The following is a 72,089-nucleotide window of genomic DNA, read 5'->3' on the forward strand; positions in this document are numbered from 1 at the left end:
GAAACATGTTAGAGTCTTAGGTTGAAAATGAAATTTACTTAATGTTCATTTTACTCCTAAATGGAAGATTTTTACATGCACATGTTAGTGTCATACAGATAATAAGGCAGGTATTACTTTTTTTTTCCAATTTATTTATTTTCAGAAAAACATTATTCATTATTTTTTCACCACACCCAGTGCTCCATGCAAGCCGTGAAGACTTTATGGGTAGCATATTGGAAGACTCAAATGGAAACAGTTTCTTTTTGGTTTTATACTTGCTGAAAATAGGTAGGAAAGGCAGATGATTGAGCTTAAGTTTAATATTGTTGACATGAATCAATTGTTCATTTGTGTATGACAGGCTTCTCTTTGCCTAGTGTCTTTTTCTCCTTTTCTTCTTTTTCCTGCAATTTCTTATGCCCCCTCTTTTCCCCTTCTGCATGGCACTATGGACCAATGAGGGCTATGTCAAGTTAGAATTGCTGATGGTGAGGATATTTGTTAGCAAACATGAACAAAACAAAAACAAAAATACTACAAAGCATGCTCTGTCCCCAAAGGAATTCTTTCCTACTCTGCTGTTTCTTTATGTCGAGGAAAGAATCTGATACGTGAAAATAGTTAGTTGTACTCTGACTGAAGTACTTCGCAGGGATATCTGCATGGCTAAATTTAGAAGGGAAATACTAAATAAATACAAAAATCAAAAGTTAAAATCCTGCTTTGACTCTATAGTGATCAGTCTTTCTTAAAACTGCTAGAGAACATGCGTACTGTCACTCTCATAAACATGGCTTGCTGGCAAATAGGGAGCTTATGGAAAGGAGAGAGATCCTGTGTGTTCACCAGTGCTCTTCTTACTCAGAAAGCTTAAGGCCATTGACAAGTTAGGAAATGCATCTTTTCTCCTCCTCTCTTGCCAGGAAAAACACAACCTTTGGAGAACAGGGGCATAAGAAACTGCTGGTGTAAGTCCTTTCTGTGCGTGCTGGCACTAGTAACCATTGCTGTGGTTAGTCTTAACTGCTCCTTCTTGGTCTTGGTGCGCGTGACCTTGGCCTGGTTTATCTTTCATTTCTCCAGGGCTGCACAGCTCAGGAGGATTTGAGTACAAAAACGTTTTCCTGAGATTACTGAAAGGACTATTCTTCTTGAACTAAAGCAGAGTTAACTTTTGATGGGGTTTGAATTTAAAGGTACTCTTGCTGAATAAATTGGCTTTGTTTTAGCAAAACAATCACCCCAACAGTAGCAAGATCACCTTAGGTCTGGAGGTATGTTTCAGTTGTTTTCAATTTTTTTAAAAGACCTTATTTATTTATTTGACACACAGAGGGAGAGAGCAAGTACGAGCATGGGAAACAGCAAGCAGGGGAGGAGCAAGCTTCCTGATGAGCAAGGTGCCCAATGTGGGGCTCGATCCTAGGACCCTGGGATCATAAGCTGAGCCAAAGGCAATGCCTAGCCAACTGAGCCACCCAGGCACCCCTCAATTTAATATATATTGTGTCACTTTATTTTTCAGTAAGTTTTAAGATTCTATGTGAACTATTGTAGCCAGGTAGAAATGGGCTTTTTCTCAGATCAAGATGGACAAACCCCCCACCCCCAGGTAAAGCTGCACTGAAGCTCATGTAAACATTCAAATTGCTAACTATTCAGAATCATCCATTAATCAAAAATTTTTAACCCTGTAATTTTATAAGAAATACATAAAAGGGTGATAATTGTTTATCAATAATGACTTATACTAAACCCTTGTAGACTGCAACCTAATGTCAGAACAGCTCTGCCTCTATTTTTAATCTGTGACTTCATAGAGTACCAAGGTAACTGATCCCCAGAAGTATGACCTTAGGGACCATAAATATCTGAGTAATGAAATAGAGATTGAATTGCATTCCCCTTCTGTATTTAATAAATTGTGAAAATAGACTAATGCATTTATAAACATTTTTGATCCTAAGGGTTGAAATAGGAAGGGTTTTTCTATTCATTTCTGACTTGACCAAAAAAATCCAATGGCCTAGAACATCTCCTTCCCTGAGAATTACAGTCAATTGTGGTTTTGGAGTATTTACGTGGGGTTCATGTAACATGAGTTATGTGGGTTCATACTGAACAGGGTCATATCCTTATATATCAGGGATCCTAAGTCTGAAGATGCTAGCTTAGTTTTTCAAACGTGAGTGAGATTAAACTTCTGCCTTTGGAATTAGACCCGTATGTGTATTAATATGACCAGGATTCAGTTCGCTCTCCCTCCACTAATCAGCATAAGGGAAATACCAAATCTAGCTCCAATTTAGCTCCCTTAACCTTCTTTTTTCCAGGACTCTAGATTTTCTTCTTACTAGATTGACTACTTTCTATAGAGATATTAAACCCATGAGGAAGGTTTTATTAGAAATCTACTATTATATTCCAAGGAAATTGTTCTTTTGAAGTTTGGTTTGAAATCCATGCTCCTCATTAATACAGGCAATAGAAAGATGGGAGACATATCTTTGAAAAGAGCTTTTCATGCGCTGGTGAAGCAGCTTAAGTCTTAAGCGTGGGTGCAGCATTGAAAACAAAGCCAGGCAAGAAACGAGATCAGCTGTCAAATCATGTATCTGTTAGTAGTGTCAGAGTCACACGACTGTAGATCGACAGTATGCGTGTTCTCTAGCAGTTTTCTGAAAGAATGATCACTATAGAGTCAAAGCAGGATTTTAACTTTTGATTATTGTATTTGTTTTAGTATTTCCCTTCTTCTAAATTTAGCCATGCAGATATCCCTGTGAAGTACTTGAGTCAGAGTACAACTAGCTATTTTCACGTATCAGATTCTTTCCTCGACACGAAGAAACAGCAGAGTAGGAAAGAATTCCTTTGGGGACAGAGCATGCTTTGTAGTGTTTTTATTTTTGTTTTTAATGAAAATTATCCAGGCAGTAATTGTAGTCAGTGAAGATGTTTGTTTTGGTTGGCAATCAGCATGTTTAGTCTAAGAGGCGGGGACTTTGGGCTCAGAGGTAAGGCTTGAAGGTGCATTGTCTTCAAACTGAGAGAGCAAAGAAACTGGTGGAACAAGGCATTGATGGCTTCAGGTCTATTTCATAGATCCTGAGTTTTACTTACTCAGATGGAATTTTTACAAGTGTGAAATGTGTGCATGTTCTTTATGCACATTTGTTTCTAACCCTAGGTACACAAGTAGTACTTGAAGTCAAGATGGCAAGAGGGAATAATTTAGCAGTTCTTTTGGAAGTTACAGTAAAGTTTTCCAAAGTGGAGAATGGAATGTGTGCAAGCCACTCTAGAGAATGCTTCCAACTTTTTTCCTTCTCATTTTATCTTGTTCCTTCCATACTTTATTCAACAAATGTTTATTTAATCTGTGGAATTCAGCATAGTAGTTAAGATCAAGTATTCCCATTGGACAGATCCAATATCCAATCTCTTAAGCCTCAGTTTCTTCATCACTAAAATGGGGATAAAAATAGTATTTCTAGCTCTCAGTATGGTGCCTGGTAGATAGAAAGTGCTTAATAATTATGTCACCTATTTATTTTTTCTATGATGAAATATAGTTAGCTATTAATTACTTTATTAACTGAAATTATTATTATTAGTCTTAAGTGTGGTTTCCTCTAGAAGTGATTTCTTAACTGGGAGCAGGTAGAAGAAAAGTAATTAGTTATGTGACAGTTCTTTTGACTGACACTTTTTTCTGGGAAATACGTATATCCTCTCTCTTTCTCTTTTTCTGGTAATGAGTTTCTCTCACCAAAAGCAAGGTAAGAGACAAGAATTTCCATTTTGGGGAAATAAAGTCAGGCCAGAAGAAGGGGTGTCAGGAAGGAGGAGGGCATGTATATTGGACCAGAACCTAGGATTGGCACTCAGGAGCAGGCTAGGAGGAGCTGACATGATGTTCAGAGGAGAGCTTATTGAAATCCCACTGAAGAACTGACTCACAGTTGGTGTTAAAATTGTTAAGAAGATTATTCAGGAACCCAGTAGGAACTGGCTGTCTCCAATCAGTAGGCAGAATGTGCCATCAGAGGGTAGCTATTAGGTGTATTTAGATCTTAGCATTGAAAAGCACTGGAAAGATTTGTGCTTCCTATACTCGTTATTTAAAATTAAAAATAACCAGAAAATCATAAAACATAAAACTTATATTATAATTGGGAGAGAAATTATTTTTTCTTTAGTTTTTTTTTTTTCTTTTCTTGTTGGATTTATTTAAGGTGAACATTTTTGTGTGTCCCTACCTTGCTGGTGTCCTGAGGTGTGTAATCTGCTTTTATTGGGTAATAATATAGCACTACTCCTAGTCCTCAAGTCAAAATTGGCTTAACAGAGACAGTCAGGCCCAGGCTACCTCAGACTCAAGAATATTCATCACACAGATATGGCTATTTTAGTTTGTGTTCCCCAAATTGTTATTTCTAGGGATTGTTTCCCACATAAATTAGATGCAGTCAGACCTTTCCCTCAGGGTCAGCTTCTGGAAGAACCCAGCATTAGATAGAAATGAAGTATTAGAAAGTGGAACTGGGATTAGATCACTAACCTGCCAGTTTGAGGCAAGGGATCCATTACTGAGGATCAGAGTACTAGCAAGAACTCTTGATGATTTATATTACCACAATTAGTATTACCCGTGGTAGATTGAGACAAAGTGTAGGTGGAGAGGGGATGCATCGGCTCATGCAATAACTCTACCCTTGAAATGCCATGAGATGAATGGGATTATTCACCAAAAAAACCCCCCAAACAAACAAACAACCCCTCCCCCAAAAAATAAACCCCAAAACAAAACAAAACTGCTGGATCTAACTTACATGCATCTACAGGAACTAGGAGAACATACTTGGGAAATGAATCTTGAAGGAGCTAGAGTAAGAAGAGAATATAATGCTGAGTGGGGGTAGTTTATTGATACAGTGGAACTCTCATATAACTTAGGATTTAATATACTGGCATGGACACCTGGAACTGGCTCTAATTCTCTTCTAGAATGGTTCCTTGAAGCTTGAAAACAGTGATGACTTATAGCCAGTAAGATGGAGAAGATGTCTGATATCTCAACAGAGAATTAAGGATAGGACAAAGGCCCAGAGAACTGAACATGTTAGAATAGATTTAATATGTAAGACTAGAGACCCATAGCTGACTGATCTCTGTGAGGGTAAATGATTACTTTCTTCATTGAAGTGATGAGGGATGGTTAGTAGAGGGTGAGGTGGGGCACCAGCATCATCATGGAAGCTCAGTAGAGCTGTCCTCTCTAGGCCAGAGTTGGTGGTAAGAGATACCGCTATGGAACTGAGCTCTAATGTTAGTGAGGATGATTCCAGAATGGCAAAGACCAGGTATTGACATTTAACTGGCAGAGATAAAGTAGACATAAATACCATAATTGATTGGCCACAGGCCAGAATGATAGCTAGGGGACATTGACCCTCAGGGATCTCTGGAAATGGCAAATATGCTATACTATTCCTAAGAGTGAAGTATATGGAAAGTGAACAAGGGCATTGCTTGACTTGTATAATAAAACAGACAAGCAAACTGCAGGTTAGCACAAGCATAATGTTAGCTACTTCAGTGGGAAAAGAAGGGTTCTTCACCCAGGTTCCAGACTTGACCCTATTTTCAGACCCAGCACCTTTGGTTGAAGAGGGTGGTAAATCGCATTGATGAAATGTCCTGTAATGTCAGAGTAAGAATAAAAAGTAGATATATCCACATTTTTCCTCAAAGAGATGTGCCCATTAACTAGATTAATTGTACACCAGGGAAAAGGGAATGCAGATTTAGAAAGAATACAGTCCACAAAGATGGCCCTTACTTTTGACACTGATTGCCATTTCAGGGGTTCCACAAACCACCTTTGATTTCAGTGATTTGTTAGAACTCACAGAGTCAATGAAAGTGGTTTTACTAACAGTTATGTTTTTATTACAGGGAAATAAATACAGAGTTTCAATACAGAGTTAGTTTATTATAAGAAAAACACACAGATTAAAATCAACCAAGGGCATCTAGGTTCTTTCCATAGTTTGGCTATTGTGGACATTGCTGCTATAAACATTCAGGTGCACGTGCCCCTTCGGATCATTACATTTGTATCTTTAGGGTAAATACCCAGTAGTGCAGTTGCTGGGTCATAGGGTAGTTCTATTTTCAACATTTTGAGGAACCTCCATGCTATTTTTCAGAGTGGGTGGTGATGCAACTTGGGGGGTTAAGGGGGTAGGAGAAGAATAAATGAAACAAGATGGGATTGGGAGGGAGACAAACCATAAGTGACTCTTAATCTCACAAAACAAACTGAGGGTTGCTGGGGGATGGGGGTTGGGAGAGGGGGGCAGGGTTATGGACATTGGGGAGGGTATGTGCTGTGGTGAGTGCTGTGAAGTGTGAAAACCGGGCGATTCACAGACTTGTACCCCTGGGGATAAAAATATATTATATGTTTATAAAAAATTAAAAATTAAAAAAAAAATCAACCAAGGGAAGACATGCATAGGGCAAAATCCAGGAGCATTCCAAACACAGAGGTTCCAGGTGTCCTATCTTTATGTCCACAGTTATGGACAGTGTTAACTCTTCTTGGCAAAGTTGTATAACAATACACATGGAATATTGTCAACCAGAGAAGCTTAGCAGAGCCTGAGGTACAGACTCTTTGTTGGGGTTTCATGAGTAACTGTCCACATGACTGATTTCAGTCTCCAGGCCCTCTGGAGGTTGAGACAATACAGTGTGACTCTAGACCCCACTCATTGTAAATCATTTTGTTAGACTCTTATGATCCAAGGCCCCTAGAAAACAAAGACGTCTTATCAGGCATGACATTTCAAAGGTTTAGAGATTATTTCTCAGAAAATGGAGGCAAAGTCTAGATTTCTCTTTAGGCAAGGTTAAATAGTTCACTGCACAGAAAGTATCAGATTTTTAAAAGACTGTTGGAAATAGGGCCAAGATGACACTAATACCCAAAGGCCCAAAGGATTATTAAATCCCTTGTTAGAATGGGGACATATGGATGATGGGTGATAGAATCTTGGCCCAAGTTCATCTGACTACCCAAATAGGCCCAAAGAATAATCTGTAGTTATTTATCCATTCCCTGAGAACATAATCAGAATAGATCAGTTTACTAGTTGGTAATCTTCCTGTTGGTTCCCTGACCTGGTTTTGGACAGCCCAAAGTAGAAAATACTCTGAAGGGTCTGGTATGACATATTTGTGCTAGGTGGTAGATGATCAGTACTACAAACATTCAGGGGTTTCAATATCAGTTAAATTTTATGCATTTATTGTTCTTGGGCATACTAGGACATTCCTTCCAAGTTAAAGGCAAGTTATTACACCTTATACCTCCTAAAAAAGTTATTATACCTTGTGCCACTAAAAAAGAAGCTCAGTGCATGGTGTATCATAATAATAAGAAATAATGCCTCAATTTAATTCCTGGCTGTTTTGGTAGGCTACCAGGTTTGATTGGTACTTGGAGAAAGAGAACTCTGAAGCAAATTCAGTGTGTTGTAAGCAGCCTTGCATTTGGACTATATGACAGCAGATTCAGTAGTGCTAGAGATATCATGTTTAAATGATAAAATGTTACATAAATTAAAATGTTACATAGAGTCTCTGGAAAATTGGATAGGAGAATTCTAGTATGGACTCCTAGGGTTCTTGAAAGAGCTATAATTCCTGTAACAGATAATTACCACTTTTTTAAAAAGAAACTAAATGCCTGAATTTGGGACACCAAGTTATTATTGTGAGTTACACATCATGAACTGGGTTTTATAAGACCCACAAAATCATAAGGTTGGACAGGCTCACAGGTATCTGGAGGGCACAAGTAGGTTACACATGCAGGTGACCTACATTTCATGTCACCTACTCTTGTACCAATACCCATCCCTGGGCTTACTTCATGGTTAGATTGATTTGACATGTTAATATCACCTGAAAGTGGACTAGAGTTACCTGACAGCCTTTCCAGGGATAGTCCTGAAAGACTGGGAAGAGGGGAAGTCTTCCAAGAGTGTGTATCTCAGAGCAGTACTCCTGGTCATTAACTTTTTGAGGAGGGAGAAACAGCATAAAGTAAGGATATGCACTGACTCTTAGGCAGTGGCCAATTGATTATCTCATTGTTAAGAGGCCTAGGTGAAGCAAGATGGAAGAATGAATACCAAAAATTATAGGCATTCAGATGGAACTATAGGATGGGACACAAAACGTGTGGCTCTTTGTGTTTCACAACAGTGCTCACCAGTGTAGAATGACTGTATGTAGTGAAAGTCAGCCAGACTGTTCTGTCACCCCACTGCTGCTTGTGCATTGGACTCATTAATGGAGTAGTTATAGGCCCAGTCATAAAAGATATGCAAGAGTCCAATAGCATTGCACTTCCTCTCACCAGGATTCTTCTTGCTGCTGCAGCTGTTGAATGACTACCTGTCAACAACGAATGCTGAACTCTTAGTATTTGTAGTATGTGCTTCTGTCCCTGTAACTTTAGCCTTTGCTGAATTAGAGGATCTGGTACAAGATTAGGTATGCTTCAAGTAAGGGACACAGTAAAGATTCCATAAACCTAAAGCTACAATGTTGCAATGTTGACTGATAATTATGGGCTTCTCATGCCGGGAGACCCTCAAGAAAAGAAGGGAGATACTATACTGTCAGGAGTAATGATTGATTATCATGAGGAGATAGGTTTGCTACTGAATAATAGGAGAAGAGAGAAGTATGCCTAGAACATAGAAAGTTCACTGTGCTATTTTTGGTACTTCCATGACTTCATGCAATTGCAGTCATGGTCTGACTGGGGCCTGGTAACTAGGGAATTCCCTCTTGAAAGTGAAGATCTAGGTAACTTCATGGAAAATGGAAATTAAATGAGCAAAAGTTCTAGCCAAGCTAGAAGGAAAATAGAATAGTTACACTTTTTTTTTTTTTTTTTTTTTTTTTTTTTAGAAACTGGTTTGCCCCACGTCAAAGAATAGGATAGGATGTAGTGCCCTTGCCTGTATTTTCTCACTGCTTCCATACATCCAGATGGTTTCCTGATGTAAGCACCTCCAACTCTGTACCTGAATCTTTCTTTGGTCATGGGTGTGTTTCTGGGTAATGCCAGTGGGAATGGGACAAGAAGTGCGAGGAACCATACATCCCCACGACAAACACTTAACTCATTATGGACAAGAGTTGGCATATAAATACCCCACTCCATTTGTGTGCATGGGTGGTCAGAGTCCATGTGTCTATGTATCCTGAGTAATCTGGGTATCCTCTAATAACTGAAATAAATTTTACACTTACCAAAATTTTACTACTTAGTTCAGGCATTGAAAACTCAAATGCACACAGAGAACAGACAGGTAAGGAAAATTAATTATGAGTCAATAGGAAATAGTAGGGACTCTGATGAGCGGGAGAGTTTTTTTTGCAATATTTCTGATTTTGTTTTCCTAAAGAAATGAGAAAGCAATTTTTTGCGGTAAAATTTTGTGATTTCTAAATGTTGGCAACTATTTTCAAATTATAAAAATATCTATACAGGTCTTTTGTGGAACTTAGCCCAGACAATTAGCTGTTTGCCACTTCTGGTCTCACCTAGTCTCACCAAGTCTAGATACTGTGTAGATACTCTGACAATATATTTTGGATAGGTCCAGCTTTTCTGCAGTTTTATTTTGAAATTGTAACTTAATTTAGAAGTTATAATCTAATGGAGAAAAGATAATCATCATCTTATGTTGTTTAATTCAGATTGTCAAAGCAAGGAAGACACATTTAGAACCTCTTAGAAACCTATCAAAGAGCTGACTGTGTATTTTTAGTCTATGTAATTCACATCTGAGAGAACAGATTGAATCATTGCTACCTGTCCCCTTGGAATATGGTTTAAGAAAGAGTGAACTTAAACCTCTCCTGCCAATATGAGCTATTATTATACTGTATAATATGCAAAAATTTAAGTGTTAAAACAATTACTAATGACCATCTGCCTAAATCCAAGGAGTTAAATCAGAGTAGGTTCCTCATTCTGTTTCTCTAGTTTTAATTTTCATGTAGGGGTGCTGGGGCTTAAGAGATTTTTCTCTCCTGCAATGGACAGCATAGCTGATGCTATGAATTAGGGCATATTCCAAAAAATGTTTACATTTTTATAACATTTTCCATAAATGGGAGAATTTTGGATCAAGGATATGTGATAGCAAGTAACTCTAAGTTTCAAAGTCAAAATTGTTGCCATCACGTGGGTAATACTTGGGTATCTCTTAAAGGATGAGTCCATGTTCTTTTGCCTCTTCCCCTCTAAATTAGTGGTGTTCAATAGAAAAATAATACAAGTCACATATATATTTTATATTTTCTAGTACTCATTAAAATAGTAAATGGAAATATGTGAACTTAATTTTAACGTTTTATTTATTTATTTATTTTAAAAGATTTTATTTATTTATTTGACAGAGATCACAAGTAGGCAGAGATGCAGGCAGAGGGAGAGGGAGAGGAGGAAGCAAACTCCCTGCTAAGCAGAGAGCCTGATGTGGGGCTCAATTCCAGGACCCTGGGATCATGACCTGAGCTGAAGGCAGAGGCTTTAACCCACTGAGCCACCCAGGCGCCCTGTAGTGTTTAGATTTTAAATTGATGGTTGTTGAATGAATGAACAAATAATCATTTTGCTCTTTATTTTGGTTTAATTCTTATGTCCTTTATCCTTCAGTGTTATCTAGGATGACAATAGAGTTTGCTTCTAAGTCTGAGTCATGCTAATCTTACAATGTCAGTTCAGTACTATTGCCTTTTAGTAATACAATAGTTTTCTAGATCCATACCTTTCATGTTTACATAAACATCTTTTCTTTTTTTTCCTCAATTGAAATTTTGCATTCTTTATATGCCATTCTCGATTCTTCTCAGATCTCTTTTATTCTACATAATGAAAACATCATGATGAAGCATAATGGTCTGATATATCTGTATAGAAATCCAGTCTAGTCCACCGATAATATTTCAGTTTTATTTCACTTACTTTGAGTTCCTCATGTCAAAATTAAAATTAAAAACCAATATATCTCATGTGTAAAAAAAAGAAAACAATCCAAATTTAATAGTTTCAAAACACCCATATCAAATTTGGAGTGGTGAAAGCCAATTAACGTCTAAAGATCTGACAGGCTTAAATTTTTTTTTTTTCTTTCAGACTATATTACTCACTGTGTTTTGGGTGAAGAAAATAAGGGACACATGGAGCGTACTTTAAACGCAGAACTCAAGGATTTTATTTATTTGGGCAGATGTGTAGTATTTTGTTGTTACTTCAGTTGCTGAGGAAGATGACCACCACCTTTGAAATATTTTTAAGGATGTTTTCAGACTTGATTTTAAGGAAGTTTTTAGACTTGATGATCACAAAATCTGACATTTAGGCAGTAGTATAATAGTGTAAAGGAGTGAAGAGAGGAGAGATAAACCTAAGCAAGAAATAGAATGTTGTGGTCTAAGTGTCTTATAGTGTGACCAACTCTCAATTATCCTTAGTACTGAGAGCTGCAGACATAGATAATTATCTATTTATAATCCAAAAGCCTTCATTTAATAAACAGTTTCCATATCCTCTTCTATGAGAACTACTAACAAGAACCAGAATAGACTGGTTTGTGTTTCAGCAGATTTTATTTCTTCTGCCCAGGTTTGGGTGGGGTTGCTAATGAGCAATGTGTTGTTCCGAAGACCAGGAACCAGAGGGATAATCAATGAGAAATCGGTGGTGAGTAGAGTCCACAGTTGGATAATCAGCCTCAGAATAATATGGAGTTTTAACTGTGTGTCCCTTAGGAAGAGAGAAATGAGCTCCTTTGTGATTCTTGATTGTTACAAAATATCTGCCCTCTCCTCAGAATCTTTTCATTATAGAAACGTACTCTGTCTATCCCAGTGGGTTGGAAAACTAGAAATAGATCTTATGTAGTTATCATAGTTAATCTGAATAGCAGCTTATTTTTTGGAGTTTGCTGCACTTGAGTTCTGCACCTTCCTGTGTTAACAGCCCACATCATGGCTGGTTTGGTTTAGTTTTGATATCCCACTATCACCACAATGAGAATAAGTGATCCAATTTCCTTTGAAGGGATTCCTTATCGGGAAAACAACTGGCGCCTGAGAACCTTTCCTATGCATGTATAAAGGCAGTTAAACATTGTTTTTTGCCTCAAAACAGGGTGGAATTCCAAAATACCACAGAGAGAGAAAACCATGTTTTGCATTTAAGGTTAAGGGCAGTACTGCATAATCTGTGTACATTCAAATAAACATTTTTTCCCACTCAAACAATTGCTCTGTAATTAAATGTAAATGCCCCATTCCCGCATAATATATCCGTGCCTGAACACACCAATAATATCCCCATGGAACCTTCTGACATACCATCCTTTTTTCTCTGCCTTAAACTGGGTGAGGAACTATAAAAACATTCCTGAAGCAGTCATGCAATTATCTCAGGTCTTTGGCCTACAGCCTGATAGAAGCTAGACCATGTCTAAATGAACTCAGACTCCAAGCAAGAGACAGAGGCACTTAGGACATGGAAGAGTAAAATCCGAATATTGAAACTGCTCATAGTCATTCAATGTGCACTGGAGACTTGAGTGGAAGGATTATCAAAAGCTTGAGTAAAGGGCTAATTTATTTAGGTTTGAAAGGAAAAGCACATTCACACACATAAAAAAAACCCCTCTATATTCCAATTAAAAGCTGACTGTGTTGTTAAAAAGTTAACCATGAGAAAGATACTCTGGATATGAAAGACATTTTCTTTTTGTGAAATTTTAATAGAATGCAAACTTCAGTAAAAATGCCTGATTAACCCATATGGTTCTATTTCATTGATTGTTCTTTGAAAATATAATAACTTCATGAGTAATTGGAATAATGGAGACTATATTTACAAGTGACCAAATTAAATATGGAAGTAATATATTTTTTCAAAGTCTTCCCCCTCCCACGGTCATATATGTAACAAAACTTTGAAAAATGGCATGTTTTACATTACAGATGATTCTTGGCAGAGTAAAGCAAAAATAGACAGTATTCAGATGGGCACATTTTACTTTTGTAACTCTTCTGTGATCTATTACAATATAGATAGTTCAGAAATTTATGTGAAGTGGATGGACTACATAGGCTGGAAAGACATGAAGTAGAGATGGAAAGTGTGGAATGCTTTTTCAAGAAAATTTTTTGTGAAGATTTTGGGGATTAAGTACCCAGAGTTTGGTTTTAGTTGGCAGAAAAATTGCTCTTTTTTTTTTTTTTTTAAAGTTTAAGGAAGTAGCGGCTACTAAGGGTTAGATTGAGGACAGTGGAAATGAAGGAGACTGCAAAAGGGGCCCAACTAAGGGAATATTCTAGGGAATGAGATTCAAGGCAAAGGAAGGAGAGAAAAGCAAAGATGAACAAATGATGCTATAAAGATAAAGTTTGGGAGAAGAGAAATTTGCATTTGAAGACCTTGATGAGGTAAAAAAAACAAAACAAAACATCATTTAGGAAAATAAATGGCAGAAGTGGGGTAAGGGCATTAGGATGATAATGAAATTTAGAACACTTGCTACAAAAATGGGAAAGTAGCAGGAAAAAAAAAAAAAACTTCCATATTTCCAACTACAGTTCTCTCTAAAACTTGGCTTAGAGGTAGAGAAGTGGATCGATCCAAGACAGAGGCCTTGAGTAGTTGTGGCAGGAGGGCAAAAAGATGAAAAAAATTGAGGATGCTAATAATAAAGGGTGTAAGATTTGAAGAGAATTAAATTGGGAAGACAAAAAGAAGATTCAAGGGACTGAGATCTCAGTGAATTTCAAGTGAGTTTACTGGGAATGAAGCAACAGAAGATGGAAGATTTTCTTCTGAGTAAAATACTGATGTGTAAGGTTTTCAAGGAGGAACTGGGTGATGACAAGGGCCAGTGTACAGCCAAGACAGTGGGTTGCTTCCATCCACATTCTTTTATATACATATGGAAAAGATCAAGAAGGAGGAGTTTTACATCATCTGCTTCCTTAAAGGCATCATGGTACAACACACTAGAAAAGCACTAGAGAGACTCACATGGGTCCTGGCCCTGCTGCTGCACAATTCTCAGTCTCCTCTTTGATAAAGTGGTTGTGAAAATATGTTACACTCCTGTTTCAGGTGTGCTGTAAAGAATAAATTTACGTGCAAGTTCTTTGAAAGTTGCAAAGTTATGTACATGTTGAGCATTGTTAAGGAGCCAATTTTTTGAGGATTTTATTTATTATTTAGTAGATAGAACACAAGCAGGCAGAATGGCAGGCAGAGGAAGAGGGAGAAGGAGAAGCAGGTTCCCCACTAAGCAGGCAGCCTGACATGGGGCCCAATTCCAGGACCCTGAGCTGAAGGCAGATGCTTAACCAACTGAGCCACACAGGTGCCCCAAGGAACCAATTTTTAAATATAATGGTGACTTTACTGTGAGCTGGGGCAGTTAGGAAATCTTTTAACAAATAAAATACAAGTCTTAATTATTGGAATTTAATTATTTTCAGAGTCTGAAACCCTGCCTTGAAAGTCCTTAGCCTGAACCCCAATTCCCAGCCCTCATGACTACCAAATGAAGGCTAAAGACTTGTTAGAAACTAAAGGGATCACTTGGTGTCAAAATCCTACCAACAATTCACTTGACCCAGAGTATTGCCACTGCCTGGAAATTCTTATTTTCGTAGCCTAATTGCCACACTAGACCCCAATGTATAAAGATACTGGCTTGGATTGAGACCGATTTGCTATGATACACCACCATTGGTCATTTATGTGGACCTTTTTCAACAAGCCTTGGTGTGATCCTACATGGCTATGGGATGAGGTGATAATTTAAATGGTTTTTAGATTTTTTTTTTATTTATTTATCAGAGAGAGAGAGGGAGAGAGCGAGCACAGGCAGACAGAGTGGCAGGCAGAAGCAGAGGCAGAGGGAGAAGCAGGCTCCCCGCCGAGCAAGGAGCCCGATGTGGGACTCGATCCCAGGACACTGGGATCATGACCTGAGCCGAAGGCAGCTGCTTAACCAACTGAGCCACCCAGGCGTCCCAATTTAAATGTTTTTAAACAAGGAGGAAAACAACATGGATCAATTTCCTTTTGAGGGAGGTAATACCTGAGGTCACAATATTTTTTTGTCTTCTTCAAAGTGTGTATTTCAAAACTCTTATATATAATTAGTTTTATCTGATGTGTAGGTTGATATAGATATTGCTTGATACATAGTATGAATTTTGTGGTAGGTGGAATACTGCAACATTAATTGCCTTAAGGTCTATCTTTAAAACTAGTGAAAAATAACCTTGTTATGAGAATAAATTTGGGATGAAATCATAAAAATTTTTAACCTTTTATAGATGCCAATAAAAATAAACAATGAAATTGCTTTTTTTGACCCATTCTGTCTTATAGGCAATTTTACATTCATTTGCAAATGTTACTCCAGAATAAAACAATTATATTTGGTGGAACACATATGGAAGTTGAGACCCTGATGCTCCATCCCCCTTTCAAAGCCCCCCTTCTTTCCCTCTCTAACTATCATACACAGAAACCATCAATAGATTCCAGCTGGCTATCTGTACCGAAATAGTTCAAAAAGAAAAGAAAATCCCAATTCAAAAACATTTCTAATGATCTGTTTGATAAAACAATGGAATTTTAAGTCTCTCTCAGTGACCCACAAAACAAACAAACAAACAAAAAACACAAAAGCAAAAACAAAAAATCAGCTTAGCCAAGTTTTGTGCTAATGAAGAGAAATTTAGAGATCTCTTGCACTTTAATCTAATAGCAACAATACCACAATTACTAATAGCAAGACCGGTGGAGTTAAACTTTACCTCACTGTCAGCAAAGAATGTGCTTGCTGCAGTTTATTAGGCTTTTCTTTGACAAGTTTAAGACACCATAATGAAGCAGTTGCATGGGACAGACAGACAAAGTAATCCATCAGATAAATCACTTCTTTATCCTATTCATGCTTGTATTAGAAAGCTAAGTCCATGAAGGGGAATGGAGTAGGAAGAGATTTCTTTTATTATAGTGTTCCAAATAATTTTTTATGGTCTAAGTCTTTGTATACATTGTATAAAGTATGATAAGGAGAAAGACTTGTACTTTGAAGTGTTTTACAAGTATAATTGAGGAGCAAAAAGCAATAATTAAAGCAAATTCTTGGGTCTGGATTCTGTTCTGTTGTGGACTGCACTGTGTCCCTGTAAAATTCGTATGTCGAAGACCTGACCCCCAGTGTGACTGTGTTTGGAATCACCTGTAAGGAGGTGATAAAGTTCCATGAGGTCATAAGGGTAAACTGTAATCCAGTAGGGCTGGTGCCTTTGTAAGAAGAGGAAGAAGCACTAGCGCTCTCTCTAGCTGTGCGCACCAAAATCAGACTAAGTACACATAGAGAAGGCAGCCATCTGCGAGCCAGGAAGAGAACTCTCACTAGAAACTGGAACCTTGATTTTAGACTTGTAGCCACCAGGACTATGAAAAAATAATTTCTGTTGTTTAAGTCAGTTGGTATATACTTATGGTATATATTTATGGCATCCCGAGTTGACTAAGAAAGAATTTGGTGCAAGAAAGAAATGGGGTGCAGTTCTTAACAAATACCTAAATACGTGGAAGTGGCTTTAGTAATGGATAGGGGCTCAAGGAGTTTTGAGGTGCGTACTGGAGAAAGTCTAGATTGCTGTGAACAGAATGTTAGTAGAAATATGGCCATTAAAGTCCATTCTGGTGAGGTCTCAGATAGAAATGAACAGATTATTGAAATCTGGGGGCAAGACAATTCTTGTTGCAAAGTGGCAAACTACTTGGCTGAATTGTGTTCTAGTATTTCAAGGAAAGTAGAACTTTTGAGCCATGAAATTGGTTATTTACCTGAGGGTGTTTCAAAGCAAAATATTGAAGTTATGGTATGGTTTTTTCTGACTGCATGTAGTAAAATGTGAGAGGAGAGAGATAAATTGTAGAAGGAATAGATAAAAGGAACCAGAACTCAAAGTTTTGGAAAATTCTTAGCTTGTCTCTATTACAAAAACTTTGAAAAGAGTTTGGAAGAGAACACCAAGGACTCAGCTAGAATATCATTTCAAAAAGAGATTATGAGATTATACAAGCAGAAACCTTGCCAATTTGAACTAAAAGGGGGCAGAGAAGGGACAAAATGAAAAAAAGGGGACTCTTAGATTCTACATGACAGGATGATAGAGCTATTATGCTACTTTATCACTCAAGAAAAGGGAAGAATGACCTAGAAGGTGATTCAGAGATTATCAGGGCTGCCACTCCTACTATGCCCATTGGGTAGGGCTGGATTCCCTTTTGTTTCCTCTTCAGTTTTGGCAGACCAGGATATTCTACCCAGTGCCTTGCAGAGAGCTAAAGGGGTGGACCTTCCCTAGGGAGCCCTGAATTTTATGCTGTTACTCCAGTGGGCCCGGAAGGTAGAGTTTTGAACCAAAGAGGTTTATTCTCAAGCCTTAAAAGTCCAATGGTGTTTGCTTTGCTGGATTTTGGACTTGCTGGGATCCATCACCCCTTCCTTCTTTCCAATTTTTTTTCTTTTGGAATGGGGATATCTACCCTTTGCTTATTGCATGATTGTATTTTGGAAGTGAATAACTTATCTGGTTTCACCGGCTTATGTCTGTGCTGGAATTTTACCCATATGTGATTTAGGTCATATGTTAGAGTCCTACCCATATGTGATTTAGATCATATGTAGATGAGACTTTGGATTTTAGAGGTGATGTTGCAATAAGTTAAGACTTTTGGAGCTGTTGGGATTGAATGAATGAATGTTGCATGTAAGAAGGACATGAATTTTGAAGGGCTAACGTGGAATGCTGTTTTTGAATTGTGTCTCTCCCTCAACTTTGTATGTTGAAGCTCTAACCTCCAATGAGACTATATTTGGAGATAAGACCTATGAGGAGGTGGTAAAGTTTGAAGGAGATCATAAGGGTTGAGTTCACTGAGGAGAAACTATGTGAGAAGGCAGCTCTCTGTAAGCCAGAAAGAGAGCTTTCACTGATGTTGGACTTGTAGCCTCCTGAACTGTGAGAAAATAATTTTCTGATGTTGAGCCATTGAGTTTATGGTATTTTGTTATGGTAGCCTAAGCAGACTGATACAAGTTCTCTTAATAAATATTTTTTGAGTATCTGTAGTGTTCTAGAAACTGTTTTTGGCAGTGGTCAGCAAACTAAAGCTTGTGGGCAAAATTAGGCCTGCTGCCTGTTTTTGTAATTCAAGTTTTATTGGAATAAAGCCACGTTCATTCCTTTACGTATTGTCCATAGCTGCTTTCACACTTCAATGATACAGTTGGGTAGTTAATTAGAACAGAGATTGTGTGGCTTATAAAGCCTAAAATCCTTACTATCTGACTCTTTACTGAAAAAAATAGGTATCTATTTCTGGTCTAGAATCTTGGAAGAGGAGAATCTGGTCTAGAGTAGCAGTTGTACTCTACAAATATTCCAGACTCTAAAATGATTTTATTTCTTGGCAATTACTTAGAAGAAATAGTATGAAAGTGATTTTCTCTTTGAATTGAAAAGGCTGATTGGTTGAACTACCAGTCAGTCTCAGCCAGATTTTCTTCCATTGCTATTTTCTTTCATTGCCCCAGGAGAAAAGATTGACTATCAGTTCTTCAAGAATAGGAATGTCTTCTGGTAATAAAAACTGAACCATGAGAGACTATGGACTCTGAAAAACAATCTGAGGGGTTTGAAGCGGTGAGGGGTGGGAGGTTGGGGGAACCAGGTGGTGAGTATTAGAGAGGGCATGGATTGCATGGAGCACTGGGTGTGGTGCAAAAACAATGAATACTGTTATGCTGAAAATAAATAAATTAATAAATAAATTTTTAAAAAAACCCTGAATGTTTTGTCTTTGAGTTTTAAAAATATTGTCCCATATGGTTTAATTTCTAACTTATAAAGCAGAGAAATAAGAGTGAGTCTATGACATAAATGGTAATGTGCTGCAAATGTTTAACAACAGGCTTTTTAACCAAAAACACCCCAATTTGTAACATTTGCCTGCTTTCATAGTGTGAATATTCCCACTGGCTGATTTCAAGCTACCTATATCTTGTCACTGAACATGGAATTTGGGAAGAGATGTGTAGTAGTTGACTATTCCACCAGACTGATAAAATGTATAAAGCAACTAGAAAGTTATGAGTTTTGAATTTTTATTTAATAAATATATAATCCATTTAACCCTCAGTATATAATTTAACTTTTTAAAAATTAACATATAATGTATTATTTGTCCCAGGGGTACAGGTCTGTGACTCTTTAGGCTTACATACTTCACAGCCCTCACCATAGCACATAGCCTCCCCAATGTCCATAACCCAACCACCCTCACATACTGCCCCCCTCCACCTGGCAACCCTTAGTTTGTTTTGTGAGATTAAGAGTCTCTTATGGTTTGTATACCTCCCAATCCCATCTTGTTTCATTTTTTTTCCTCCCTATCTGCCCCCTCACTCTGCCTCTCAGATTCCTCATATCAGGGAGATCATATGATAATTGTCTTTCTCTGATTGACTTATTTCACTTAGCATAATACCCTCTAGTTCCACATCGTTGCAAATGGCAGGATTTCATTTATTTTGATGGCAGCATAGTATTCCATGTCTGTGTGTACACACACACACATACACACACACACACACATATATGCACACCACATATTCTTTATCCATTCATCTGTTGATGGATATCTAGGTTCATTTGGGTGCACGTGCCCTTTTGGATCACTACATTTGTACCTTTAGGGTAAATACCCAGTAGTGCAATTGCTGGGTTGTAGGGTAGCTCTATTTTCAACATTTTAAGGAACCTCCATGCTGTTTTCCAGAGTGGTTGCACCAGCTTGCATTCCCACCAACAGTTTAAGAGGGTTCCCCTTTCTCTGCATCCTTGCCAGCATCTGTCATTTCCTGACTTGTTAATTTTAGCTATTCTGACTAGTGTGAGGTGCTATCTCATTGTGGTTTTGATTTGTTTTTCCCTGATACCGAGTGATGTTGAGCATTTTTTCATATGTCTGTTGGCCTTTTGGATGTCTTCTTTGCAGAAATGTCTGTTTATGTCCTCTGCCCACTTCTTGATTGGAGTTTGATAAGCTCTTTATAGATTTTGGATACTAGCCCTTTATCTGATATGTCATTTGCAGATCCTCTCCCATTCTGTCAGTTGTCTTTTGGTTTTGTTAACTGTTTCCTTTGCCGTGCAGAAGCTTTTGATCTTGATGAAGTCCCAATAGTTCATTTTTGTCCTTGATTCCCTTGCCTTTGGCAATGTTTCTAGGAAGAATTGTTGTGGCTAAGGTCGAAGAGGTTGCTGCCTGTGTTCTCCTCAAGGATTTTGATCGATTCTTGTCTCACATTGAGGTCTTTCATCAATTTTGAGTCTATTTTTATGTGTGGTATAAGGAAATGGTCCAGTTTGATTCTTCTACATGTGGCTATCCAATTTTTCCAACACCATTTGTTGAAGAAGCTGTCTTTTTTCCATTGGACATTCTTTCCTGCTTTGTCAAAGATTAGTTGACCATAGAGTTGGGGGTCTACTTCTGGGCTCTCTATTCTGTCCATTGATCTATGTATCTGTTTTTGTGCCAGTACCATACTGTCTGGAGGATGACAGCTTGTAATAGAGCTTTGCAGTATGGAATTTTGATGTCACAAACTTTGGCTTTTTTTTTTTTTCAAGATTCCTCTGGCTATTTGAGGTCTTTTCTGGTTCCATATAAGTTTTAGGATTATTTGTTCCATTTCTTTGAAAAAAAATGGTTGGGATTTTGATAAGGATTGCATTAAACATATAGATTGCTTTAGGTAGCATAGACATTTTCACAATATTTGTTCTTCCAACTCATGAGCAAGGAACATTTTCTCATTTCTTTGTGTATTCCTCAATTTCTTTCATGAGTACTTTATAGTTTTGTGAGTAAAGATTCTTTGCCTCTTTGGTTAGGATTATCCCTATGATTTTGGGTGCAGTTGTAAATGGGTTTGAATCTTGAATTTCTCTTTCTTCTGTCTTGTTGTTGGTGTATAGAAATGCAACCAATTTCTGTGCATTTATTTTATTTATTTATTTCTTTTTAAAGATTTTATTTATTTGACAGACAGAGATCACAGGCAGGCAGAGAGGCAGGGAGAGATAGAAAGGAGGAAGCAGGCTCCCTGCTGAGCAGAGAGCCTGATGAGGGGCTTGATCCCAGGACCCTAAGATGATGACCAGAGCCAAAGACAGAGGCTTTAACCCACTGAGCCAGTCAGGCACCCCTGTGCATTGATTTTATATCCTGACACTTCTAGCAGATTTGGAGTGGAGTCTTTTGGGTTTTCAACATAAAGTATCATATCATCTGCAAAGAGTGATGGTTTGATTACTTCTTTGCCAATTTGGATGACTTTAATTTCTTTTTGTTGTCGGATTGCTGAGGCTAGGACTTCTTCTACTATGTTGAATAGCAGTGGTGATAATGGACAATCCCTGCCATGTTCCTGACCTTAGTGGAAAAGCTCTCAGTTTTTCTCCATTGAGAATGATCTTCTCTATGGGTTTTCCATAGATGGCTTTGATGATGTTGAGGAATGTACCCTCTATGCCTTCACTTTGATGAGTTTTGATCAAGAAAGGATGCTGTACTTTGTCAAATGCTTTTTCAGCACCTATTGAGATTATCATATTTCTTTCTTTTATTAATGTGTTATATCACATTCATTGATTTGCAGATGTTGAACCAGCCTTGCAGCTCTGGAATAAATCCCATTTGGTCATGGTGAATAATCCTTTTAATATACTGTTGGATTATATTGGCTACTAATTTGGTGAGATGTTTCACATTTGTGTTCATTAAGATTATTGGTTTGTAGTTCTCTTTTTTGATGGGTTCTTTTTTTTTTTTTGAAGGCTTCAAGAAAGAATTTATTATGCAGAAGTGTAGGATAGGGGTTAGAGTCCATCACTGAAGAGCATGCAAGCACTCTGTCACCAGGTTACCTCAAAAAATAAACAGGTTTTGAGGCAACTTTGTAATTAGAGATAAATAATTGAAAAGGCTATATATACATACTCAGAAAAGCTTATCCCTGAACAAATCATTTTCTTCCCACCAAGAGGGCTGTTTTTGAAACTTTATCCAATAAAATTCTTAATATTTCAGCAGACAATGTTGTTTACAAAACAATTCTTTGTTATATGTGACACTTCATAATACTGGAGATTACTCTCCATAATAGGTGGAATGGTGTCTCCAAATCCAGGTATAGCTGGCATCAAATCTGCAGGAAGATAAGCCACCTTCTTCTTTTTTTAAAAAAATTTTTTTTATAAACATATAATATATTTTTATCCCCAGGAGTACAGGTCTGTGAATCGCCCGGTTTACACACTTCACAGCACTCAACAAAGCACATACCCTCCCCAATGTCCATAACCCCACCCCCCTTCTCCCAACCCCCCTCCACCCAGCAACCCTCAGTTTGTTTTGTGAGATTAAGAGTCACTTATGGTTTGTCTCCCTCCCAATCCCATCTTGTTTCATTTATTTATTCTTCTCCTACCCCCTTAAGCCCCCATGTTGCATCACCACTTCCTCATATCAGGGAGATCATATGATAGTTGTCTTTTTCCGCTTGACTTATTTTGCTAAGCGTGATACTCTCTAGTTCCATCCACGTTGTCGCAAATGGCAAGATTTAATTTCTTTTGATGGCTGCATAGTATTCCATTGTGTATATATACCACTTCTTCTTGATCCATTCATCTGTTGATGGACATCTAGGTTCCTTCCATAGTTTGGCTATTGTGGACATTGCTGCTATAAACATTCGGGTGCACGTGCCCCTTCGGATCACTACGTTTGTATCTTTAGGGTAAATACCCAGTAGTGCAATTGCTGGCTCATAGGGTAGTTCTATTTTCAACATTTTGAGGAACCTACAAGTTGTTTTCCAGAGAAAACAACTTGTACCAGCTTGCATTCGCACCAACAGTGTAGGAGGGTTCCCCTTTCTCTGCATCCTCGCCAGCATCTGTCATTTCCTGACTTGTTGATTTTAGCCATTCTGACTGGTGTGAGTTGATATCTCATTGTGGTTTTGATTTGTATTTCCCTGATGCTGAGTGATATGGAGCACTTTTTCATGTGTCTGTTGGCCATCTGGATGTCTTCTTTGCAGAAATGTCTGTTCATGTCCTCTGCCCATTTCTTGATTGGATTATTTGTTCTTTGGGTGTTGAGTTTGCTAAGTACTTTATAGATTTTGGACACTAGTCCTTTATCTGATATGTCGTTTGCAAATATCTTCTCCCATTCTGTCAGTTGTCTTTTGGTTTTGTTAACTGTTTCCTTTGCTGTGCAAAAGATTTTGATTTTGATGAAATCCCAAAAGTTCATTTTTGCCCTTGCTTCCCTTGCCTTTGGCGATGTTCCTAGGAAGATGTTGCTGCGGTTGAGGTCGAAGAGGTTGCTGCCTGTGTTCTTCTCAAGGATTTTGATGGATTCCTTTCTCACATTGAGGTCCTTCATCCATTTTGAGTCTATTTTCGTGTGTGGTGTATGGAAATGGTCCAATTTCATTTTTCTGCATGTGGCTGTCCAATTTTCCCATCACCATTTATTGAAGAGGCTGTCTTTTTTCCATTGGACATTCTTTCCTGCTTTGTGGAAGATTAGTTGACCATAGAGTTGAAGGTCTATTTCTTGGCTTTCTATTCTGTTCCATTGATCTATGTGTCTCTTTTTGTGCCAGTACCATGCTGTCTTGATGATGACAGCTTTATAATAGAGCTTGAAGTCCGGAATTGTGATGCCACCAACTTTGGCTTTCTTTTTCAATATTCCTTTGGCTATTCAAGGTCTTTTCTGGTTCCATATAAATTTTAGGATTATTTGTTCCATTTCTTTGAAAAAGATGGATAGTACTTTGATAGGAATTGCATTAAATGTGTAGATTGCTTTAGGTAGCATAGACATTTTCACAATATTTATTCTTCCAATCCAGGAGCATGGAACATTTTTCCATTTCTTTGTGTCTTCCTCAATTTCTTTCATGAGTACTTTATAGTTTTCTGAGTATGGATTCTTAGCCTCTTTGGTTAGGTTTATTCCTAGGTATCTTATGGTTTGGGGTGCAATTGTAAATGGGATTGACTCCTTAATTTCTCTTTCTTCTGTCTTGTTGTTGGTGTAGAGAAATGCAACTGATTTCTGTGCATTGATTTTATATCCTGACACTTTACTGAATTCCTGTACAAGTTCTAGCAGTTTTGGAGTGGAGTCTTTTGGGTTTTCCACATATAGTATCATATCATTTGCGAAGAGTGATAGTTTGACTTCTTCTTTGCCAATTTGGATGCCTTTAATTTCCTTTTGTTGTCTTATTGCTGAGGCTAGGACTTCTAGTACTATGTTGAATAGCAGTGGTGATAATGGACATCCCTGCCGTGTTCCTGACCTTAGCGGAAAATCTTTCAGTTTTTCTCCATTGAGAATGATATATGTGGTGGATTTTTCATAAATGGCTTTGATAATATTGAGGTATGTGCCCTCTATCCCTACACTTTGCAGAGTTTTGATCGGGAGGGGATGCTTTTTCAGCTTCTATTGAGAGTATCATATGGTTTTTGTTCTTTCTTTTATTGATGTTGTATCACATTGGTTGATTTGCGGATATTGAACCAACCTTGCAGCCCTGGAATAAATCCCACTTGGTCATGGTGAATAATCCTTTTAATTTACTGTTTAATCCTACTGGCTAGTATTTAGGTGGGAATTTTTGCATCTGTGTTCATCAAGGATATTGGTCTATAGCTCTCTTTTATGATTGGATCCTTGTCTGGTTTTGGGATCAAAGTGATGCTGGCCTCATAAAATGAGTTTGGAAGTTTTCCTTCCATTTCTATTTTTTGGAACAGTTTCAGGAGAATAGGAATTAGTTCTTCTTTAAATGTTTGGTGGATTCCCCCAGGAAGCCATCTGGCCCTGGGCTTTTGCTTGTTTGGAGATTTTTGATGACTGTTTCAATCTTCTTACTGGTTATGTGTCTGTTCACGTTTTCTATTTCTTTCTGTGGTAGTTTATATGTCTCTAGGAATGCATCCATTTCTTCCAGATCGTCAAATTTGTTGGCATAGAGCTGCTTATAGTATGTTCTTATAATTGTTTGTATTTCTTTGGTGTTAGTTGTGATCTCTCCTCTTTCATTCATGATTTTATTTATTTGGGTCCTTTCTCTTTTCTTCTTGGTAAGTCTGGCCAGGGGTTTATCAATTTTATTAATTCTTTCAAAGAATCAGCTCCTAGTTGCATTGATTTGTTCTATTGTTTTTTTGGTTTCTATTTCATTGATTTCTGCTCTGATCTTTATGATTTCTCTTCTCCTGCTGGGCTTAGGGTTTCTTTCTTGTTCTTTCTCCAGCTCCTTTAGGTGTAGGGTTAGGTTGTGTACCTGAGACCTTTCTTGTTTCTTGAGAAAGGCTTGTACCACTATATATTTTCCTCTCAGGACTGCCTTTTGTTGTGTCCCACAGATTTTGAATCATTGTGTTTTCATTATCATTTGTTTCCATGATTTTTTTCAATTCTTCTTTAATTTCCTGGTTGACCCATTCATTCTTTAGAAGAATGCTGTGTAGTCTCCATATATTTGGGTTCTTTCCAAACTTCCTCTTGTGGTTGAGTTCTAGCTTCAGAGCATTGTGGTCTGAAAATATGCAGGGGATGATCCTAATCTTTTGATACCGGTTGAGTCCTGATTTAGGACCGAGGATGTGATCTGGAGAATGTTCCATGTGCACTAGAGAAGTATGTATATTCTGTTGCTTTGGGATGGAATGTTTTGAATATATCTGTGATGTCCATTTAGTCCAGTGTGTCATTTAAGGCCTCTATTTCTTCATTGACCTTTTGCTTGGATGATCTGTCCATTTCAGTGAGGGAGGTGTTAAAGTCCCCTACTACTACTGTATTATTTTCGATGTGTTTCTTTGATTTTGTTATTAATTGGTTTATATAGTTGGCTGCTCCCATGTTAGGGGCATAGCTATTTAAAATTGTTAGATCTTCTTGTTGGACAGACCCTTTGAGAATGATATCATGTCCTTCCTCTTCTCTTACTATAGTTTTTTGGTAAAATCTAAATTATCTGATACAAGAATTGCTACCACAGCTTTCTTTTGATGTTCATTAGCATGGTAAATTGTCTCCTCCACCGACTTTAAATCTGGAGGTGTCTTTGAGTCTAAAATGAGTTTCTTGTAGACAGCATATTGATGGGTTTTGATTTTTTTTATCTATTCTGATACCATGTGTCCTTTGATTGGTACATTTAACTCATTTACATTCAGGGTAACTATTGAGAGATATGAATTTAGTGCCATTGTATTGCCTATAAGGTGACTATTACTTTATATTGTCTCTGTTCCCTCTCAGATCTACTACTTTTAGGCTCTCTCTTTGCTTAGAGGACCCCTTTCAATATTTCCTGAAGAGCTTGTTTGGTGTTTGCAAATTCTTTCAGTTTTTGTTTGTCCTGGAAGCTTTTTATCTCTCCTTCTATTTTCAATGATAGCCTAGCTGGATATAGTATTTTAGGCTGCATGTATTTCTCATTTAGTGCTCTGTATATCATGCCAGTTCTTTCTGGCCTGCCATGTCTCTGTGGATAAATATGCTGCCAATCTAATATTTTTACCTTTGTGTGTTACAGACTTCTTGTCCTGAGCTGCTTTCAGGATTTTCCCTTTGTTACTAAGACTTGTATTTTCACTATTAGATGATGGGGTTTGGACCCATTTTTATTGATTTTGAGGGGAGTTCTCTGTGCCTCCTGGAATTTGAAGCTTGTTCCCTTTGCCATATTGGGGAAATTCTCTACTATAATTCCCTCCAATATACCTTCTGCTCCCCTCTCTCTTTCTTCTTCTTCTGGGATCCCAATTATTCTAATATCATTTTGTCTTATGGTATCACTTATCTCTCGAATTCTCCCCTCATGGTCCAGTAGTTGTTTGTCTGTTTTGCTCAGCTTCTATATTCTCCATCATTTGGTCCTCTATATCACTAATTCTCTCTTCTGCTTCATTTTTCCTAGCAGTTAGAGCCTCCATTTTTTATTGCACCTCATTAGTAACTTTTTTTTTATTTAAGCTTGGTTAGATTTTAGTTCTTTTATTTCTCAAGAAATCTCTTTTATTTCTCCAGACAGTGTTTCTCTAATATCCTCCATGCCTCTTCGAGCAACTAGCACCTTGAGAATCATCATTCTGAACTCTAGATCTGTCATATTACTGATGTCCATATTGATTGGGTCCCTAGCCTTCGGTACTGCCTCTTGTTCTTTTTTTTGTGATGAGTTTTTCCACCTTGTCATTTTATCCAGATAAGAATATATGAATGGGTAATAAAATACTAAAAGAGTGGCAAAGACCCCAGAGAAATATAGGCTAACCAAATCAGAAGAGACCTCCAAATCAAGGGGAGAAGAAAGGGGGTAAAAAGAAATTTAAAAATATTAAAGTAGAAGTATATATATATTAGACTATTGTATAGAACAGAGCCACCCACTTGATTCTGTGTGTATTTTGGTCTCTTAGAAGAAACCACCTCCCAAAATTTTAAAGGAAGAAAAACATATATATAAAAAAATAAGGGTAAACATGATGAAGGGATGGAATATGAGTGTAAATATGAAGATTAAAAACAATTCTAAAAAAAGAATTAATCAAATAAGTTGGTCAGAAAAAGAGGGAAAAAATAAGTAGATAGAATTTGCTCAAGCTAGAGACCAGAACAAAGCCCTCTGCTAGATTTAGGATATATTTTGTTCTATTAGAAGACATTGTATACCAAAACTTTTTAGAAAAAAGAAATCCCTATATGTATACAAAGAATAGTTAGATACAATGAAGGATAAAATATGACTATAATAATGAAGGTTTAAAAAGATTTTTTTAGAAAGGTATTGTTAATATAAACTAGTAAAGAACATTAAAAGATGAAAGAGGAAAAAGGTAAAAATTTAGAATAAGAAAAAAAATTAAAAAATTATTTTGCAAGACTAAAGAATCATAGGGAAAAGCCATGAATTTCATGCTTTGGTTTCCCCTTGCTTTGGAATTCCACTGTTCTTGATCAGTGAGGTTGGTCTTGGATGGATGTTCTTGCTGATATTCTGGGGTAGGTGCTTGTTGTCATGATTCTCAAATATGTCTTTGCCTGAGGTTGAATTGCACCACCCTTGCCAGGGGCCAGGCTAAATAACCAGCTCGGGTTTGCTCTCGGGAGCTTTTGTTCCCTGAATGCTTTCAGTAAAGCTCTGGAAAATGGGAATGAAAATGGTGGCCTCCTATTCTCCAGCCTGGAGGAGCAGAGAGCTTGGGGCCCCACTCCTCAGTCCACCCTCACAGAAAAACAGGCAATCACTCCTGTCTCCCTGGTCTCCAGCTGTGCTCTGAGCTCACCTGGCCTGTGACCAAGCATTTCTGACTCTGGCACATAGCCCTGTTTATAGTCTCCAAACCCAGCAGATTCCTGCCATGCTGCTTATCTGGTGAAGGAAGGTGGGTCTCCCCACATCTGCCACTTTTGGGGTCCCTGCTCAAAGAGCAGTGGTCCAACTGTGCCATAGATCACTGTTTAAGTTTACTCCAAGCTGAGAGCTCACTCCTCAGCTCCATCTCTGTAGTTGGCCTCCCTGCTCTGATACCTGCTAGCTCTGCTATACTTAGACTCTCCCTATCCTTCTGTGACTCCATGGGACCTGAGACCACACTGTTCCCACAAGGGCTCCACCCATGCTTAGCCTCTGGAGTGATGTCCCTTAGTGGAGCAGACTTCTAAACATTCAGATTTTGTGCTCTGCTGCTCTACCGCTTGCCTGGAGCCAGCCCCTCCCTCCGTGGTCTATTTTCCTGTTACTTTGGACTCACTTCTTCACACATCCTACCTTTCAGAAAGTGGTTGATTTTCTGTTTCTAGAATTGCTTCTTTTCTTCTCTTCGATTGCCTCTTAGGTTTGTAGGTGTTTGGAATGATTTGATAACTATCTAGCTGAACTCTTGCAACCTGATGTCATCTCAGTCTGCTACTCCTCCACCATCTTCACTCCTAAAAACCCTATAATTTAACTTTTAATATGTTATTTCTAATAATAAGCTTGTACAGTTTTTGCAAATGTAATAATCTCCTTTGTGAGCTGGTGCAAGCCAGCTCTACCATACTGACCCAAAATTTAAAATCTTTTGGCAACTTTTCCTTGTTGCACATACTTTGCATTCAAATATAAAAAACTATCTTTAAAAATAGTGATAAAAATATAGAGTCAGACAATTAAGAACAATTCCTCTTTAAAAATAAACAATGAAGCTGTTAATTTGGATTGCTCTGGGAAAGTAAATTTGTCTTAGAATAATAAGCTTTTGGGATGAGGAACGTGCTTAGAAGTATTTAATTTACTTATCTCCTTATTTAATAAGGAAATTGAGGGAAAAAGAGGGTTAAAGATTTGCTCCAGGTTACACTATAAGGAAGTATGGGGTCTAGACAGAACAAGTCCAGTGATCTTTCATTGTATTAGGTTGCTTTTATGGATTTCATTAATCCTTAGTAGGGGGGTTAATTCTCATACTAGCAGGTCAAAATTTCATTAGATGCCAAATATTGCTACAGAGTCAATGTAAGATTAAAAAAAGCAAGATTGAGATTTTTGTTTTTGTTTTGTTTTTTTAATGCCTGGATCTATGGAAATTAATTTACATAGTGCTGGACTTTAAGATTTAATATGTTGCATTTTCTATTTCCTCTAGCTTATGTATGTTTAACACTGCACACTTACATATTCTACATAATGTGACTTATTTACATATTCTCCAAAATACTTTTGTAGAATCATTTCTAATGGTAATAGTTGAGATGGTATAAATGTATATTTCTTAAACTGAAAAATTAAAATGAAATAAATCATGCAAATGAAGGATTGAAAAGAATGTTGACTGAAATTTTTCACTAATCTGTATGAAGCAGATTAAAACAGAATTCATTCAGTCACTCAATAAGAATTTATTCAGTGCCTATCTGCCTTCCTTCCTTCCTTCTTCTTTCTCTCCTCTTCTCTCTTTCTCTTTCTTCCTCCCTTCCTTCCTCCATCCCTCCCTTCCTTTTCTTTCTTTCTTTCTTTACTTAGAAATTTTTCATAATTTTTTAATATTTTTATTAACATGTAATGAATTATTAACCCCAGGGGTACAGGTCTGTGAATTGCCAGGTTTACACACTTCACAGCACTCACCATAGCACATACCCTCCCCAATGTCCATAACCCCACCCCCTTCCCTACTCTCACCCCCACCCCCCGCAACCCCTTCAGTTTCTTTTGTGAGATTAAGTCTCTTATGGTTTGTCTCCCTCCCAATCCCATCTTGTTTCATTTATTATTTTCCTACCCCCCAACCCCTCTTTCTTTCTATCACCTTATATATTTATCATTTCTGTTGCGTGTGTGTGAGAGAGATCCTTTAAATTCTATTCTCTTAGCAATTTTGAATTATACAATAAAGTGTTGTCAACTATAGTCCCTATGTTATGTATAACATTCTCAGACCTTCTTTATCTTGTAACTGGAAATTCGTACCTTTTCACCAATCTCTCCCTATTCCTCACACCCCCAACCCCCAGCAACCCCTTTTCTACTCTCTGTTTGTGTCATTTTAGCTTGCTTTTTTTCCTTTCTTTCTCCTTCCTTCCTTCCTTCTTTCTTTCCTTCCTTCCTTCCTTCCTTTTTCTTTTCTTATCCTTTATTTCTTCTTTCTTTTTTAGATTCTGCATATAAGTGATACCCTTCAGTATTTCTCTTTCTCTGTCTAGCTTATTTCACTAAGCATAGTGTCCTCCAGGTTCATTTGTGTCATTGCAAATGATAGGATTTACTTTTTTATATATATATTTTTTCTTTTCTTTTCTTTATCCATCCAGCTGTTGACAGATAATTTCCATACCTTGGCTAATGGCTAATGTGAAGAATGTCATAAGCATTGGAGTATAGATACCTCTTTGAGATAATCATTTTGTTTCCTTTGGATATATAGTCAGAAGTAGGGTTGCTAGATCATATGGTAGTTATATTTTTAATTTATTAAAGAACTTCCAAATTGTTTTCCATAGTGGCCATACCAGTGTACATTCCCACCAACAGTGTGTGAGGATCTCTTTTCTCCACATCCTCATCAGCTTTTATTACCTTTTGTCTTTCTGATAATAGCCATCCTGAAGATAGGCAGTAAAATTTCATTGTGGTTTTTATTTACATTTTTTTTTGGTTAGTGATATTGAGCATCTTTTCATGTACCTATTGGCTATTTTTATGTCTTCCTTGGTGAAATGTCTGCTTAAGTCCTTTACCCATTGGTTATTTGTTGTTGCTTTTTTTCTTTTCTCTCTCTCTAGCCCCCCCCCCCGGCCATTGAGTTCTTTGTATATTGTAGATATTAACCAATTTATTGAATATATGTTTTGCAAATATTTTCTCCCATTCTATAGCTTGGCTTTTCCATTTCATTGTTTACTTTGCTGTGCAGATTTTTAGTCTGATGGACTCTCACCTTGCTTATTTTTGTTTTTGTTGCCTTTGTTTTTGGTTTCAAAAAGTCATTTCCAAGACTGATGCCAAGGAGCTTTCCCTGAATGTTTTCTTCTAACGTTTTTAGAAGTTTTTGGTTTTATATTCAAGTCTTTAATCTGTCTTGAGGTGATTTTTGTGTATAGTGTGAGATAGAGGTTTGGTTTTCATTTTTTGCAAGTAGCTATCCAGTTTTGCTAACACCATTTATTGGAGAAACTATCCATTCCCCATTGTATAATCTTGGCTCCTTTGTCAAAAATGAATTGATCATATTTGTGTGGGTTTATTTCTGGGTTATCTGTTCTGTTCTATTGATATATATGTCTGTTTTCTTATGTCATTATCATCACGTTATGATTATGATAGCTTTGTAATATAATTTGAAATCAAGAAGTGTTATGCCTCCTGTTTTGTTCCTTATCAGTATTGTTTCAGCTATTTGTCTCTTTTCTTTTTTTTAAATCAATTTCACTGTTTCTGGGGAAAATGTTGTGGGAATTTTGATAAAGACTGCACTGACTCTATAGATGGCTTTGGAAAGTGTGGACATTTTAACAATATTAATTCTTCCAGTCAATGAACACAGAATATCTTTATTTATTTGTGTCTTCTTCAATTTCTTTCATCAGTGTTTTATAGTTTTCAGTGTATATATCTTTTCCCTCCTTCATTAATTTTATTCCTATGTATTTTTTTTGATACTGTTATAAATGGGATTTTTTAAAATTCATCTTTCCAATAGTTAATTGTTGGTGTATTGAATGGAGCTAAGTTTTGTGCATTGGTTTTGTATCTTACAACTTCAACTTTACTAACAACTTTTTGGTGGTATCTTTAGATTTTTCTATATATAATATGTCATCTGCACATAGAGATAATTTAACTTCTTCCTTTCTGATTTAGATTTCCTTTTTTTTTTTTTTTAAAGATTTTGTTTATTTATTTGTCAGAGAGCGAGCGAGCACAGGCAGACAGAGTGGCAGGCAGAGGCAGAGGGAGAAGCAGGCTCCCTGCCGAGCAAGGAGACCTGTGCGGGACTCGATTCCAGGACGCTGAGATCATGACCTGAGCTGAAGGCAGCTGCTTAACCAACTGAGCCATCTAGATGTCCCTGATTTAGATTTCTTTATCTTGCCTAATTGTTTTGGCTATGACTAAGAGTACTATTTTGAGTAAAAGTTCCTAGTATGTGTGTCCTTGTCTTATTCCTGATCTTAGAGGAAACTATCTCTTCTTTTTACCATTGAGTATGATGTTAATTGTGGACTTGTCATATATGGCTTTTATTCTATTGAAGTGCTTTTTCTCTTTTTCCTATTTGTTGAGTTTTTATTATGAAAGGATGTTGAATTTTGTCAAATAATTTTATTTTTGCATCTTGGCCATAGTTATGTGATTTTATCTTTCTTTCTGTTAATGTGGTATGCAATTGACTTGCATATAATGAACCATCCTTGCATCCCAGGAATAAGTCACACTTGATCAGGGTGAATGATCCTTTTAATGTATTTGGTTTGCTAATATTTTGTTGAGGATTTTTGCATTTATGCCTAACATGAATATTGGTCTTTAGTTTTCCTTGCTTGTAGCTTTTTTGTCTGGCTTTGGTATCAGAGTAATACTGGCTTTGAAAAATGATTTTAGAAGTATTCTCTCCCCTTCTATTTTTTGTAAGATTGTGAAAAGGATTGTTTCTACTTCTTCATTCAGTGTTTAGTAGAATTCACTGGTGAAGCTTTCTGGCCCTGGACTTTTTTTGGGAGGCTTTTGGTTACTGATTCAATCTGCATACTAGTAATCAGCTGATTCAGATTTTTTATTTATTCCATATTCAAGTTTGGAAGATTATATGTTTCTAGGAATTTATCCATTTCTTCTAGATTACCCAGTTTGTTGGTGTTTGGTTGTTTATGGTAGTCTGTTACAATCTTTTATATTTCTATGTATCAGTTTTAATGTCTCCTCTTTCATTTAGAATTTTATTTATATTTTTTCTTTTTCTTTCGGAAGTTTAACTAAAGGCTTGTCAATTATATTTCTTTTTTCAAAAAAACCATTTTTTAGTTTTATTCATTTTTTTTCTACTGTCATTTTGAGTTCTATTTTATTTATTTTGACACTGGTCTTTGTCATTTCCTTCTTTCTGTTAATTTTGGGCATATTTTGTTCTTCTTTTTCTAGTTCCTTGAGGTATAAATTTAAGTTGTTTGAGATTTTTTAATCCTCATGTAGATATTTATCACCATTAACTTTTCCTTTTAGATTGCTTTGCTGCATCCACAATTTTGGTATTATGAATTTCCATTTTCATTTGTTTATTTCAAGGTATTTTTTTATTATGTTATGTTAGTCACAGTGCAGTACTTCATTAGCTTTTGATGTACTGTTCCACAATTTGTTGTTTGCATATAACATCCCATGCTCATTGCAATATATGCCCTCCTTGATATTCATCACCAGGATAACAGTTTCCCTCCTCTATCCCCTCTGATACCTTCAGTTTGTTTCCCAGAGTCCATAGAATTTCATGGTTTGTTTTCCCCTCTGATTTCCTCCCCCCTTCATTTTCCTCTTCCTTCTCTTAATGTCCTCTTTGCCATTCCTTATATTCCATATATATGAAACCATATGATAATTGTCTTTCTTTGCTTTACATATTCCACTCAGCATGATGCCCTCTAGTTCCATCCATGTCAATACAAATGGTGGGTATTCATCCTTTCTGATGATTGAGTAATATTCCATTTGTATATGAACCACATCTTCTTTATCCATTCATTTTTTGAAGGGTATCTCAGCTCCTTACACAGTTTGATTTTGAACATTGCTTCTGTGAACATTGCTATGAACATTCTTTTCACTATATCTGTATCTTTGGGTAAAAAATCTGTAGTGCAATTTCTGGGGCAGAGGGTAGCTCGATTTTTCACTTTTTGAGAAATCTCTACATTGTTTTCCAAAGTGGCTATATCAACTTGTATTACCACCGATAGTGTAAGAGGATTCCCCTTTCTCCACATCCTTGCTAATATTTGTTGTTTCTTGCCTTGTTAATTTTTGCCATTCTAACTAATGTAAGGTGGTATCTCATTGTGTTTTGATTTGAATTTCCCTGATGGCTAATGATGTTGAACATTTTTTCATGTGTCTGTTAGCCATTTGTATGTCTTCTTTGGAGAAATGTCTGTTTATGTCTATCAAAATCCTAGAGGAGAATAGAGGCAGGCAGTAACATCTTAGATATTGGCCTCAGCAACTTCTTTCAAGACACATTACCAGAGGCATGGGAAACAAAAGCAAAAATGAACTATTGGGATTTCATCAAGATAGAAAGCTTCTGCACAGTGAAGGAAACAGTCAACAAAACAAAGAGGCAACCCACAGAATGGGAGAAGATACTTGCAAATGACACTACAGATAAAGGGCTGATATCCAAGACCTATAAAGAACTTTTCAAACTCATCACCCAAAAACAAACCATCAAGTCAAAAAGTACACAGAGAACATGTTTCAAGGTATTTTTAAAATTTCTCTTTTGATTTTTTTCTTTGACCCACTGGTTATTCAAGAACAGGTTATTTAGTGTCCACTATTTGTGATTTTTCCAGTTTTCTTGTAATTGATTTCAAGTTTCTTACCATTATGGTTAGAAAAGATGCTTGATAGTATTTCAGTCTTCTTAAATTTATTATGACTTGTTTTGTGTTCTAGCATGATCTATCCTGGAGAACGTCCCATATATACTTGAAAAGTATTTTTCTACTGTTGGATAGGGTTAGGGTGGGAGGTTGGGGTACCAGGTGGTGGGTATTATAGAGGGCACAGCTTGCATGGAGCACTGGGTGTGGTGAAAAAATAATGAATACTGTTTTTCTGAAAATAAATAAATTGGGGAAAAAAAAAAAAGCAAAAAAAAAAAAAAAAAAAAGAATGTATATGTTAAGTCAATATATTCTAATATGTAGTTTAAGTCCAATGATTACTTATTAAAAGCCTGGCCCTGAGACAGAAGCTTTTAAAGTATGCAGATGAAGTTTTTTCAGGGAAAGACTAGGAGAGAGTTGATTTTGCCTCTTTTCTCTGTACTGAGCCCAAGGGAGAAAGATGGTTAAGAATTGCTTCTTTGTTTGCCACAATACTGTGGAACTCATGAATGAAAGTTTCTTGGCTATCAGAGCCAGGAAATATGGGACCTATTCTTCGGTAGCAGCCCTGAAAGCTAGGGCATAGATGTGTGTACAAGTTCCTTTCAGGGAGATACTAGTAACTTGGAGCAGGTTGGAGGGGATGGGAGGGAAAAGTGCTTTCCCAAGTATCCAGGGACTATCACAGTGTCTGATCATATGTCTGCTAAATTAGAAGCCAGGCCCTAAAGTAGAAGCTTCTAAAGTATGATGGTTAAGCTCTTTCAGGGAAAAACTGGGAGATAGATGATTTTACCTATTTCCTCTATGCTAAGCCCTAGGGCATAGCATCCATGAGGGCTCATGTGCAGGTTCTAGAGTCTTGTGAGTTTTGTAAACACATAACTTTTTGGTTTTCTCGGTGTTTTGAGGTCCCATCCCTCTAGTGGAAGTCTTAAACTATTGGGAACTAGATAGAAGGTTAGAACCCTTTGCCTCTCACAGAGAACCTAGGAATTGTGTGTTCTCTATGATTATATAGTGCTGTGTTGGGAGTGGATATTATGGCCAGAAGGTGTCTCAGCCTTTCTTACCCATTTTGATATGGGTATTTTCACACTTGTCTGAAGTTGTAGGAATTGTTCCGCTAGTTACTGGATCTTTTTATTTCTAAAAAAATATTTTATTTTTTTATATAAAGGGTCACATGCTCTATCAACTGAGGAAACCAGGTCCCCCAGTTTTATGATCTTTTTCAGAGGGAACTGCTCTGAACTTTGGTGGGGGAAGAGAAAGTCATGAGCTTCCTCTGTCACCATCTTGGTTGACTCTCTTGAGTGCCTGTTTTGTGTTGTGTAGTGTCCAGACAGTGGGAATATAGATGCAAATGCAATAAAGTTGCTACCTTTATGAAACTTACATCCTTTTGGAGAAGGTATAACATAATGTCAGTGGTTAGTTCTGAGAAGAAAATCACAGGAAGGTAAAGAAGATAGTGTCTAATAGGCTGTGGGAAGCTATTTATATAGGGTCTTCAAGGAAGGCCTTTCTGAAAAAAGATGACATTAAAATAGAGACCTGAAGGAAGTGAGGAGAGAGAATACCTGGAAAATATAGTGCAAAGTTCCTTAGGCAGGAGCATGACTGGTGTGTTCAAGAATCTTGGAGGAGTCTGTCCTGGAGGATGGTGAGTGAGGTAGAAAGTGGCAAGTGGTCACTGAGACCAAATCATATAAATTTTGTAGGTTAAGATCAGGAATTATATTTTACTCTGTGGTGAGAATCCATTGACCCATCATGTGAATTTAAAATAAAAACGTTAATCTCTCTGTAGTGTGTAGAGTGGATTCTAGATCTAAGAAGAGAAAAAAAAAACAGAAGCTGTGAAACTAGATAGGGACTGTTATAATAATACAGTTTAGAGAGATGGTAGCTTGATTGAGGGTCAGTGCTTTTCAACATGGCTCCTCTTAAGGAGCTTCTAAAATATATAAACCCCAAAGTGACTCATGCAAAATCTGTTGGTGGGACCAAGAATTGGTAATTTTTTTTCAATTTATTTATTTTCAAAAAAACAGTATTCATTATTTTTTCACCACACCCAGTGCTCCATGCAAGCTGTGCCCTCTATAATACCCACCACCTGGTACCCCAACCTCCCACCCCCCCGCCACTTCAAACCCCTCAGATTGTTTTTTAGAGTCCATAGTTTCTCATGGTTCACCACCCCTTCCAATTTACCCAAATTCCCTTCTCCTCTCTAACGCCCCTTGTCCTCCATGCTATTTGTTATGCTCCACAAATAAGTGAAACCATATGATAATTGACTCTCTCTGCTTGACTTATTTCACTCAGCATAATCTCTTCCAGTCCCGTCCATGTTGCTACAAAAGTTGGGTATTCATCCTTTCTGATGGAGGCATAATACTCCATAGTGTATATGGACCACATCTTCCTTATCCATTCATCCGTTGAAGGGCATCTTGGTTCTTTCCATAGTTTGGTGACCGTGGCCATTGCTGCTATAAACATTGGGGTACAGATGGCCCTTCTTTTCACGACATCGGTGTCTTTGGGGTAAATACCCAGGAGTGCAATTGCAGGGTCATAGGGACACTCTATTTTTAATTTCTTGAGGAATCTCCACACTGTTCTCCAAAGAAGCTGCATCAACTTGCATTCCCACCAACAGTGTAAGAAGGTTCCCCTTTCTCCACATCCTCTCCAACACATGTTGTTTCCTGTTTTGTTAATTTTGGCCATTCTAACTGGTGTAAGGTGATATCTCAATGTGGTTTTAATTTTAATCTCCCTGAGGGCTAATGATGAATTGGTAATTTTTAAATCTCCCCAAGTGATTTCAATGTGCATCCAAGACTAAGAAACACTGTCCAGGTCGGTAACCATGAAAGTGGTAAAAACGATTAGATTCTAACTATATTTAATAATTAGGATTAATAAGGTTTTCTGTTCTTTTCTTTTCTAAAATATTTTATTTATATGTTTGACAGAGAAAGAGAGAGGGTGTGCAAGAGAGCACAGGCAGAGGGAGCAACAGAGGGAGAGAAGCAGACTCCTCGCTGAGCAGGGAGCCTTATGCAGGACTCAGTCCCAGGACCAGTAGATCATGACCTGAGCTGAAGGCAGATGCTTAATCAACTGAGCCACCCAGGCACCCCAAAAATATATTTTTATGTTAGATGTGGGGCATGAAAAAAAGGAAAGGGTGATTCCAAGATTTTTGACTTGGGCAACTGGAAAATAGTTAAATGACAAAATTTTTTCTTAAATCTAACCCAAATTTCTTGTTTTTACATACTTGTTCAATTGACTCAAAATACTGGATATCATCATTTTCTGTAAGATATGATTTCGTGTACATTTTGGAAAGAAAAATGTATTTTATCTTCCATATAATATCCCAGTATATCAAGATGAGAAAGCAGAAACTGTACTAATTATTATAACAGAAAGACTAATACAGAAATTGATTCATCAGAAGATAGGTTAATTTAACAAGGCAAAAAAGAGGTAGAGAGAACACAAAGAAAACACAACAGTAATTTACTACAGGAAGGAGCCATAATCCTTGGGGACGGGGAAACCAAGGAAAGAAGTTGGAGTTATCTGAACTTATAATCACAGAACCCAAGAACTTCAAAACCCTAGAAACTATACATTTGAGAAGAAAGTTGTATGTAGCTGTTGCTGTCATCCCAGGAGCTCTAAGGAAGGGCCTTGTGGAATTAAACTTTAGACTGCTTAGGGAAAGTTGCTGCCTGCCTGATTCTGGTACATTAAAGGTGGTATGATTAGGCTGATTTTGGAACTGTGGTTGGAACCAGCTTCTGCTGCTAGGGGTGAAATGCAGTTTCTGGAATGGTACCTTTAGGTGGAACAAGCAAATCAAGAGGAACAAGTCCATTTTCTTTTCTTTGTACCTTCCAATTTAGTATCTTTAATAGTAACTTCAGTAATAGAGAAGTAGCTGGCAAAGGATGTAGTTTGCTAAGTCCCAGTCTCAGTATTACAGAGTATATAAGTGTGAAGTTTAATAACTAGCTGTAGTCTACTCCTTTGACTACTTAGTATCCATGCACAACCTTCTACTTATATTTGAACTTCCATACACAGTAAAAATTGTAATGCCCTAGTATAACAAGATGCAAATAACTTTATGTAAAAGAAGATGTTATCTTTTTCTCCGAAGAGAGATTAGTGTTCCTAAAGTTACAGTATTCATCTTAAAGCAGAGGCATGGTATCCATCATTTGGATGATGTTAGTTACTCCTAAGTTTAGTCATGTAGTCAATTTAATCTTCTTTGGGTAATTTGTGATCAAAGACTGTTAACCAGCAATAACCATTCTTATATAAAATCATAATGGAAAAGAAGAAGGAAGCAGATACTACAGTTTTAACTTTTGTAAGTGGCCACAAGGCCATAACTGGTGTTTATTATGTCCTTGTACTACTACCCTTACATCCTGTTTTTTTTTTTTTTTTTTACTTTAACCAATACCTCTACTGGTCAGTGTTCTTTAGCTTGCAGAGTGACCTAAATCTTTATTGCATGAAGTGTCTAAATTCTCAATGACCTAGTTTTATTTTACTGTATTTTTCTCTAACCTTTACTATTGGACATGGAACTTCTAATAAGTGTCCCAGAGAATTCTCTAGTTTCTGTGTTTAGTCTTCTCTGTTTGCATTGTAAATCTAATTTTCTTTCAATGATCAGAATCTATCATCTCAGCCAGTAAAGTAATCCTTACCTTTGCCTTTTCGTTCAGTGTCTTGAGGAGCTCAAGTTAACCAAAGGAGTCTCAACTTACATTCAACAGAACCAATGTTGCTTCTCCTAGTAGAATTATTTCAATTCTCTTTTGGAAACTTAGAGTTATGGGATTAGTAGAGCTCAACATTTCTGAGTCCAGAAGTAAAAATTCTTCTGGTGAATAATTTTTAGTAAAGGAGTTACTCTCACTTCTTCCCCTTGATTCTCAGACCCATATATTCTTACTATGGGAGAAATGGCTAACTCAAATAATATTCATTATCATTCATTATCATCAGGATTCATTAATCCTATAGGACAGAATCCATGCCTTTGAGAGGGTTGTCTGCTGATTGACACCATAATACAGACTTCAGTGAGCTTTTCCACAATTTACCATGCTAGATGCTTCTGGGTAATGAAGTATTTAGATCAGTGAATTCATGGACAGAAGCCCATTGTTATATATCCTTATGGTTAAAGGGGTCCATGTTAGTAGCAATGTGACGAGTACCATGATGGTGAAGAAGGCATTTGCTATGTCTAGTGATGTTGGTGCTAGGGATGTTAATTCCTATTTAGAATATGTGTCTGTGCTAGTCAGGACAAACCACATACTACTGCTAATACAAAGGATCTAATATTTAAACTCACGCTTAGGGAATAGTGACATTTTGGGGACCAAGCATTCTTCTTTGCTATTGGCAAATTTAAATACTCAAAGTTAGTTTATAGATAAGCCTTAGAGAGTGAAATTTCATAGTGTTGCACCCATTGATAGCCTCCATTATTGCCACTGAGGCTCAATCTAATGGATCTTTTGAGCAAGTCTTTGATGGTTAAATGAAGAGGGTGAATAACATCCATAAAACAAGTCTTCTATTTATCTAACTTTTTAAAAAAATTTATTTTTTATAAACATATAATGTATTATTAGCCCCAGGGGTACAGGTCTGTGAATCACCAGGTTTACACACTTTATATTTACCTGATTTTTAAACCCCCCTCTGCCTGTAATGCTTTTCGGTGAGCAAACACAGGAGACACAGATATCCCACTCTGGCCTGTTCTGGGAGATCCTTCCAACTACTCTTTCTCTGTACCTTCTTGTCATTAATCTTCTAGTGATGCTCCTTTAAATCCCCAATCATTCAGCTAAACAGCTAGCTACTGACCACTTTAGATCTGTTTTTTCTGCATTTCTCATTCTATACAAAGTGGACAATGAGGTGAATTGCTTAAAGCACTATCCATAGGGAGGATACCTCACCACTGTCTTTTAGAGCCTTGTTGGATGGATATGTAATTTCAGCATTCCCCTTGCAGGTTGTGACAGCACGTTTTTCAGAACCATTTGTAAATCAGTTTTTTTTCCTCCTCATTCAAATGATCAAAAGTAGCTCCCTTTGAATTGTTGAGTGTGGATTAGGGGAAAGGATACAGGGAAGCAGGAGTAATTATGTAGGAGTCTGAGTCACCTGCTCATACAACTAATTTCTGCTTTCCAGGTAAGCCCTGCCATTTATTTGCCACTTTCACTTGATGATGGTTTGCTCCATCACCTAAAATTGTAGCTTTAGAGAGATCATATAACCGGTTCACAATTGGCATCTGAGGTCACATGGCCCATAGTTAGGAATATAGTCTGTCAGAGCCCGGCAATAAATCAGGAGCCATTTTTGAAAGGGAAAATAGTTATATACAGGAGAAGGGGGCACCTAGTTGGAAGGAATGGAGGCTCCTAGTTGGCTTGCTTGGCTAAGTTTTTGATTCTTAACCAACTGAGCCACCCAGGCGTCCCTTTTTTTTTTTTTTTTTTAAGATTTTATTTATTTATTAGAGAGAAGTTTTTGATTCTTGATCTCAGCTCAGGTCTTGATCTCAGGTTTGTGAGTTCAGGCCCTATGTTGGGCTCTACACCAAGTGTGGAGCTTATGTTAAAAAAAGGCATGGTTTTGTTCTAAAATCTGGGGATTCTGTGCTCTAGTCATCATTTGAGATCTTGCTAGTGGCTTTATTCAGTATCCCTATTTGGTACACCACTAAGTATCATTGCATCTGTTGGATCATAAAGTCCAAGTGACCATCTGTATTGTAGCTTGGTCCTACTGCAAAGCCTTTTATTGCTTTATGCTCCATGTACAACTGACAGCCTTTGGGGTTGCTTGATAAATGCATCTAGGCAGTGTATTAAAATATGGTATATATTACCTCTAAAATTCAGAGACCTATGAAGCATTATACTCTTTTTAAATGGTAGGTGGGTTTAAGGTTCAGTGATTTGTCTTGCATTTGGAGGAAATGTACTAATATGTTCTAGACCACTGTACTTTCCCAAATGACAATTAGATAATAGGATCTTGAATTTTCATTTACAAATGGAAAGTTTTCTGTGCCATCAAAATTGTCTTAAGCCATGTAACTTCTTCAAAGTTACAGTTTCAAGGGCAACTTAAAGTACTGAGATACTCAGGAAATAGACTTCACAGGATTTGACTTTTTTTTTTTTTTTTTAAATGAACTAGTTGAGTGGCCACTGATGGGAGTTGTGCCATTAGGGAAACACCCAGCTGCTGATAGCAATTACATAGCATGCCTATAGACTATTCGTTTCCATTTTTTGCTTATTGCAATTGTCATCAATTGATCACAACCATCTTTTTGAGCTTGAATATTTTCTCTGTACTGACATGGTTTAAACAAACCAATCAACTGGTAATAGTTAAAACCTGTTAGCCAATCCATGGAACTTTTGCACGAGAATCATTGGAGTGTTTCAAAAATTGCTATTTCCTCAAATCAAAATTACAGTTAGGTACCACCTCACAGCAGTTAGAATGGCTAAAATTAACAAGTCAGGAATCGACAGATGTTGGCAAGGATGTGGAGAAAGGGGAGCCCTCCTACACTATTGGTGGGAATGCAAACTGGTGCAGCCACTCTGGAAAACAGTATGGAGATTCCTCAAAAATCTGAAAATAGAGCTACCCTATGACCCAGCAATCTCACTACTGGGTATTTACCCTAAAGATACAAATGTAGGGATCTGAAGGAGCACATGCTCCTGAATGTTTATAGTTGCAATGTCCACAATAACCAAACTATGGAAGGAACCTAGATGTCCATCAACAGATGCATGGATAAAGAAGATGTGGTATATATATACAATGGAATACTATGAAAGAAAAGAAATGAAATAGTGTCATTTGCAACAACATGGATGGAACTATGGAGGGTATCATGCTAGGCGTAATAAGTCAATCAGAGAAAGACAATTATCATATGATCTCTCTGATATGAGGAATTTGAGAGACAGGGCAGAGAGTTCCAGAGGGTTTGGAGGGAAAAAAAAGAAACAAGATGGGATCAGGAGGGAGACAAACCATAAGAGACTCTTAATCTCAGGAAACAAAGAGGGTTTCTGGGGGTGAAGGGATGAGGTTGGCGTGGCTGGGTTATAGACATTGGAGAGAGTATGTGCTATGGTGAGTGCCATGAAACGTGTAAGCCTGATAATTCACAGACCTGTACCCCTGGGACAAATAATACATTGTATGTTAATTTAAAAAAATTGATATTTCCTGCATGCACCCCAGGGCCTCTTGAGTAAGAATGGGTGGGCTCAGGAATTTGTAATGTAGCTGGTATTGACCAAGACCACCATAATGGTTTTCAACTTGCTTAAACTCCAGACTTACTTCTTCCTAACTAACTAGCTAACTTCCTTCCTTCCCCTCTTTCTCTTCTTTTCTTTTTTTTCCTTTCATGTTCAGTTATCCAGCATATAGTACATCATCAGTTTTTTGATGTAGTGTTCAATGATTCATTAGTTTTGTATTAACACCCAGTGCTCATCACAACACATGCCCTCCTTAATACCAACCACCTGATTACTCCATCCCTCCAACCCCTTCCTCTGTAACCCTCAGTTTGTTTCCCAGAGCCCAGAGTCTCTCACGGTTTGTCTCCCTCTCTGATTTCATCCCATTCAGTTTTCTCTCCCTTTCTCTATGGTCCTCTGTGCTATTCCTTATATTCCACATATGGGTGAAACCATACTATAATTGTCTTTTCTGCTTGACTTATTTCACTTAGCATAATCCCCTCCAGTTCTATCCATGTTAATGCAAATGGTAAATATTCATCCTTTCTGATGGCTGAGTTATATTCCATTGTATACATGGACCATATCTTCTTTATCCATTCATCTGTTGAAGGGCAGCTCAGCTCCTTCCACAGTTTGGCTATTGTGGACTTTGCTGCTATGAACATTGGGGTAAATGTGCCCCTTCTTTTAACTACATCTGTATCTTTGGGGTATATACCTAGTAGTGCAATTGCTTGGGTGTTGGGTAGCTCTATTTTTAATGTCTTGAGGAACCTCCATAAACAGACTTCTTTCAGATAAAGGTCCCTGATCTCCCTTTTCTTAGAGCATTTACTTTATTTTAAAAAATATTTAATTTGTTTATTTGATGGAGATATAGAGCCAGAGAGCACAAGCAGGGAAATGACAGAGGGAGAAGGAGAAGAAGGCTCCCTGCTGAGCAGGGAGCCCAACACAGGGTTTGATTTTGGGACACTGGGATCATGACCTGAGCTGAAGACAAACGCTTAGCCAACTGAGCCACCCAGGTGCCCCTAGAGCATTTACTTTCAAAAATTTGTAATTGTAGATTATCTCCCTGCCCTTTTAAGATGTAAGTCTCCTAGCCTCTTGTCAGTTTTATAGCCCAAGAATGTCTTTCTTAAGGACCTGGGAACCATCCCATTTAAATGTAATCATCAAGAAAGAGAGCATCCCTACTGTATAGACGTGTGGGAGGGTAGGAATGTTACTTCAGTTAATACCAACTAGTAACACAAATTGTCTAATCACATTGACTAGCCTTTGCACTAATGTCCTTCAGTGCTTATCCATTAGCTTACCATTGGGTTTAAATATTCCACATTTTGTTTCAACAAAGTTGAGTTTCATTTCTCTCCCCTATTCAGTAGACTTGAACAAAGTCTTCCTTAGTTGATTAGCTTGTTTGGTACAATTTTTCTCTGACAGTTCCATAGATAATTTCCATTGATATTCAATACACAAAACACATCACTAGATACTGAAGAGTAAGTTTTAGGAAATTAGACAGTATAACACACACCCCCTCCAATGAACTCATTGCTGTTTCTGACCCAATATCAGAAATGGCTTTTTAAAATAGGAAGGTTTGGCTAAGTGAAAACTCTTGTTTTGTAAGCCTGATGATAAATGCCTGATGATAGATATTTGTGAGATGACTGGTTAGTGCCAGCAGTGTAGTTTGTAGTAATGACTCAGAATCATGCTGAATAAACAAGTGAATATTAGTGTAAGAGTAGAACTGGCTTAGGAAAAAAGAACTAGAATAACTATCAGTACCTAAATTTTGTCTTATTATTCTGTAAGCTCAATTACTCTTCAAATCTTCCTGAGAAAAATTACTCCTATTAAAACCTGTTAGGTTTGTGATATAGGGGCTGACATATCCATTATGAAAGATCTCAGCCCTTCTTATATGTATGTACAGTGGTAGCCATAATACTGCATGCTCAGAGATTTGATAGGGGATGACAGAATAAAAATATTAAGTGGATCTTCCTAGTTATGTTGGTTGTCTTTCATTAACCTTTCATTAATGTGAAGTATAGTGAACAGGGAGGGTGCTCGTCTATAGGACATTCAATGTTTCAGTTTCTTTATCTGCAAAATAAAGGAGGCTTAAATTGCTTTTTAAATATTTCTATGCATTTGACTTCTTGTTTTCTACTCTCCTATCTCAATAAAAGTCAATAGTTCGGGCACCTGGGTGGCTCAGTGGGTTAAGCCGCTGCCTTCGGCTCAGGTCATGATCTCAGGGTCCTGGGATCGAGTCCCGCATCCGGCTCTCTGCTCAGCAGGGAGCCTGCTTCCTCCTCTCTCTCTCTGCCTGCCTCTCTGCCTACTTGTGATCCCTCTCTCTGTCAAATAAATAAATAAAATCTTTAAAAAAAAAAAGTCAATAGTTCAATGACTCTATGAGTCTGTGAAGCCAGACTCTTTCTTGAGGTGGTTTTAATATTCACATAATCGAAAGATCCAAAACTTGAGTTCAGTTAGAATTACTGTGTGAGATAATCATTCTCAGTGAATATTTTACTGATTTTTTCCTCTTCATATGCAGGCCATATTGTTTTCCAGTGATTAAGTCAGATATGCCATTTAGATTACAATCAGGAGTATTAAAATGATGTTGGATATTGAACCACTTGAAGGTAGAAGAAAAACACATCTTTGTTATACGGTCAGTTTTGTTCTATTGTAAATAGAAATTTAATACTGCTATTTTGTTTTGCTATTGCAGAAACTACTTAAAATTCTATTTACTTTTAATTTGCATTCATGAATATTTTTGTAATTCATATATTTAATTTAAATTAAATTAATTAACATATACTGTATTATTGGTTTCTTGGTAGAGATCAGTGATTCATCAGTTTTATATAATACCCCGTGCTCATTACATCAGGTGCCCCCTTAATGTCTATCAAGTTTACCTCATCCCCCTACCTCCCTCCCCTCCAGCAACCACAATTTGTTTCCTATGATTAAGAGTCTCTTATGGTTTGTCTCCCTCTCTGATTTTGTCTTGTTTTGTTTTTTTCCTCTTTTCCTCTATGATCCTCTGTTTTATCTCTTAAATTCCTCATATAAGTGAGATCATATGATAGTTGTCTTTCTCTGATTGACTTATTTCCCTTAGCATAATACCCTCTAGTTCCATCTATGTCATTGCAAATGGCAAGATTTCATTTTTTTATGGCTAAGTAGTGTTCCATTTCATATATATATATATATACATATATATGTATATATATATATATGAATACCACCTCTTTTTTAATCCATTCATCTATCGATAGACATCTGGGCTCTTTCTATTGTTTGGCTGTTGTAGACACTGCTGCTATAAATACTGGAGCGCAAATGTCATATAGATCACTATATCTGTATCTATCTTTGGGGTAAATACCCAGCACTGCAATTGTTAGGTCATTGGGGAGTTCTGTTTTCAACGTTTTGGGAAACTTCCATACTGTTTTCCAGAGTGGCTGCACCAGCTTGCATTCTCACCAACAGTGTAAGAGGATTCCTCCTTCTCCACATCCTTGCCAATATCTGTCATTTCCTGACTTGTTAATTTTAGCCATTCTGACAGGTGTAAGGCAGTATCTCATTGTGGTTTTGATTTCTATTTCCCTGATGCTGAGTGATGTTGAGCATTATTTCATGTGTCTGATGGCCATTGAGAATGATATTCCCTGTGGGCTTTTTGTATATGGCTTTTATGATACTGAGGTATATTCCACCTATCCCTACACTGTGAAGAGTTTTAATCAAAGGATACTGTATTTTCCAGATGTTTTTTCTGTATCTATTGAGAGAATTATATGGTTATTGTCCTTTCTTTTATTAATGTGCTCTATCACATTGATTGATTTGTGAATGTTGAGCCACCCTCAAATCCCAGGAACAAATCCCACTTGGTCATGGTGAATAATCCTTTTAAAGTACTGTTGGATCCTATTGGCTAGTATTTTGGTGAGAATTTTTGCATCCTTGTTCATCAGGGTTATTGGTCTGTAATTCTTCTTTTTGGTAGGGGTCTTTGGTTTTGGGATCAAGGTAATGCTAGCATCATAGAAAGGGTTTGGAAGTTTTCCTTCCATTTCTATTTTTTGGAGCAGCTTCAGAAGAATAGGTATTAATTCTTTTTTAAATGTTTGAAAGAACTCCCCCGGGAATCCATCCATCCTGGACTCTTGTTTGTAGAGATATTTGATTACTGCTTCAGTTTCTTTTTTGGTTATGGGTCTGTTCAGGTTATCTATTTATTTCTGTTTCAGTTTTTGTAGTTTATACATCTCCAGGAATGCATCTAGTTCTTCCAGAGTACCTAATATGTTGGCATATAGTTGCTCATAATATGTTCTTATAATTTTTTTATTTCTTCAGTGTTGGCTGTAATCTCTCTTGTTTCATTCATGATTTTATTTGTTTGGGTCCTTTTCTCTCTCTCTCTCTCTCTATCTCTCTCTTTAATAGGTCTGGCTAGGGGTTTATCAATCTTATTAATTCTTTTAAAGAACCAGCTCCTGGTTTTGTTGATCTGTTCTACTGTTTTTCTTTGGTTACTATTTCATTGATTTCTGCTCTCATATTTATTATTTCTCTTGTTGTGCTGAGTTTAGGTATTAATTGGTGTTCTTTCTCCAGCTTCTTTAGGTGTAAGGTTAGGTTGTGTATTTGAGACCTTATTTATTGAGAAAGGTTTGTATTGCTATATACTTCCCTCTTAGGACCACCTTAGATGCATCCCAAAGATTTTGAACAGTTGTGTTTTCATTTTTATTTGTTTCTGTAAATTTTAAAAATTCTTCTTTATTTCTTGGTTGACAAACTCATTCTTTTTTATCATTTTTTCATTTTTTATAAACATATAATATATTTTTATCCCGAGGGGTACAGGTCTGTGAACCGCTAGGTTTACACACTTCACAGCACTTACCATAGCACATACCTTTTCCAATGTCTATAACCCCACCCCCTTTCTCCCAACACCCCTCCCCGCAGCAACCCTCAGTTTGTTTTGTGAGATTAAGAGTCACTTATGGTTTGTTTCCCTCCCAATCCCATCTTGTTTCATTTATTCTTCTCCTACCCCCTTAACCACCCATGTTGCATCTCCACTTCCTCATATCAGGAAGATCATATGATAGTTGTCTTTCTCCCATTGACCTATTTTGCTAAGCATGATACCCTCTAGTTCCATCCACGTTGTCGCAAATGCCAAGATTTCATTTCTTTTGATAGCTACATAGTATTCCATTGTGTATATATACCACATCTTCTTGATCCATTTATCTGTTGATGGACATCTAGGTTCTTTCCATAGTTTGGCTATTGTGGACATTGCTGCTATAAACATTCGGGTGCACGTGCCCCTTCAGATCACTATGTTTGTATCTTTAGGGTAAATACCCTGTAGTGCAATTGCTGGGTCATAGGGTAGCTCTACTTTCAACATTTTGAGGAACCTCCATGCTGTTTTCCAGAGTGGTTGCACCAGCTTGCATTCGCACCAACAGTGTAGGAGGGTTCCTCTTTCTCCGCATCCTCACCAGCATCTGTCATTTCCTGACTTGTTAATTTTAGCCATTTTGACTGGTGTGAGGTTATATCTCATTGTGGTTTTGATTTGTATTTCCCTGATGCTGAGTGATATGGAGCACTTTTTCATGTGTCTGTTGGCCATCTGGATGTCTTCTTTGCAGAAATGTCTGTTCATGTCTTCTACCCATTGCTTGATTGGATTATTTGTTCTTGAGGTGTTGAGTTTGCTAAGTTCTTTATAGATTTTGGACACTAGCCCTTTATCTGATATGTCATTTGCAAATATCTTCTCCCATTCTGTCAGTTGTCTTTTGATTTTGTTAACTGTTTCCTTTGCTGTGCAAAAGCTTTTGATCTTGATGAAATCCCGATAGTTCATTTTTACCCTTGCTTCCCTTGCCTTTGGTGATGTTCCTAGGAAGATGTTGTTGTGGCTGAGGTCGAAGAGGTTGCTGCCTGTATTCTCCTCAAGGATTTTGATGGATTTTTTTCTTACATTGAGGTCTTTCATCCATTTTAAGTCTATTTTCATGTGTGGTGTAAGGAAATGGTCCAATTTCATTTTTCTGCATGTGGCTGTCCAATTTTCCCAACACCATTTATTGAAGAGGCTGTGTTTTTTCCATTGGACATTCTTTCCTGCTTTGTCGAAGATTAGTTGACCATAGAGTTGAGGGTCTATTTCTGGGCTCTCTATTCTGTTCCATTGATCTTTGTGTCTGTTTTTGTGCCAGTACCATGCTGTCTTGATGATGACAGCTTTATAATAGAGCTTGAAGTCCGGAATTGTGATGCCACTAACTTAGGCTTTCTTTTTCAATATTCCTTTGGCTATTCGAGGTCTTTTCTGGTTCCATATAAGTTTTAGGATTATTTGTTCCATTTCTTTGAAAAAGATGGATGGTACTTTGATAGGAATTGCATTAAATATGTAGATTGCTTTAGGTAGCATAGACATTTTTACAATATTTATTCTTCCAATCCAGGAGCATGGAACATTTTTCCATTTCTTTGTGTCTTCCTCAATTTCTTTCATGAGTACTTTTTAGTTTTCTGAGTATGGATTCTTATCCTCTTTGGTTAGGTTTATTCCTAGGTATCTTATGGTTTGGGGTGCAATTGTAAATGGGATTGACTCCTTAATTTCTCTTTCTTCTGTCTTGTCGTTGGTGTAGAGAAATGCAACTGATTTCTGTGCATTGATTTTATATCCTGACACTTTACTGAATTCCTGTACAAGTTCTAGCAGTTTTGGAGTGGAGTCTTTTGGGTTTTCCACATATAGTATCATATCATCTGCAAAGAGTGATAGTTTGACTTCTTCTTTGCCGATTTGGATGCCTTTAATTTCCTTTTGTTGTCTTATTGCTGAGGCTAGGACTTCTAGTACTATGTTGAATAGCAGTGGTGATAATGGACATCCCTGCCATGTTCCTGACCTTAGCAAAAAATCTTTCAGTTTTTCTCTATTGAGAATGATATTTGTGGTGGGTTTTTCATAGATGGCTTTGATAATATTGAGGAATGTGCCCTCTATCCCTACACTTTGAAGAGTTTTAATCAGGAAGAGATGCTGCACTTTGTCAAATCTTTTTCAGTATCTATTGAGATTATTATATGGTTCTTGTTCTTTCTTTTATTAGTGTGTTGTATCACATTGATTGATATGCAGATTTTGAACCAACCTTGCACCCCAGGAATAAATCCCACTTGGTCGTGGTGAATAATCCTTTTAATGTACTGTTGAATCCTATTGGCTAGTATTTTGGTGAGAATTTTTGCATCTGTGTTCATCAAGGATATTGGTCTGTAGTTCTCCTTTTTGATGGGATCCTTTCTGGTTTTGGGATCAAGGTGATGTTGGCCCCATAAAATGAGTTTGGAAGTTTTGTTTTTTTATCCATTCTGATTCCCTGTGTCTTTTGATTGGGGCATTTAGCCCATTAACATTCAGGGTTACTATTGAGAGATATGAATTTAGTGCCATTGTATTGCCTGTAAGGTGACTGTTACTGTATATTGTCTCTGTTCCTTTCTGATCCATTACTTTTAGGCTCTCTCTTTGCTTAGAGGACCCCTTTCAATATTTCTTATAGAGCTGGTTTGGTGTTTGCAAATTCTTTCAGTTTTTGTTTGTTCTGGGAGCTTTTAATCTCTTCTTCTATTTTCAATGATAACCTAGCTGGATATAGTATTCTTGGCTGCATGTTTTTCTCATTTAGTGCTCTGAATATATCATGCCAGCTCTTTCTGGCCTGCCATGTCTCTGTGGATAAGTCAGCTGCCAATCTAATATTTTTACCATTGTATGTTACAGACTTCTTTTCCCAGGCTGCTTTCAGGATTTTCTCTATGTCACTAAGACTTGTAAATTTTACTATTAGGTGATGGGGTGTGGACCTATTTTTATTGATTTTGAGGGCTGTTCTCTGCACCTCTTGGATTTTGATGCTTGTTCCCTTTGCTATATTTGGGAAATTTTCTCCAATCATTCTCTCTAGTATACCTTCTGCTCTCTCTCTTTCTTCTTCTTCTGGAGTCCCAATTATTCTAATGTTGTTTCGTCTTATGGTGTCACTTATCTCTAGAATTCTCCCCTCATGGTCCAGTAGCTGTTTGTCCCTCTTTTGCTTAGCTTCTTTATTCTCTGTCATTTGGTCTTCTATATCGCTAATTCTTTCTTCTGCCTCATTTATCCTAGCAGTGAGAGCCTCCATTTTTGGTTGCACCTCATTAATAGCTTTTTTGATTTCAACTTGGTTAGATTTTAGTTCTTTTGTTTCTCCAGAAAGGACTCTTATATCTCCCAAGAGGGTTTTTCTAATATCTTCCATGTCTTTTTTGAGCCCGGCTAGAACTTTGAGAATCGTCATTCTGAACTCTAGATCTGACATATTACCAATGTCTGTATTGATTAGGTCCCTAGCCTTCGGTACTGCCTCTTGTTCTTTTTTTTGTGGTAAATTTGTTCGCCTTGTCATTTTGTCCAGATAAGAGTATATGAAAGAGCAATTAAAATAGTAAAAGGGTGGCAAAGACCCCAGGAAAATATACTTTAACCAAATCAGAAGAGACCCCAAATTGTGAGGAGATAGAAAGGGGATAAAAAGAGGTTCAGAAAGAAAAAAAAATTAAAAAAAGAAAATGAATAAAGAATAAATATTTAAAAATCTATTTATATTAGATAAACTAGTTAAAAATATTAAAAAAAAGAAAAGGGTAAAAGTTCAAAAAATTAGCAGAAGAAGAGAGAAAAAAAATTGAAAAAGAAAAAAAGTAAATTAACTGCAAGACTAAAGAATCATGGGGAGAAAGCCATGAGTTCCATGCTTTGCTTTCTCCTCCTCTGGAATTCCACTGGTCTCCTTGGTATTGAACCTGCACTCCTTTGTAGGTGAAATTGGTCCTGGCTGGATTTCTTGTTGATCTTCTGGGGGAGGGACCTGTTGTAGTGATTCTAAAGTGTCTTTGCCCTAGGCGGAATTGCACTGCCCTTACAAAGGCCAGGCTGAGTAATCGCTTGGATTTGCTTTTGGGATCTTTTGTTCCCTGAGTGTTTTCCATAGAGTTCCGGAGGTTGGGAATGAAAATGGCAGCCTCCCAGTCTTGGCCCGGAGGAGCTGAGAGCTGGGGCCCCACTCCTCAGTGTGCCTTCAGAGAACCGCGCCCATTTACTCCCGTCTCCCCCGGCCTCCGGCCGCGCTCCAAGCTCACTGAGCCTGCAACCAGTTCAAGGTAACACCGAGTTGAGAGCTCACTCCTCAGCTCTCTCTCTGTAGCTGGCTTCCCTGTTCTAATACCTGCAAGCTCTGTGACACTCAGACATCCCTGATCCTTCTGTGACCCTGTGGGACCTGAGGCCACGCTGACCCTGTATATGCTTCACCTCGGTTTAGCCTCTGGAGCGATGTCCCTCAGTGGAGCAGACTTTTAAAAGTCCTGATTTTGTGCTCTGTTGCTCCACCGCTTGCCGGGAGCCAGCCCCTCCCCCCGCGGTCTAGCTACCCATCACTTTGGATTCACTTCTCTGCCAGTCCTACCTTTCAGAAAGTGGTTGATTTTCTGTTTCTAGAATTGCTGTTCTTCTCTTTAATCTCCTGTTGGATTTGTAGGTGTTTGCAATCTTTAGATAAGCTATCTACCTGATCTCCAGCTACCTGAAGTAGTCTCAGCCTGCTACTTCTCCACCATCTTGGCTCTGACAAATTCATTCTTGTATAGGGTGCTCTTTAGCCTCCCATGTATTTGGGTTTTTTTTAATTTCCTCCTGTGACTGAATTCCAGTTTCAAAGCATTATGGTCTGAAAATATGCTGGTAATGATCCCAATCTTTTGGTACCAGTTGATACCTGATTTGTGACCTAATATGTGACCCATTCTGGAGAATGTTCCATGTGCAGTCAAGAAGAATGTGTATTCTGTTGCTTTGGGATGGAATGTTCTGAATGTATCTCTGAAGTCCATCTGGTCCAGTGTGTCATTCAAAGCCCTTGTTTCCTTGTTGATCTTCTGCTCAGATGATCTTTTCATTGCAGCGAGTGGGGTGTTAAAGTTCCCTATTACTATTGTATTATTATTGATGTGTCTAATTTTGTTATTATTTGACTTTTATAGTTGGCTTCTTGTTGTTAGGTCTTCTTGTTGGATAAACCCTTTAATTATGATATAGTGTCCTTCCTCATCTCTTATTACAGTCTTTGGTTTGAAATCTAACTTGTCTGTGGGCCTAGGTGGCTCAGTGAGCTAAAGCCTCTGCCTTTGGCTTGGGTCATGATCCCAGAGTTCTGGGACTGAGCCCCACATTGGCCTCCCTGCTTAGCAGGGAGCCTGCTTCCTCCTCTCTCTCTCTCTGCCTGCCTCTATGCCTACTTGTGATCTCTGTCAAATAAATCAATACAATCTTTTTAAAAAAATCTAACTTGTCTGACATAAGGATTGTTACCCCGGCTTTCTTTTAATGTCCATTAGCATGATAAATTGTTCTCCACTGCCTCACTTTCAATCTAAAGGAGTCTTTGGGTCTAAAATGAGTGTCTTGTAGACAGCATATGAATAGTTCTTTCCTTTTTATCCAATCTGATATGCTGTGACTTTTGATTGGGGCATTTAGTTCTTTTACATTCAGGATAGCTATTGAAAGATCTGAATTTAGTGCCATTGTATTACCTGTAAAGTCACTGTTTCTGTATATTGTCTATGTTCCTTTCTGGTCTATGTTACTTTGGGGCTTTCTCTTTGCTTAAATAATCTCTTTTACTATTTATTGTAGGGCTGGTTTGGTGATCACAAATTCCTTTAGTTTCTCTTTGTCCTGGAAGCTTTTTATCACTCTTTCTATTTTGAATGACATTCTAGCTGGATAAAATATTCTTGGCTGCATATTTTTCTTATTTAACACCCAGAATATATCATGCTAGTCCTTTCTGGCCTGCCAGGTATCTGTGGGCAGATCTGTTGCCATTCTAATATTTCTACCCCTATGTTACAGTCCTCTTATCCCAAGCTACTTTCAGGACTTTCTCTTTGTCTCTGAAATTTACAAGTTTCATTATTATATGTTGGGTATTGACCTATTTTTATTGATTTTGAGGAATATTCTTTATGCGTCTTCCATGTGGATGTTTGTTTCCTACCCAGATTGGGGAAGTTCTCTGCTATGATTTACTCCAAAATACTTCCTGTCCCCCTCTCTCTTTCCTCTTCTTCTGGAATCCCCCTTATTCTAATATTGTTTTGCTTTATGGTTTCACTTATTTCCTGAATTCTTCCCTTGTGATCCAGTAGTTGTTTATCTCTCTTTTTCTAAGCAGCTTTATTCTCCATTATTCTAGTTTCTGTAGCATTAATTCTCTCTTCTGCCTCATTTATCCTAGCAGTTAGAGCCTCCCTTTTTGATTGCATCTCTTTAATAACCTTTTTATTTTTTTATTTTATTAGATTTTAGTTCTTTTATTTATCCATAAAAGGATTCTCTAGTGTCTTCTATGCTTTTTTTGAGTCCAGCTAGTATCTTTATAATCATTCTGAATTCTATTTCTGACATCTTATGTCCATGCTGATTAGGTCCCTGGCAGTAAGTACTGCTTCTTGTTCTCTTTTTTGAATGGATTTTTTCTGTCTTGTCATTTGTGAAGAAAGTGGTCAGTTTTCTATTTGTAAAGTTGTAGCTATTCTTTTCTTAGCTCTCTAGCTGATTTTGCAGGTGTCCAGAATGATGATAGCTATTTAGTGAGTTCCTGGGATCAGATGAAACTAAGGTCTCCTACTCTTCTGCCATCTTGGTTTCCTCTCTATGTAATTCATATTAATGTTCATGGCTACCAGTGTTTCCTGGGTATTATTATAAATAAAATTAATTTCAGAGCACTTTTTTCTTTCTGTCTTCTGTTCTTTTATTAAAGCTATAAATATTGACTGAATGCCTACTATGTGGTTCTACTAAGTGCTGAGGATACAAAAATTAAAAAGTTATAGCAAATGACTTCAGTGTAGAGATGTCAATGCTAGTGGAGTTAGGTACCATGTATTAAAGGGTGATAAGGATGGTGTGGTGACTGCATTGAGGGAGGCAGGGTTTTGTCAGGAAAAGTTTCAGAGAGGATGTGATATTTCACCCGAGTCTTGGACAAAGAGCTAGCATTTACTACATGAGAAAAAAATGGGAAAAGAGGAAAACAGAGGATAAAAAGCTTGTGAGGAAAGAATTTGGGAGAAATGATTTTCTATTCAAAGATATGAAGGCCTTATGTGCCAGTTTCTTTATCTGCATTTCTAGAAGGAGGTCACTAACCGTGGTCTTACAATGAAATCCACTGTGGTGCTGATGAAATGATAACTGGGCCATTACTAAGATTCATGAACATTTTCCCATGGAAAATCCTCATAAAATCTGTTGTTTCTCACAGATTCATGAGCCTATAAAGCAAAGGGCCTATAAAGAGAAACATTTGTGCTCATGAATGTAAAATCTTGTAACCTCTGCTGTGATTATAGCAGGTTGACTTGAACATCTATACAATAAGGGAGTATAAATGCTACTGAGGTAAACCTCCCTTTTTTCAGTGAAGGAATGTTGCCTATTTTGTCCTTTTGTGTTTGTGCCAGGTGATACTGAAGACACAGTTAATCAGTTTGGAAGCTTTTTTTTTTTTTTTTTTTTCCTTCTGTTTAATTTGTAGGATAAGAGAAAAAAAATCAATGTGACCAGCAAAACTCAAAAGGAAAAAAACAACCTTTAAGTATTGGTTTATTTTTTCTGATGCATTTTTGGGCTCCTTTAGATATGTTTCTTGTTTAAGGACTACTGTTTTATAGTTTGTTATACAATATTATCAATTCTATGTCTCTTAAAAATCAACATATGTGACTTAAGGCAGATAAAATATAATTGTTTACTCAATATGAAAACTTTTGTAGGAATGTCTATAACATGTTCTCTGGTGACAAGGGAAACTTCAGTGAAATAATATTGTTTGAATGCCTGTACCATCTCTAGTAAGTTGGATATATTTTAGGCCTCAAATTAATCTTTTTTGAGACTATTAATAATTAGAGATACTTTACTGTTATAATTATTTTGGGACATAGGGAAAAGAGATTCTATTTTTTTAAAGGTTTTTCCTTTAATTGAAATCTCTGTGAGGAATTTTAGGAAGCTCAGGAGTATCTTTTAGGAGATTTAAATATCTCTCCCAATTTTTTCACTTTAGACTTCCTTCCAGTAGAAAAGCTGATATTTCTGGCACACTATAAAGCTTAGAAGGAGGGCTCCTGGGTGGCTCAGTGGGTTAAGTCTCTGCCTTCAGCTCAGCTCATATCTCGGGGTTCTGGGATCAAGTCCCACATCGGGCTCTCTGCTCTGCAGGGAGCCTGCTTCCTCCTCTCTCTTTCTCTCCCTGCCTCTCTGCCTACTTGTGATCTCTGTCTGTCAAATAAATAAATAAAATCTTTAAAAAAGTAAAGCTTAGAAGGATATTCAGTATAATAGAACCTCTGTTTACAAAGATGTTTAGAGCACCCAGGTTCTTAAGGGACTAAAGATCTTATCTCCCCTCTTCTTGTTGGAAAAGAAGAAACCAAGTGATACATTTGTCATGTAGATCCCAGAATTTTGTGCTCAAGTAATATGTAAAACTTAATGAACTGGCTTACACACTTTCTAGGTTGGGGTTGTTATGCACAGGAGTATCAGTTTCTTTAGTGGATTAAATACAGGATTTTTAAAAATTTAATTTGGTTGACTTGTGTTCCCCCAAATTTTCTGAATTTAATGTCCAATTTATGCTTTGTAAGTAGAAATGACACATGGTCTTCTTGGCTTTATTTATTCTAACAGAGAAAAGAACTATTATACATATGACATTTGGCATTATATTATAATTTGGGCTTCTGTTACAGGAGAGAGAGTAGATTGCTACTGAAAAAGAAAACACTATATACTATATCTGAATAGTTCTATTTAATATTTGTAGAGTCAAAATCTTGATAATTCTCATAAACTTATTTTTATAATAAGCCAGATTTTCCAATGAAATTAAAATGGATTTCTTTTCAAGGTAGGACTAACCAGTTGCTACTATGAAGAGATATTACATTCATGTGAAGGTGAAATTCAGCCAAGTGTAAAGTTAGGAACATAGTCCACAAGATTGTCCTCAGTTCTGACCAATCACAAGTTTGGAGATTCCCAAGACCTCCCTCAGTTTTAAGGATTTTCTAGGATTCTCAGAATCCACTGGAAGTTGTTAAACTCAGCAGTTTTGACTTATTATAGTGAGAGGATACAGATTAAAATCAGCCAAGGTAGGAAGGGCATGGTACAGAGCCAAGAGGGCTCCAAATTTAGAGCTTTCAGTTGTCCTCTCCCCTTGGTGTTATGAACAGCATTATTTTCCCAACAATGATGTGTGATAATATATACAGTATTTCTATCCAAGGATGCTCATTTGAGTATCCAGAGTTTTACTGGGGCTCCATGACTGACTGACCACATGTCTGATCCTCAGTTTCCATCCCTCAGAGGTAGTATGGTCACTATATGGCCCAAAGCACTCATCATAATTCATGTTGTTAGACTACTAGGTGACCAAGATCACAAATAAACAAATACCTTATTCTTAGAGATTTTCTCCTAGTTGAAGAGGGCAAAAGCAGCTTCAGTTTCATGAATGATGAAACCAGAATAATCAATCCTCCCTATTTCACTGCATTATAATGAAATTGGAATAAAAGTTGTGTAGAAGCTTTTGATCTTGATGAAGTCCCAAAAGTTCATCTTTGCTTTTGTTTTCTTTGCCTTTGGAGACATATCTTGAAAAAAGTTGCTGTGGCTGATATCGAAGAGGTTACTGCCTATGTTTTCCTCTAGGATTCTGATGGATTCCTGTCTCACGTTGAGGTCTTTTATCCATTTTGAGTTTATCTTTGTGTACGGTATAAGAGAATGGTCGAGTTTCATTCTTCTACATATAGCTTTCAAGTTTTCCCAGCACCATTTATTGAAGAGACTGTCTTTTTTCTGCTGGATATTTTTTCCTGTTTTGTCGAAGATTATTTGACCATAGAGTTGTGGGTCCATATCTGGACTCTCTACTCTGTTCCACTGGTCTATGTGTGTTTTTATGCCAGTACCATGCTGTCTTGGTGATCACAGCTTTTTGGAAAGCTTGAAATAGGTAACGCGATGCCTCCAGTTTTATTTTTGTTTTTCAACATTTCCTTAGCGATTTTGGGTCTCTTGTGATTCCATACAAATTTTAGGATTATTTGTTCCAGCTCTTTGAAAAATGCTGGTGAAATTTTGATCAGAATAGCATTAAAAGTATAGATTTCTCTAGGCAGTATAGACATTTTAACAATGTTTATTCTTCCAATCCAAGAGCATGGAATGGCCTTCCACTTTGTGTGTCTTCTTCAATTTCTTTCATGAGTGTTTTGTAGTTTCTCGAGTACAGATCCTTTACCTCTTTGGTTAGGTTTATTCCCAGGTATCTTATGGTTCTTGGTGCTATAGTAAATGGAATTGATTCTCTAATTTCGCTTTCTGTATTTTCATTGTTAGTGTATAAGAAAGCCACTGATTTCTGTACATTGACTTTGTATCCTGCCACATTGCTAAATTGCTGTATGAGTTCTAGTAGTTTGAGGGTGGAGTCTTTTGGGTTTTCCACATAAAGAATCATGTCATCTGTGAAGAGAGAGAGTTTGACTTCTTCATTGCCAATTTGGATAACTTTTATTTCTTTTTGTTGTCTGATTGCTGTTGCTAGGGCTTCTAATACTGTTGAGCAAGAGTGGTGAGAGTGGGCATCTTGTCATATTCCTGATCTAAATGGGAAGGCTGCGAGCTCTTTCCCATTGAGGATGATATTTGCTGTGGGTCTTTCATAGATAGATTTTCAAAGAGGCAACCCACGGAATGGGAGAAGATATTTGCAAATGAAAGTACAGACAAAAGGTTGATATTCTGGATCTATAAAGAACGCCTCAAACTCAACACACACAAAACAGACAATTATATAAAAAATGGGCAGAAGATATGAACAGACACTTCTTCAATGAAGACATACAAATGGCTATCAGATACATGAAAAAATGTTCATCATCACTAGCCATCAGGGAGATTCAAATTAAAACCACATTGAGATATCACCTTACACCACTTAGAATGGCCAAAATTAGGAAGACAGGAAACAACATGTGCTGGAGAGGATGTGGAGAAAGGGGAACCTTCTTACACTTTTGGTAGGAATGCAAGTTGGTGCAGTCACTTTGGAAAACAGTGTGGAGATTCCTCAAGAAATTAAAAATAGAACTTCCCTTTGACCCTGCAATTGCACTACTGTGTATTTACCCCAAAGATACAGATGTAGTGAAAAGAAGGGCCATCTGTACCCCAATGTTTATAGCAGCAATGGCCATGGTCACCAAACTGTGGAAAGAACCAAGATGCCCTTCAACGAATGAATGGATAAAGAAGATGTGGTCCATATACACTATAGAGTATTATGCCTCCATCAGAAAGGATGAATACCCAAAATTTGTATCAACATGGATGGGACTGGAAGAGATTATGCTGAGTGAAATAAGTCAAGCAGAGAGAGTCAATTATCATATGGTTTCACTTATTTGTGGAGCATAACAAATAGCATGGAGGACAAGGGGAGATGGAGAGGAGAAGGGAGTTGCAGGAAATTGAAAGGGGAGGTGAACCATGAGAGACTATGGACTCTGAAAAACAATCTGAGGGTTTTGAATGGACTGGGGTTGGGAGGTTGGGGGAGCCAGGTGGTGGGTTTTAGAGAGGGCATGGATTGCATGGAGCACTGGGTGTGGTGCAAAAACAATGAATACTGTTATGCTGAAAAGAAATTAAAAAAAAAAAAAAAGAGGTTATAACAGACCTCCACTTTAGCCAGTGGTGGGGGGATGGTTTGTAGAAGTACCTCACAAAGTTGCATATGAATATAGTTTATATATTTGATATCTGCAAGAGACCTGACAGGTTATGAGTGATCAAACCATTTGGCTTAGTAATTTTTAACTTGAAATTGTAAAGAATGTGGTTGACCTGACCATTTTAAATAGAGTTTAGTGCTAGACTATAAGGAATACATATTTATTTTATTTCATATATATGATTCCTAGAAATAGCCTGCAGGGAATTTTATAGACAAAGCTCTTTTTATTCTACAAAAGTAAAGTATGAGCCTTAAAGAGGAATAGGTCAAGAAACATGAGATCACTATAGGACAAATTATGCATAAAATACATTGGTCCACACATCTTGTGTGGATCATGTCGTTAAAATAATAATGGAAGTTTTAACCTGTTATGGATATATTCTGATGCATTCAATAATTTAGGAAATTATGTCAAATAGAATTAGAACTAGCAGGAAGCTGCCTTTGGACAAGACTCTGCTATTCTTGTGTAAATAGGCAATATTTTAATTTGTTAAGCAAAATGCAGCTGCCAACAAATACTACTTGTACTTTTTGAGACTGTAATCATTTGAGAAGCTAAATAATGAACAGTTGCATTCCAACTACATGCAGAACATTTCATTTAAAGAACACTTGCAGGAGGAAAATATATACATGCACATTCATTGACTTTTGTTAGCAGTTATAAACTTGATATATTGTTTCAGTTCGTTCCTTTTGTTGGAAAAAGAAAAAGGGGAATTATCCATCTGGCTTCTGTCCTGAAGTTGAGCCCAAGAGGGAGGTGATGTAGGGTGAAGACTTAGAATCCTTGCACCAAATCAATGTCTTGTTGACATTATGAAGCTGTGTATACTTATAAAATGCCAAGATTCTCTGCAAAGTCCCTGTGACCCACCTCTAATTCTTTCACACACAAGGTCTTCCAGATGTTCTTAAGGAGATGTGTCTCTTTATAATAAAATTATATTAGCCATAATTTTCCATATATTCTTATGGCACCCATTTATAAGAATTTGTAGTTTATTCCCAAACATCTGCAGATAGTATCTCTATAATTACTTTTGAAATTGCTAGCCACCTGTCAGCACAGAGATTACTGCTATGAAGAATGTCAAATGGGAATTAAAGTTTTTTATTAGGTCACCAGCATTTCTGTCATAGACGTATTGTGGGGAGATAGGACCATTTCAGCACACAATTTTATTAGGTACAATAAATTTGGAGGCTGCATACAACACTGTTACTGAATATGCATATTTACTGTGTGCACATGTATTCACACTAACTGAATACTGCTCAGGATGGCAGTAGTATCTTGGGGTTTGGGTTTCAGGTGAAAAAGAGATGTTTGGCAGCTTGTTTTCTTGCCAAAATGTATTTGTTTAAAAAGCAACTGGAGTTACTTAGAAAGTGTTATGCTGCTTTGCTTCATGGAAATACTTGAACTTTCATTTTGCAAATAAATAGCTGTTTTGGAGAGGATAACTTTTAGGATATAGGAAGGAAAGAACAGAAGAACTAGGAAATTGAACTTTTTGATGTATACGGAGAAACACCTATGGAATATCTCATAGTGCCCATGTGGAAAGTCAGAGCAAGAGATATTGGTTTGCCTTTGAGTTGCTTTATTCTTCTAGGACTAATAACCAGCTGATATTTGAAAGTTTGCAAAGTGACAAGCCCTGTGTTGAGCATTTAATATATGTTGTTTCATTTAATCTGCATAATGACCCTTCGAATTAGGAATTATTTTAGAGACTGACCACAGGCACATAGCTAGTCAATGGTGAAACAGGTTTCTATTTACGTTGGGTATTCAAAGTCATCAGTGATCTCCATGTTGCTAAACCGAATGCACTTTTCTCAGTCCTCATTCTTTTTTGACCCAACAGTAGAATTTGGATAATAGCATATACATACTACTTGAAATATTATCTTTGCCTCTCATCTTCAAAGAGCATATAGTTTCCTCCTTTCAGTTACAGTTAGTGCTTTCTTATCTTCCTAGGGCTCAATCTTGATCTTGTCTTTCCTATTTCACGCATTGACTGGGTTATTTCATCTACTTTCAAAACCTGCAATACCACCTCTAGATAAATACCTCCTCATGTGTTTCTCCAGCTTGGTCTTTACCAGACTTAGGGCCCCTCCATATGCAGCATGCTTGCTTGCTTGCTTCCTTCCTTTTTCTCTCTCTCTCTCTCTTTCTCTTTGTGGTTAGCCAGAGAGAGGTAAGACTTCAGGTTCCTGTTCATGCTCAGAGGCCCTTTAGGTCTCTAGCATATTACATAACAAATTCTAGCTTAGTATAGTCTTCACTTGAATTTAGGGATCAATGCTCAGCTTATGATAAAGTTGTTGTTCTTATTGTTTTCTTCTTTGTCCTTTGCCAATATTCCTTGTGTTATGTTTCCTTGGGAACATTTTGATAAGGGACATCTGTGGTCTGGAGCAGGATTCAGGTATTTCTGAAATTTTCAGCTAAAAACATCTTATTAAATCTACTAAAATTTATTTTAATGTTTAACTGTTTGACTTGCTCATTAATACACATTTTGAGGACAATTATAGGTATAGTAAACCTAGAGAGTGTATAGTAAAGTGTTCTTGGGTGATAGCTTTTCCATGGAATTTAAATCACTCCTTTATGATTTGACATATTAAGATATGATATGTGCCCTCTTTAAGACTGGGTCGGCTTTTCATTAGGGATCACTTGTACAGAAATTGGATTTGTTTTCTGGATATATCAAGGATTGTTTTTAAGGAGGTAATAAAATTCAAATTGTCTTCAAGATTATTTTTTTTGGAGATTTTATTTATTTATTTGAGGGGGGTACAGTGGGGTGAGGTGCAGAGGGAGAAGCAGAGTCCTACTGAGCAGAGAGCCTGATGCAGTGCTTGATTCTGGAACTCCAGGATCACGATCTGAGCCAAAGACAAACTCTTAACTAACTGAGCCACCCAAGCACCCCATCTTTAAGCTTTTTAATAAAGGATAGGAATTTAGGAGGGAGATGAAGTGACCTGTTAATAGGTCTCATCATTTAAACATGAAGGTCCTTCTGGGAAATTACAAGTCCCATGGCAACTATATAGAATGCTTAAAGAGAGTGGCCAGATGATGCCAAAAAGTGGGGCAGAATAAGAAATATGGAGTGTCCTGGACTTTGAGGGGCCCTGTAAGTGGTATCCTTGGCTTTCCAGCTTGAGTTATAAATCAGTTGGGTGACACAATGGGGTCTGCAGAACTGAATATCTACTTTTTAGTGATAAAACTCACAAAGGAGAAAATGACATGGGAGTGTGGCAGTAGTGGCCTTCCTATTACTAGAGCATAGAATTGGGCAGACCCTGCTCAGCTAGTCTCAGTCAGTACTCAACAGCTGCAGGCCACTACAAATGGGGCCTTGCTTAGGTGAAACCTACTACAAGGAGAAAGAAAAATTTCTGCCTTCTGAGTCCCATTGAAAAGGAAGAGGAAGGAACTGAACCTTCTCAAACATTTGAATCAGAAAATGAGGACTAAAGACTAGAGGAATAAGGCAGATTTAGCAAGTTTTAAGAGAAATCTTTAATCTGTAACATGGTCAAAGCTGGGGTATTGACTTTCTCTGCCAAGTAAGACTGACTTCGCTTTGTTAAATGTTAGTAGGCTTAGGGGCTATTACAGAAAAATTTCTCTATATATCATTTGACCTAAAAGAATTTCTGGGAGTGCCTTTTTACCTATTAATTAAGAAAAAAAACCTAATTTTTCATTTGACTTTTTTGTTGTTGTTGTTCAAAAAATCTTTTCTTTCAGTAAGTGTCATTTAAAAAAGATGGTATTACAGGTTGGAAAAGTTTTATATAGTTCAGAGGAACTGTCTTTCTCCTAAAATTAAAACATTGTTAAGATTTTAGATTATTATATAGGCTAGATCTACCTTCTCTTTGGTGTGAGGATCCCTTTCATAAAGCCTGTGGTAGTTGATTATCCAGCTTCTGCTTAAATAATTCTTTTTCACAGCTCAATTTTTTTATATTGAATCACAACTTACATTTCAATTTTTTCAAATTCATTAATCAGGACTTAGGTCTACCTTTTGACACTCTGATCTACTTCTTTTGACTATTTTCCAGAGTGGTTGCACCAGCTTGCATTCCCACCAACAGTGTAGGAGGGTTCCCCTTTCTCTGCATCCTCGCCAGCATCTGTCATTTCCTGACTTGTTGATTTTAGCCATTCTGACTGGTGTGAGGTTATATCTCATTGTGGTTTTGATTTGTATTTCCCTGATGCCGAGTGATATGGAACACTTTTTCATGTGTCTGTTGGCCATCTGGATGTCTTCTTTGCAGAAACGTCTGTTCATGTCCTCTGCCCATTTCTTGATTGGATTATTTGTTCTTTGGGTGTTGAGTTTGCTAAGTTCTTTATAGATTTTGGACACTAGTCCTTTATCTGATATGTCGTTTGCAAATATCTTCTCCCATTCTGTCAGTTGTCTTTTGATTTTGTTAACTGTTTCCTTTGCTGTGCAAAAGCTTTTGATCTTGATGAAATCCCAAAAGTTCATTTTTGCCTTTGCTTCCCTTGCCTTTGGCGATGTTCCTAGGAAGATGTTGCTGCGGTTGAGGTCGAAGAGGTTGCTGCCTGTGTTCTCCTCAAGGATTTTGATGGATTCCTTTCTCACGTTGAGGTCCTTCATCCATTTTGAGTCTATTTTTGTGTGTGGTGTAAGGAAATGGTCCAATTTCATTTTTCTGCACATGGCTGTCCAATTTTCCCAACACCATTTATTAAAGAGGCTGTCTTTTTTCCATTGGACATTCTTTCCTGCTTTGTCAAAGATTAGTTGACCATAGAGTTGAGGGTCTATTTCTGGGCTCTCTATTCTGTTCCATTGGTCTATGTGTCTGTTTTTGTGCCAGTACCATGCTGTCTTGATGATGACAGCTTTGTAATAAAGCTTGAAGTCCGGAATTGTGATGCCACCAACTTTGGCTTTCTTTTTCAATATCCCTTTGGCTATTTGAGGTCTTTTCTGGTTCCATATAAATTTTAAAATTATTTGTTCCATTTCTTTGAAAAAGATGGATGGTACTTTGATAGGAATTGCATTAAATGTGTAGATTGCTTTAGGTAGCATAGACATTTTCACAATATTTATTCTTCCAATCCAGGAGCATGGAACATTTTTCCATTTCTTTGTGTCTTTTGACTATTTTTAAATATTTGAAGGCAGCCATTGCGTCATGATAGCACACCCTGAGATCTTCTCTTCATTGGGTGTAAAGTCCCTTTACTTCTTCTGTTATTCATGCACATGGCTTCCAGTTCTGTCAGGTTCTAGGATGTACTAGATAAGTTATTATCTATAAAAAATTCTTTAGCTAAATTATTTAGTTAAAGCCCTTGGTATTGAAGAATTAGCCTTTACTTCTGGGCTAAAATGCAATTTGGCTAGAATCACTTGTTTTCTCTCATATTTAAAATCAAAATAATTTTGTAAATGCAAAGATGTAAAAAAAGCGATCACTTTTGTTCTGAACTATAGAAGTTTTGACAAGCTAAAAAGGTGAATGAGGCCTGAAACAAAATAGGAAGTTCGGCTATAAAAAGGGTAATTTTGTGATTCTTCCACAACTTAACTATTTTTCAAAGATATAAATTTCTTTCAATTAGCAAGCCAGTAGCACATGCTCTATGCTATGAAAACTTCTATAAGATGAACAGGGTCAATTTATTTCTTCCCTGTTCATCCTTACAAATTTTTCTTTCTCTGTCTATATCCATTCTATGATTTTCTACTTAATAAAAGATGACCAGTGGTAAAGATGACAGGCAGGAGGGATGCTGTGATCTGGAAGATATAATCCATGATAGAGAAGGGAGCCTTTTTTGCTCTGTATTTTTGGAGTTGCAGAAAAACTAAGTATTTAGCAAAAGTATCAGCCTCCATTCATGAAACTGTAGAGGTCACTCTGGCAAACTATCCTTCTAGGAAACACAAATAGTCATGTCTGCTTGAAGTCCTGCCTACTGAAAGTTATTACTTTAACTTAAGAAAATTGTGCAAGTCACACAGGTAGTCTGTGATAGTTCAAGTTAACTTGAACTCAGTAGTCTGCCATGCCCCTAACAATTCTGAATACTGTCAGTTAATCTCTATTAAAATCCAATAATATGCCCAAGGCTGTTCTTTTTTTCCCCCAAAAGAATTGTTATCTTCAACGGATGATAAAGCTTTGCTTAAAATCCAGTAGCTTTGTACTATAACGTACCTATAGGGGCCTGATTAAAAACTCCATACAACAATCCTGTCTTCCAGAGACTCTAAGGACCAGTGGACCATATGATGCAAGTGAGAGCAGCCTCTGTGTCATCCTAGAAAAGTTGCCATGCCTTATCTTGTTCTGGGTCCCCTTTAAAACTTGGCTTATTTGGAAAAAGGATCAGAGCAACATGCCCAAGTGAAATATAGTGTTCTCTGCATAATCTAAAGATGCCCATTAGGCACTAAGATTCTTTCTATGTGAAAGCAAGAGTGTCAAATACAAAAATTAGATCCCTACTCAGAAGGGATCTAAGCTAAGAACTGATCTTTATAGTTTCAAATGGTAGAAAAAAATACAAAGAATGATATTTTTGACATGAAATTATATAAAATTGAAACTTGTTTCCATAAATAAAATTTTTTCAGAATATAATTATATCTGTTTGTTTCTTCCATATGAAAACAGACTTGAGTGGTTATGACAGGGAGGATATAGTCATACAATATTTATTATTTGACCTTTTACAGAAAAAGTTAACTACCTCCTGCAATATACAGTTACAGTCTAATAAATCTGGAGAAACAAAATGAAATGGGAAAAATGCTGGACAAATATGAAACATTGAAACTTAAATAAAAAGTATGAAACTTCAAATATAAGACCAACAAATATATAATAAATTGAGAAATATTGTTAAGTAGTGTTTTTTTTAAATAAGTCTCTGGATTGATATTGTTTTATAGGTGACTTCATTCAACATTTGGTGAATCAGGTAATCTTTCTACCATAAAACATAAAAAGGTAACATACAAAATATGAACATAAATATGAATTAATGCTGGTAAATAGAAAATATTAAAATTGTCCCAGTTTATTTTATAAAGTGAGTAAAGTACTTACTATATCCAAAATGAAAAGTTGCAAACAACTTAATGTTTAAAAATAGAGGATTGGGCAGGTAAATTCTGTTGCATTAATTAGCTAGGAAACTATTACCTAGTCAGTAAAACATAGATATTAATATAACCATATGTATATAAATTGCCAATGATACAATGTTAAGTGAAAAACAGCGGGGTATTTGCTTCTCTGTATAAAACACATGGGAGACTAAAGGATTATGAATAAAGAAACCAATGCTGACACTGACCTTGTTAGTGTAAGGAGATTATGTAAGGTTTTGAAAAAATCTGTTTGATAAATCTTCCATAATGTTATTGTATTCACTTTGTAATAAAAGGAAATTTTAAATTAAAAAATCTATCACTCATGTAATTTTTATATGAATTTCTGATAATTAATTCACCTTTATTTTTGGGCCTATATACACTATTTTGTTTGTTCTACCTAAATTGCATCATGCTAATTTTGGCTTATCCTTACAGCATATTAAATATTCTTTCTAATGGTGAGTGAGTTGATAATATTAACTTTTACACTTATAATGTTTATAAATGTGATCAATACCATTTTCTATTTTTAATTTAAATTTCTTATAAGAAATTACTACTAAAATGAAAGCACTGTTTGAAAGTTATTGATATACCTTCTAAATATGAAATACAGTAGATTAATCTCAGTTCTCATTTGAAAGTTATTGATATACCTTCTAAATATGAAATACAGTAGATTAATCTCAGTTCTCATTTTCCTGTATTTTGAGGTATTGACTTCTGTCTCCTAAAATTTTCTTTCCATTTGAGCATAGCTTGTCAGCCTGTCCTAGTTTCTACCATTATTTCTGCCACTTAGATGGAAGCACTCACTAACATTGTACATCTTCTAACCTCTCTTCTTTTTTTTTTTTTAAAGATTTTATTTATTTATTTGACAGAGAGAAATCACAAGTAGACAGAGAGGCAGGCAGAGAGAGGGAGAGGGAAGCAGGCTCCCCGCTGAGCAGAGAGCCCAATGCGGGACTCGATCCCAGGACCCTGAGATCATGACCTGAGCTGAAGGCAGCGGCTTAACCCACTGAGCCACCCAGGCGCCCCACTCTTCTTTTTTTGTTATTTATTTTTTGAGTTTCTTATCTGCTTCTAATTTTCTAAACATCACCTATGTGAAGATGACTCCCAAATATCTATTTGAGGTCTCTCCCTCTGAGCTCTGGATCTATTTGTAAATGTTTGCTTAACATCTCTACCTGGTAGTTCTGTTGGAGCTTAAACTCAACATTCCCCAAAATGTCTTTATTTGTTCACAGCACTATTCTTGTGGCCAACTTTTGAGTCATATTTGATCTTTCTCCATTTTCTCTTATCTAGTTAGTTGCTATTTGGTGTATTCTAACTAAGCTACATTTCTTGGTCTTTCTACCCAGACTGACAGACAGTATTCTGAATTGTTAGGGGCATGGCAGACTATTACATTCAAGTTAGGGCTTGAACTACCACAGACTAGCTCTGTGACTTGAGCAATTTTCTTAAGTTCTCTGTGCCTCAGTTTTCTCATTTGTAAATTGGGGATAATAGTATTTTTAGCATGTATCTCATAGGATTATTTTGAAAGTTTAAAGATAATGTGTGATATGTGCCTAGCAGAGAGCTTAGCATAGTAGTACTCAACAAATATTATTATTATTTCCATTCCAAGTGCTATACCACTTCAATTCTGGCTCTTTTTATTTCTAAGATCAACTGCTATTGTATTATGCCACGTGATAGATAATCTGGCTTCTGAAATATATATATATATATATATATATATATATATATATATATATATAATTTTATTTGAGATATAATTTTAGAGTTTATGCAGAATCCCTGAATTCTGCTAAGATTTATGCCTCATGTGACTTCTGGTTGAGTAAGTGGAAAACTGCACAGTGAAAACATTCCATTCCTGTCCTATAGTGGGGCATTTAGTGTGAGACCAGCAGGTTAAGAAGAAGCCTCAAAAAATCCCAAGACAGATGTACAGTTTAAAATGTAAAAATAAAACAAAACATGAGTGCTCACGCAATGTCAACTCAGGCAAAATTAGTCTGGGGAGAATTTAGAGATCAGAAAATCTCATAACAGGAAAACGGGAAGCTGTGGTGTAGCCTCTGGACATCTTTGCAAGGATTATTTGGTTAAGCAACAACATCAAGTTAATTCCTCTCTGTAGAGTCATATGTACTCTGGATCATGATGTACAGCAAGAGACACAGAGTTCCCTTTTTTGTTTTTCTTTCATCTGAGACAACCACTTTTTACTTCAGTTAAGCCATTTCCCCAGAATGGAAACATCATCTATATAATCACTTTACATGCTTCTTCTACTCATTTGTAAATTGTTTATTTCTCTAAAAGATATTTATGATATTTCCCCATTCTCATTGTGAGAATTTTAAATGGCTCTATTTTGAATTTCTAACCAAATTCACATTTTAAAAGGGTGACTGAAGCATAGAAAGAATTCCCACAGTTTTTAGTTTCTTTGCATCATGGTTCCCTTTAAAATGATACCTGGGAAATACTGAATTGTTTTGTAATCTAATTCCTTTGTCCTGTGACATATTCCTGTTTATTTTTCTCAGAGTTATGAAAGATTTATCCATATGTCAAATAATTGTGAAATATTTTATGGACTCTTCAGAAAGAAAGATTTAATATTATATAAAGGACTTAACTTTGTAAATGTATAATAGTTCTGTGACAATAGAATTAAGTTTCTTGTGGAAGTAGTTACAGGTCTGATTTCACAAACAGACCAGAACACACCTAGTTAAAATGCACCACATTCAGGTCAGGGACCAAAAACTGCCCAGAACAGGCAGAGAGAGAACGGACAACTGACTTGAAGGATAAAGTGGCCAGGACCCATGCAGTGGCCAGCACATGAAGTACACATTGGAGACACTCCCAGAAATGCCAGGTTCTGGGGAACAAGGGATACCACATGGCAGGGCACTATAAGACCTGTTTTTAATAAGGCCATAAGACCTTCAAAAATAGGAGACTTTCAAAAACATAGAAATATGCACAGATACTTAGACAAAATGAGAAGACAGAGAAATTAATCCCAAATGAAAGGACAGAACAAGGCCACAGTCAGGGATCCAAGCAAAACCGATATAAGTAGCATGCCTGATAGAGAATTAAAGTGATGTCATAAGGACACTTACTGGACTTGAGAAAAGGTTGGAAGACATGAATGAGACCCCGAACACAGAGATAAGGAATAACATAGCAGAGATAAAGATGTAATAAATGAAATGAGAAACACTCTTGATGGAATGAAAAGCATGATGGCAGAAGCAGAGGAACAAATTAGTGACCTAGAAGACAGAGTAATGGAAAGTAATCAAGCTGAATAAAGGAGAGAAAAAAGTTTTATGCAAAATGAGAATAGACTTAAGGAACTCAGTTATTCCATCAATGTCATAACCTTCATATTAGAGAGGAAATAGAGAAGAAAAATTTATTTCAAGAAATAATAGCTGAAAACTTCCCTAATATGAGGAAGGAAATGTAGTCAGCAGATTGCAAAAACTCCTATCAAAATCAGCAAAAGCAGACCGATACCAAGACATATTGGATCTAAATGGTGAAAATATAGCAATAAAAAATTTTTTTAGAAGGAGCAAGATGAAAGAAGACAGTAACTTATGAGCTAAAACCCTTAAGACTAGCAGGAGATTCTTTTTCAACAGGAACTTTTCAAATCAAAAGAAAGTGGCATGACATATTCAAAGTGCTGAATGGGAAGAACGTGCAGTCAAGAATACTCTCTCCAGCAAGGCTAACATTCAGAATAGAAGGAGAGATAAAGCTTTTCCCAGACAAATAAAAACTAAAGGAGTTCATGACCAGGGTAACTGGGTTGCTCAGTTGGTTAAGTGTCTGGCTCTTGGTTTCAGCGCAGGTCATGATCTCAGGGTTTTGAGATTGAGCCCCACTTTGGGCTCTGGACTTGGCATGGAGTCTACTTGAGGTTTTCTCTTCCTTTCTCTGTCTCCCCCACCCCAATAGATACATAAAATCTTAAAAAAATATATAAAGGAGTTCATGACCACTAAACCAGCCCTGCAAGAAATATTAAAGGGGATTCTCTTGAGTGAAAGGAGAGATTGAA

This window comes from Neovison vison, chromosome 11, assembly GCF_020171115.1.
Source record: "Neovison vison isolate M4711 chromosome 11, ASM_NN_V1, whole genome shotgun sequence".
NCBI classification, from domain to species: domain Eukaryota; kingdom Metazoa; phylum Chordata; class Mammalia; order Carnivora; family Mustelidae; genus Neogale; species Neogale vison.